Below are 72,089 nucleotides of genomic sequence, written 5' to 3'. Positions count from 1 at the left end.
CTGTGTTCCTAAAAAAGCTGGCAGCTGTAGAAGCACATAAAAGAGGACAAAAATGCTGATAATTTAATTCCTCTGGCTGGCCTTTCATAACCAGAATGGAAGACATTACACAAGGTTATATTTTTACAAGTCATCAAGAAATTATCCCCATCAGACATTGATATCTAGAGGCAACAGCCAAACTACAAGAAAGAATTGATTCCTTAGAAAGGGAAGTCAAGACTTGTGCCGGAATCTTGTACAAAGACAGGAGGTATCAAAAATTGCTCACTAGGTCTCACTTTAGAAGGAAACTGACCATTACCTGAAGTAAGACCATCAAACAATCAAAGTAAACAAATCACTAAGGACAAAACTATTGATCTCAGAGAATCTTTTTACAAAGCTAAGCCAACAAACAAGCAACTGCAAAAAGATCACTGAATAGTTTATAGCCTAAACTTGCTTTAAACCAGTCTCTCTTTGTAACATTACCCAGACTCCTGACTTTCTGTTGCAAATATGAATGCATCAGCCACATGGACGTACAGTTCATGCATCTGATGAAGACAGTCAAAATGCTAGAATAAACTGAGAGCCTAAGGTACCTCTCAACTCCTAACTTATAGTCCTGAAAATGAATTAATATGCTGTGGCCATTGTTTTTTCTCAGCACCTAATATATTTACCAAACAAAAAACACCTCCTTCTTCCCATTGCCCTTGCAACTCTTTCTCAATGCACTTGATGTGGCTGAAAAAACTATAACATGTTAACAAGGGCTTCATTAATCAGTTACTAACAGTGCTATCCCAAGCAGAATTACACCCTAAATCCATCAAAGTCAGTGGACTTGGAAAGATGTAATTCTTCTTAGGATTCTACGTTTAATCAACTTGTCCTTCATCAGCAATTCTCACTCATATCCAGAGTGGCTAGAGCTTAGGAAGACCATTACTCTCTCACATAGTAAAAGGAGAACATTGCTTTTTACTGTCAAGTCAATGCTTACATTGCTTTTTCCCTGACATGAACATGATAGAATTCCTACTGTTAGTAATAAGACCTAGAAGAACATGAATATACATAGTTAAAAGGAAAAAAAACCCAAACATTACGAAGTACAAGTCCTTACGCTATTGTTTTTTTAAGTACTGACATCTTGCTTCCAATTCAACTACCAACACTTGAAGGAATTTCTGGGATCAAACCTTAGCTTATATCTGATAGGGCTGGCATGTGCAAGAATCGGTAAGTGGAAAATGATATAGCACCATTTTCAATTACTATACTCCACTACCAACCATTGGGGGAAATTCCTGAGGATTCTGATATGCTGAGGCATGTACAACGTAAATTGATTTCAACATATTAAAAATGGCTGTGGGCATCTGCCCTTGAAGTAGTTTTGGATTTTGCATTTTGGGACTGGGGAAAAAAACAACAATTCATGTGCTTAAAGACTAAAACACAATCCAAAGCACACTTACTCAATAGTTTAATCCTGATCAGTTGAGTTTGCTTCCAAGTACAAACCTTCAGTACTGAGATAACAGAATATTCACGGGGGGGGGGGGGGACTACCAAGATCATTTTGAAAGACATAATTTGCTTCTCTGTGGAAGATTAGGGCCAAAGGCCACTTAGTGAAGGATGTGTGTCAAGGGAATGGCCACATGGGGTTTGTCAAGGCCCACATATGCTAATTAAATGCATCCCATTTTAACAAGCAACTTGTTCACTGCGGCAATCTCAGTGCTGACCCTTGCTAGTCCCACAGGACAGAAGAAACTGGGGTTCTCTGCTAGTCTCTGACCCAGTTCTCATGGATGTAGTAAAGGATTTGCCTGATCCACTTCGAACAACATGCAGCATTCACACACAAGAATATTCTACATATTGAAAAGTAGATTCTTTCCTTCTCCCTTGACATCTAGCTCTCTGTGTGCAGAGATGTCTTTTGCATGGTGGATCACTCAGTCATGTGACCCCCCACCTGTATTTTGTAGTGGTACAGCCCACCCACAGATTTATCAGTTTAGTAAAGACCAGGCCCTAGGAAAGCAGAATGCCAGCAATGCGATGCCTTCTTTTTCAATTCCGTTTCTCATACTTCTGGCATAGCATTTTGGTTTGAGATCAGAACAGAGAGAAACTTCTGCACATAAAGCAGAGGTGGTGTAAGAAATTTTAGCATCCAAAGCCGAAAATCCAAATCCACGGGATAATAAAATGAAACAAGTGACCATATTGCCATCCATCAGCGATGCTTCAAAAGCTGCTACCTTACATAGATAGGGTGCCTCACCCTAATGGTGCAGAGGACTTTGATAGAAAGGCTACATTTACAGAAAATACCCACTGACTGAACAGAGAGGTGTTGGTGGTAGTTAAGATGATTGTCTGTATTTTATACGTGGGCCCGTAAGACATACGGTAATCTCTCTAAAGCACACACATTAAAGAGACTAACTTGCCCTACTGGACTGGCATTAAAAAGTACTGTTAAGTCACTCTAAACATTTTACTATGGTAAGTTTTACAGACTGAAGAAATCCTCTGTTACTGAACACTGCAGCCAAATTAGCAGGAACAGCTGCATCACCACTGCACAGGCAGTGACATACAACCCTCCTTCCTCCAGCAGGTAACAGAAGGAGGGAGGGGAGAGAATGACAGCAGGCCAAGCTCATTGCACACACATCCACCCTCTATTTTGAGTAGGCAGGGCTCCCTCCGCCATCTCGCCTTTTGTTTATACTGGGTAATCTGGATCAGTCGAGGTTACTTTCTAAAAAGAGAAATGCCCGGACTCAAGTTTACTTAGCAGCGATACATACAATCTAGTACTCTAATCGTGGCTAACAAGAGCCCCCAGATGAAATTCCCACCAAGTTCCCCCTCAGACCACATAAACATCATATGAAAGAAAAGGATAGGCCTTGTCCAGCTCCAGGAGTCCCAAGAGTGGCTGCGGTCTCTGGAGTTTGGTCCTTTTTGCCAATCCCCCCGCCCCGCAGCCCTGACCCCAACCCCAGAGGCATGTGCTAAAGCACACTTCACGTATGTTCAGAGGCACTCTCTCCTGAAGAAGGAGCAATAATGCGGGGGGGGGGGGCTGAGAGTTCAGTCAAGGGAGACCCTGGCAAAGAACAGTCTACAAACAAAAGGTCTGCAACTATTCGGGTAAGACAGAGAGAGAGCGAGAGAGTGATGGTTTAGGACAAGAATGATGACCATAGAGATGTAACGGCGTATTTGTTATTAATGGATCCATATTAATGGGTTTGATCAGCTTGAAATATGAGAAGGAGCTCCTTTTTAAAGGTTAGTTACATACTGATTTCAACTGATTGTCGTTTATTTTAAGGAGCTCCTTACATACTGATCATTTTATGATGGAACAAGTTGTTGTTTTTCTTTTAAGGCGCCTGTATGGATGTATCTGCCAATAGGGGAGAGAGGGTGGGTAACACAGCAACAGGAATGAGCAAGATAATTCACAGTGGGTCGCCGTGTTAGTCTGTCTGCCGTAGTAGAAAAGGGCAAGAGTCCAGTCGCACCTGAAAGACTAGCAAAAATATTTTCTGGTAGAAAAGGGCAAGAGTCCAGTCGCACCTTAAAGACTAACAAAAATATTTTCTGGCAGGGTATGAGCTTTCGTGAGCCACAGCTCACTTCAGACACCTGAAGAAGTGAGCTGTGGCTCACGAAAGCTCACACCCTACCAGAAAATATTTTTGTTAGTCTTCAAGGGGCAACTGGACTCTTGCCCTTTTCTATTACTGAAACACCATTAAGAAGTGTCTGAATAGTGAAATAATTCTTAAGCTCCAGCATCCCGTTGTTGTTTCCCCCGTAAATCTTTTGCTCAGACCCTACCGGAAAATATGTCCGTTGGTCTTTCAGGGGCCACTGGACTCTGGCCCTTTTCTACTAGGAATGGGCCAGGGCGGCCTAGGCCCCGGGCAAGAGGCGCGCGCAACCGGGAGTAGTGGGGGTGGTGGTGGTGGAGGGCTTCCTTACCGCGGCCGCTCGCAGCAGCGGGGCGGCCTCGTCCTCCGCGGGGTAGCGGCGGCTCCAGGCGGCCGGGAAATCGGGCGGAGGCGTCCGGGCCCCGCCGCGCCCGAGCAGCGCCAGCGCGGCGCCGAGGCCGAAGGCGCCGGCGGCGCAGCCCAGGCAGAAGAGGAGCCGGAGCAGGAGCGCCGCCCAGCACCGCTGCCCTGCGGCCGCCTCCTCCTCGTCCGCGGGCGGCCGGGCCAGGGGGGAGAGCGAGCCCGCCGCCAGCAGCAGCAGCAGCAGCAGCAGCAGCAGCAGCCCCAGTCCGGCGGCGGCGGCGGCGGGCAGCATGGAGCGGGGCAAGCCGCGCTCCGTCGCCGCCGCCGCCTCCTCCTCGTCGTCGTCGTCCTCCTCGCCGCCGCCCTCGCCGCACGACTCGCGGCCGGGGCTTTGAGCGCCGGGCGCGGCCACGGCACAGCCGGCCGCCTCGGCCTGGCTAGCGGCGTCCGCATCGGGGAACATGCTGCTGCTCCGGCCGGCGGCGGGGACCAGCGCATCTCCCGCCCCGGGCGCCCGCTCGCCAGGCCGCGTCTCCCCGCCGGCTCATGCCCGGGCTCCGCCGAGGAAGCGGCCCCGCCGCTGCACAGCGCCGCTCACGCCCGCGGCCGCTCGCCCGTCACATCGCGCCCCGCCAGCCGCAGGAGGCCCGGCCGAGCCCGCTTCCGTGCGGCGGGAGGGAGGCTGCTGGGAACCCGGCCATGTGCGCTCGGCCGGGCGAGGCGGGGCCAGGCGCGCCTCCCCTCGCCCCCGGGCTGCCGCCCATCTCAGCGCGGGAGGGTCGCCTGCTGGATCCCCTTCTCCCCCCCCCCCACCCACCCATCCATCCACCCACCCACCCACCCACCGGGGTTTGTTTGGGGTTTTTTTTAATTATTTTATTTTAAAATTGTGGGATACAAAACGGAAAAAAAGGGGGGAAAGGGATCCGTCTGCAATAGACATAAGTAATATACATAAACACAGATATTTTTTTAAAAAATAAATCTTATCAATCTAATAAGTTCATAAAACACTTTTAAAAAATCCTTCTACTGGTTTTTTTTTTTTGCTGCGTGTGGTTAAATCACATTGAACATTCATTACCATACTAATATGCTATCCAGTTACATATATTTATGAACTAAGTAGGAAATTGGTTCTTGTAGGGTATCCGGGCTGTGTGACCGTGGTCTTGGTATTTTCTGTCCTGACGTTTCGCCCGCAGCTGTGGCAGGCATCTTCAGAGGAGTAATGCTGAAGGACAGTGTCTCTCAGTGTCAAGTGTGTAGGACAATGATTCAGCTCAAACCCAACCCCTTTCTGACCATATATTACTCTTCCTACAAACCAAGACCACGGTTACACAGCCCGGATAACCTACAAGAACCAATGAACTCTGACCATGCCTTCGACAATAAGTAGAAAATAGTTGTAAAATGGTTGCCATTTATCATTAAACTGTTCTGATGATTCGTTTGCAGTAGGACTCCGGGGTTTTTTTTTTGTTTGTTTGTTTCCTTTCCTTTTATCCCTTAGAAGCTCCTTGATCAATTGATCTTGAGCAGCATATATCTAGTGTTGGAGGGATATAAGTGTAACCCTGTTGATACAAATCCCCACTAGAGGATAAGGGTTTTGTTTTTTTCTGAATTCAATAAAATGACAGCACTACTTGTGGACAGATGTGAAATTGCTTGCAATAGAATAGCAAAACATTTAATATAACAGCGCAACATATAACTTCAAGTAACCAATTACAAACACAATACACAAAATCTTCAGTGCCCTTCAGGAAGGGCACGCTGTACATTGGTAAACAACACCAAGTGCAATAGTAAGGAGAGAAGGAAAAGTCCACAACTTAAAGTTTAACTGCAGGGTTGTTGCTTCCCTTTTACATTCTCGATGAATGCTGCTGAAGATGCTGAAGGCCTTCTCTCTTCCCAGCCTGACCTGTAAAGGGAAATGATTAATCCCCTCCGTTTAACTCTGGCTTCCCTCTTCCTAGCCAGCCCAACTGACTGAGGGGTGTGGCAGTTGCACTTAGTAACCTACCTAACTGCCCATGCTCAGTGAGCCCCCCTGGATCCTAAAGCACACAATATTGGCAAGGTTACATAAGGACTGAAACAAATCTTGCCACTGACAATGTAGCCTTGGGGTTCCTATCACTTAGTAAAAAAGGCATTATGTCAGTCACAGAGGCATTGGATTTGTATGTTAAAAGGGGGAAAATATAGCGCGATCGAAGTTCCTCGTAAAAGCGGCATTCCAAAAGGGCATGAGCTAATGAGTCAATAGAGCCAGAAGAGCAAGGGCAGATCCTGTCTGAGTAGGGTATATTCAGAATTCTGCCCTGCATTACCATAGAAGGGTTAGCATTCAATCTAGCCAAGCAAAAAGCTCTACAGATATGAGGAGTTGTCAGATAATATGTATAGGCAGACAGACCACATGGAGGGGGTCTTCCGAAGAACTGGAATGAACAGACGCGACGAGCACGGAAAGTAGTGCTGTTATAATCGAGCTCTTGAGTGCGCTTTTTAATTTTGGTAAAAGCTTCAGTTTTCCCAAGATCTAATAACATATCCTGCGAGAAGCCCAACAACGACAGTTTCTCATCTAAGATTTTTTGCCACGAGGATTTAAAAGGGTCATGCGAGAGTCACTGGAAAAGACAGTCATGCTAGGAAAAGTTGAGGGCAGCAGGAAAAGAGGAAGACCCAACAAGAGATGGATTGACTCAATAAAGGAAGCCACAGCCTACAGTTTGCAAAATCTGAGAAAGGCTGTCAAAGATAGGACATTTTGGAGGACTTTGATTCATAGGGTTGCCATGAGTCAGAAGCGACTTGATGGCACTTACACATACACACACACACACACTTTTTTTTCCACACAACGCATAGTTAAACTGTGGAACTCCCTGCCCCAGGGTGTGGTGATGGCTGCCAACTTGGAAGGCTTTAAGAGGGGGGAGTGGACATGTTCATGGAGGAGAGCGGTGGTGGGTCAACATTTTTGGGACCCTGAAGCTTGAACTGTTATGGGGCCCCCTTTGCAACCAGCAAATGAGGTCTGGGTAACCACTGTTACCTTCTTCAATGGGGTTGTTCTATGGCAGATGTCGTGGTTCATTCCCTAATAGAGAGGCAGAAGGTCATCAGAGGGGGCTCATTAGGATAAAGAGGTGAAAATCTGATTTTTGGTGTTAAGATGCACAAGTGAGACGAGTGTAGCCTGAATTGGAGACATTTTGAAGCCTTTTGAAATGGGTATTAGAGCATATTCTAAGGTCAATATTAAGTACTTCAACCCATTGGCTTATTGGCTCTTGTAGGTTATCCGGGCTGTGTGACCGTGGTCTTGGTATTCTCTTTCCTGACGATTCGCCAGCAGTTGTGGCAGGCATCTTCAGAGGAGTAATACTGAAGGACAGTGTCTCTGTGAGACTTCAGAGGAGTAACACTGAAGGACACAACTCTGTGAGACACTGTCCTTCAGCGTTACTCCTCTGAAGATGCCTGCCACAGCTGATGGCGAAACATCAGGAAAGAGAATACCAAGACCTCGGTCACACAGCCCGGATAACCTACAAGAACCGATGAACTCTGACCGTGAAAGCCTTATGATTCTATCACTAAAATTGCCTTATTTTAATAACAAACACTTAAAAATAACTCCATTGATTTTGTTGGAAAAATCACTCATTAAAATAAAGTTGCTTCAGGGCCCCTCAGGGATTAGGGGCCCTGAAGCTTAAGCTGCATTAGTTTCATAGTAGATCCACCACTGGAGGAGAGGGGTATTCATGGCTACTAGTTAAAATGAATACTGGTCATGATGCATACCTATTCTCTCCAGGATCAGAGGAGCAGGCCTATTATCTTAGGTGCTGTAGAACACAGGCAGGATGGTGCTGCTGCAGTCGTCTTGTTTGGGGGCTTCCTAGAGGCACCTGGTTGGCCACTGTGTGAGCAGACTGCTGGATTTGATGGGCCTTGGTCTGATCCAGCAGGGCTTTTCTTATGTACTTTTCCTGGAGTAAGCCACGCTGAAATAAAATCGGACCACTTCTGGGTAGGCTTGCTTAGGATGGCTCCCTAATACCTTCTGTATCCAAAGGCAGTAAACCTGGCAATATCAGTGCTAGGAGACAACATGGGTGAAGGGCTTGTTTGTTTGTTTGTGTGTGTGTGTGTGTGTGCACATACACATGAAGCTGCCTTCTACTGAATCAGACCCTTGGTCCATCAAAGTCAGTATTGTCCACTCAGACCGGCAGTGGCTCTCCAGGGTCTCAGGCAGGGGTCTCTCATATCACCTTCTTGCCTAGTCCCTTTAACTGGAGATGCCGGGGATTGAGCCGGGGACTTTCTGCATGCCACGCAGATGCTCTGCCACTGAGCCACAGCCCTTCCCCTTGGTACCATGCCTTGCAGCAGGAGATTGGTGCAACTATATAAATAGTACCAGATAGCGCTTTTGTAAAAGCACTGCTTTTCTCCTTAACCACAGTGCCTGCTTGCCTCAGGAAAGGAAAGGAAAGGAAAGGAAGAAGGAAAGAAGGAAAGAAGGAAAGAAAGAAAGAAAAAGAAAGCCAGCACTTGCTCCTGCTAGGCTGATGTTGGTTAACCACAGTGCCTGCTTGCCTCAGGAAAGGAAAGGAAAGGAAAGGAAGAAAGAAGGAAAGAAAGAAGGAAAGAAAGAAAGAAAGAAAAAGAAAGCCAGCACTTGCTCCTGCTAGGCTGATGTTGGTTAACCACAGTGCCTGCTTGCCTCAGGAAAGGAAAGGAAGAAAGAAAGAAGGAAAGAAGGAAAGAAAGAAAGAAAAAGAAAGTCAGCACTTGCTCCTGCTAGGCTGATGTTGGTTAACCACAGTGCCTGCTTGCCTCAGGGCAGACATTTTCAGGCCTTCTCCGCCCCCCTCACCCCACCCCACCCCACCCGGGGGCGACGGACCACAAACGGCCCCGCTCCTCGAGGCAAACTGAGCTCCAGGGTTCCCCCTGCTGCACAGAACGGGAGCTCCACACGATCCTACGGAGACGGAAACTCGGGGGGGTGTATAGATATATTTTTATTTCCCCCTCCTCCCTTCCCTGGTTACGCAAAGCGTGGCGGGGGAGGGGGGGGGAGAGAGCAACCAGAGCGGGCGGGAGAAACTGGACGGCGCTTCCTGAAGCGATCCCCTTCCGTTTTCTTCCCTCACGCCCCCCCCCTCGCCGGCTGGCGGTGAGTATGCGGCCCACACGCAGGGCCTCGCTTAGGCCTCGTCGCGCGGTGTGTGGGGGGCGGCGGCTGCGGTGTGGCTGGTGCTGCTGCTGCTGCTGCAAAGCGCGGCCCCGCCGCCCTTGCACACGTTGCCTCTGGCTGGAGCCACAACAGCTGGGAGGTTGGTTGGCTTGCCAGCGTGGCGGGGGGGGGAGGGTGTCGAGACCCAGGGGAAGGGGAATGAATGCCTGGGCTTTTCTCTGTACGGCAGTGGTTCCCAACCTTTTTTTGCCCGTGCCCCACCTAAGCATCTCTACAAGCATGATGCGCCCCCCCCCCCCCACGGTGACATATAATTCTGGTCTAAACAAGCTTCCAAAGAACATGGCATCCATGAAAGAGAAAAATAAAAGAACGAAAGGACAGTTGATGTAATTACTATACAATAAAAAAAAATGCAAAAAAATTCACTTTTAATCACTTTTTTCTCGAATTGCCCCCCCTTAAAAATCAAATTGCACCCCTGTGGGGCATGTGCCCCACGTTGGGAACCACTGCTGTACGGGAAACCATTCGTTGCATAAAGCTGTTTAAAAAAAGACCAAAAAAAATTATTTGCAAAACGGATTGAGGCTTTGAGTTGTCTTCTGCGCGACCTCGAACCCGTGGTTAGGCTTTTTTATACACCCGTGGGCGCCAGCTTGCACCTTCTAGTGGATTCTGGCTGCTCTGGGCGGTGACTGGTCGTTTGAATGCGCTAAAAGCGTGGCGAGTTTGCGTCGAAGTCAGGCTCTTGCAGCCAAGAAATCAGAAGGAGATTGAGACTGGGAAGGGCAGCCATGAAGGAGCTAGAAAAGATCCTTCAGTGTAAGGATGTGTCACTGGCCACCAAGACTAGATTACGTAATTCATGCCATCGCATTGCCTATTACTATGTATGGGTGTGAAAGCTGGACAGTGAAAAAAGCGCATAGGAAGAAAATAGATTCCTTTGAAATGTGGTGTTGGAGGAGAGTGTTACGGATTCCGTGGACTGCCAAAAAAACAAATCAGTGGGTTATAGATCAAATCAAGCCTGAACTGACCCTAGAAGCTAAAGTGACTAAACTGAGGCTATCGTATTTTGGTCACGTCATGAGACGACAAGAGTCACTGGAAAAGACAGTCATGCTAGGAAAAGTTGAGGGCAGCAGGAAAAGAGGAAGACCCAACCAGAGATAGATTGACTCAATAAAGGAAGCCACGGCCCTCAATTTGCAAAATCTGAGCAAGGCTGTCAAAGACAGGACATTTTGGAGGACTTTCATTCATAGGGTCGCCATTAGTCGGAAGCAACTTGACGGCACTTAACACACACACACACACACAGAGGCTCAGAGGAGACATGCTGGCATCTTGGCCATGTGCCTGTTCAGAGGTCTGTTCTTGATACATGTAGAGCACAGGGAAGCTAACAGAATAGGGAAATGAGAAACTAGACATTGAGGACTATCTGAAGCAGGTCTGTTTGGAAGCGAGCCCCATTTTATTTAAGTGTAAGTGTTCTTAGGTTTGCAGCCTGTATCACGTCAGGTGAGGGATGCCATTTTTTGAATGCTCCCATAAAAAGAGACACCCAAGAGAGAGAGGTGCCCAGTCTGCTCCCTGATATACCAATTTTGTATGTACAGTGAGTTTCCCCGGGGGGGGGGGGAGAGCTTTTACCTGCACCCTCAAGTGGGTCAGACCATTGTACCATGCAAGACCCTTTACACACACGTAGGGTAATGGTGTAGCAGAAAACTGGGGTGGATAGAATGGACTGCAACACTTCAGACTACAGGGGAAATATTATAGGCAATTATGTTTTGGAATGCTCACCAGGATTGTCAAAATGCTCACCAGGGTTGTCAACCTTCCAGGTACTAGCTGGAGATCTGCTGTTATTATAATTGATCTCCAGCCGATAGAGATCAGTTCACCTGGAGAAAATGGCCACTTGGGCAATTGGACTCTATGGCATTGAAGTCCTTTCCCTCCCAAACCCTGCCCCCCTCAGGCTCTACCCCCAAAAACCTCCCTCTGGTTGCGAAGAGGGACCTGGAAACCCTAATGCTCACTCATGTTAAAATCTCCGTTCAAATATTTATTTGTTTACTATATTGATAGTCCACCTTTCTTACTGAACCTCAAAGCGGATTGGGTGGTGGAAAGTGCCATCAAGTCGCAACTGATTTGTGGCAGCCCGGTAGGGTTTTCAAGGCAAGAGACATTCAGAGGTGGTTTGCCATTGCCTGCCTCTGCGTAGCAACCCTGGACTTCCTTGGTGGTCTCCTGTCCAAATACTAATCAAGGCCAACACTGTTAGCTTCCAAGAGCTGATGAGATCTGGCTAAATTGAAACAGTCAATATGAAGAGACATCCAATCAGCAATGCAATAGGATTACAGAAACCTGAATAAATATAGCATAGTAGACATGATAGAGTGCAGGTATAACGCAGAAAAAATGATATCACATCAGTAGAAAATGCAGATACAATAGGGTGATAGAAAACCAGTACAGCATACTAAGAGAGGGTTTTCAGCCTTTCCCCTGCTGTACTAGCTTTTTATTTGTGGGGCCTCTTATATGAAGTATTGTAAATTAGAATCTGGTACCTGCAGTCTATTCTGCCAACTCATTGTCCTGTGTGAGTGACCCAATCCCTCTATCTGTTGCATATGTAGACCCGAGCCATTTCATAAAGACATCCTTGCCTCAAAATGCATGCAGGGGATGATTTGTTAGAAAGTGCTCCTGCTCTCAGGATGTAAATCTTCCTGCATATTGAAGATTTCCACATTATATGTGAAGCTATTTCCTTTCTGTGCATGGTTTCCTTATGCAAAGGCATTTTGATACAAGGGAGCTTACAAACAAGCAGTCATCTCTATGCTGAGATAGGCATGCAGGATAATAAAATGGTAGAATCCTGAGGAGGCAAAGTACACACATCATCACTTCAGACCTCTGGTAAGGAGATGCTATTTTTTTAGTGCTTTCCCATATATATTTTTAAAAACCTCTCTGCAGGTAAAACAACGAGCACATCATGGAAAGGAGCTTTAGCCAGTCTGCTGCTTGCTGGACTCTTTTTTTTAGTTGCAAGGAGGTTTTTATGCAAATACCATTTTTAAAAATAGTTCCTCCTCTCCCTGAAGTGGTACAACCCATTCTTCCATTTTGCCACATCATTTCATTTTCATTTTTCTGCACAATCAGATCATTCCATAGTACTTTATAGTAAAAGTAGTATATAACTTGCTCCCTGAAGTACGATTTCAAGCCATTCAATTGCATACTATCCAACCCCTTCCCCAAACTCTCAGTGCTGACTTCATCACTGCACTTGTTTGTGTGAATCCGTGCCAAGAGGAGACGGTGGCAGAAGTGACCAGTCTTGTCCTAGCACATGTGAAGGTGAGTACACTGAGTGTGAAATCCAGGTTCTATATACCTTGGAATGTGCTTTCTAGAATGGCAGGAAGGAAAGTGAGACCGTTTTATTCCAGAGTGCATTTGGTGAGGATAAATTGTTTTGGCAGTTTTGTTCTTTGTAATTATGTGAAATTTTCATTATGTGTGTGTGTTTAAAAAAAAAGAAGTGCATTTTTAAATCTGCAATCTCTGCCTTTTAACTTGGTGTATTTAATCTGTGCATGTTTTCTCAATTGGACATGTTTTGGTTAATGTTGTTAATGTTTTGGGGTCCTTGCAGCTTGGTACTGCATTGCTAGGTGCCCTGAGTCTGATGAGATAAGGTGAAATACAGATGTTTTAAATAAATAAACAAGCCTGTCATCTTTGGGGGGGGGGGCTAGAAAATAAACCCCATTCTTTCATTATCTCAAATTGCAGGTTTCTAGAGTGCTAAAATAAGAGTGTGGCTTAGTTTGTTTCTTTACTCCAGCATCTTTGGTGATGAGGAAGAGAGGTCTGCTTTTAAAGTAGTAAGATGAGCAGTCTGTTAGCTTCCTTCCAACATGTCTGCATACTCGTGAGTGTTTTAATGGTGGAACATCTTACAGTCTTTTTTAATTCCGTTTCCATGGTCTTTTGGTTCATATAAATCCCTTCTGCCTGCAAAATTAATTTCCCCCCAATTGCAGTAATCCTGCAGATTTCTGTTAATGTGCTGCCAATGTGCTTGCCTTCTAAGCATATGTAGTTTACAAAATACGCATCTGCGAAATGTTCCTTCTCCTTCCCTAGCATTTAGCTATTCTACATAAATAGGAACTATGGTAATTATCAAAGGTTGAACTTTGAAATATAACATGCTTTTGTATATTTCATTTCTACTAGGCACTACAATATCCTTCTGGGGAGGAGGGTTGCATGTAGTTATCAGTTCAGTATGAAGCTTGGGTTATATCTCAGAAACGTGAACATTGTGTGTTTGTATGTGTGTTTGTGTAAAGTGCCATCAAGTTGCAGCTGATTTACGGAGATCTCATAGGGTTTTCAAGGCAAGAGACATTCAGAGGTCGTTTGCCATTAGGTGGCATAAAAGCACCAAACAATATTTTAATTCTAAATTCTTGTTTTTGAGCTGTTGCTCACCAACCTTTGAGGTTTCCTTGTAGCCAGTTATCTGAAATGTGCTGTGCATTAAAAAACCAATTCTGATACTGCATTAAGGTAAAGGTCCCCTGTGCAAGCACTGGGTCATTCCTGACCCATGGGGTGACATCACATCCCAATGTTTCCAAGGCAGACTTTGTTTACGGGGTGGTTTGCCAGTGCCTTCCCCAGTCATCTTCCCTTTACCCCCAGCAAGCTGGGTACTTATTTCACCAACCTTGGAAGGATGGAAGGCTGAGTCAACCTTGAGCTGGCTACCTGAAACCAACTTCCGTTGGGATCGAACTCAGGTCATGAGCAGAGCTTTTGACTGCAGTACTGCAGCTTAACACTCTGCCCCACGGGGCTCCTACTGCATTAATGTACAGTATTTCATACAAATGCTGATTCCTTCTTGGGGATTAGGACAAGTATCTACCCTAACTGATTTTTTAAAATGGCTTGTTCGGAAGTTTAACAGCCCAATCCTGTGGCACTTAGAAGGTACATAGAATCACAGCATTAATATGCTGTTGAAATGATTTTGTAATGGAAAATCAAAAAAACCTTTTTAAAGTTACCAAAATTGATTCAAATCAACAGAAAAATGTAAAATTTTGGCCTGCATGACCTATTACTTCTAGGTCTGGTTATCCATAGTGATTAACTGTAACATCTGAATGCAGCTGTAAACTGCTGAACTAACCATGGTTAGCGTAGCAAAAATTAAAAATAACTAGCGTCTTCTTGGAAAACCAAGTTTGCCTGCTGCTAGTGAGGAGTAGCAAGGGTTATTTGTGTGTGTTTTGCTACTGTGTATCTGCAGGTCTGTACTGTGAGGGTGGTGCTATCAAACAAAGGCTGCATCCGCATATTGCTGCACTATCATTGTGCTTTTAGGAATCATTGGCAACTGGATCTTCCTGTGTGGGCAAGACAATCCAGGTGACGGTGATTGATGTAGACCAGGGTTCCCGAGCATTTTTGAGCCCGTTTGGAATTCTGACATACAGTAGTGGGCGCAGCCACAAAATGGCTGCTGCGGGAGGTGGGGCCAACCAAAAATGTCAGGGAGTGAAGTCATGCAAAACTCTAATAATAACTCTTCATCATTTCAGACAGAAGCTCTGCTTTATAGGATGTCCCTTCAAATGAATGTATTGTTCAGAAGTATTTTCTTACTTGCAGCTTACCTTCAGGTGCACAGTGAAGATCCTTGTGCTGTGATGGCAGCTGTTGCCAAAGCATTGTGGGGTGTTTTTTTTTTTTTTTTTTTTTGAGCCTGCACAGCCAATCAGATGCCCTGCTGGGCAAAAGCACAACCTGTCTTCAACTTTCTAAAAACACTTAACACACCCCAGGAAAGGTTTTGGTGGTCTCCGTTGCCCCCACAGACACCACATTGAGGAGCCCTGTTGTATAGTAAAGATAGCACAATATCCAACAATATGTGGGTGCTGGATTCATGTATTTGGACATAATGGCTTACCAGAGTTACTGCAAATGAGGACTTGTAAGGCAGCTCTGTGTAAGTTCTTCCTGCTAGCTAAAGTTCCTTTATTTATTTTGCAATTTTTGTGCCACCTCTCTAGACCTGCTCAAGGTGAATCACAGCACTAAAACAATACCAAGCATATAATAAAACAATCCAATTCAATAATTAAAAAAACATACCAATAAAAACACAAGCTAATGGGGTGATCAGCATTTGGACATCACACTACACCAAGTTTAGAGTAATGTCTGAATTTTGTCTCCAAGCACTTGTGCAAGGAAGCTTTATAAAAATTGGTTTGCTTAAAATATTGAATTCATAAGATTTTGATTCTGCAAGTATTTTTTTCTTCTCCCCGCCCATCTATCCATTCTGTCACAATTTATATTGTCCCTACTCCAGTGAGCTCAGTGCAATGTACATGATTCTCCCAGACAACATCCTAGTCCAGAGGTTCCAAAACCTTTTGAGTTATGGAGCACTTTTCAGGAAATTCGTCACGGAGCACTAATTTTTACCTAGCACCTATATACTAAACTGAATGACAGTAGTATTTTTCTTTCCAGTCTCTTCATGGAGCACTAGGAGATGTTTCGCGGAGCACAGCTTGGGAACCTCTGTCCTAGACAATTCTAGTATATATTTTGTTATACTTTGTTACAGTTGTCACCCACTTGTATGTGTACGTGCTTGCAGCACCATTGTACATCATACCAACTATGGTATAGACTCATTTATTATGGGCTGGTGCAACAGTTAGGCCAGCGTAGAAAGTGGCTTGCAAACGGTATTGCTCCCAGGTGGACACCTGAGAGACGGACCTCTGACACCTTAAGGCTGTTATATTTAATAAGCCTGCTTCATGGGAGGTTTTGAAACTCTTACTAAAATGATCTAGTGACCCTTTTGACTGCAACAGATAAACCTAACTGGAACCTATTAGCTGAGCATCTGAGGGACGAAAACATCTTAAAGTTAACCTGAAGATTTTGTAAGATTGCTCATAGCCTGGAATTATAGCACAAAATCAACAAACGCACAGTTCCTTAAATTCATTGTATTATCTTAAAGATGCCTATACTTGCTCAATCCATTACTGTGTGATAAACTGACATTGATCTTGAAGAGAACACCCGATAATTCTGTACAAAGTCGCACAGATGCAGTTTGTTCAGTATACTTGTGAGATACTGCAAAGAAAAAAAATAACTGAGCCCCAAATAGGTTAATTATGGGAAGTCCTTTTGTAAATTATTTTACTTTATGCTTCAGCTTAAAGCTAGACATGTAAGACTTGACATAATGTAGGTACAGAAAGGGTTTCATGGTTCTTTAAAGAATTTTAATTTATTGATGTCCTCTATTTCAGTATTCCATTTGGTGAAATTGCACTTCTGCAGCTTTTTGGGGTCATGGACCAATATGAAGATGTGTCAGAATGTGAAGTGGATCATTCCTTCTTCGACAGTGATTTTGAGGGAGAGGTTAAGAAAGATGGAACTGCAACAGAATCAGCCAAGACAGAAAACAGTGAGCACATACAAACCAAGAGTACAAGTTTAAGTAAGCCTGACTTAGAGATGGAAACCAAAGTGGTGGAGGGTGTACGTACTGATGAAGAAAGGCATGAGAAGGAAAAAGAACCACAGGTGGCATGTACGTTAGACAACGGTACTGATGAGAACGCTTTGCCCTTATTAGCATCCCTCAGCTCAGAAAACGCAAGTACATCTGGTAGAACCTCAGCACAAGGTAAAATAATGCAAGAGAAAAGCATTCCAACTCAGATTCCCAAAATAGTTAAAGAACATGAAGAAAATTACTATACGGATGAAGAAGATAGTAGTGATGACAGCAGAAACCAAAAGGTTAAACTTAAGTTGTCTAAGCAGTCTAGTAGTTCCAAGGCTGTCAAGAAAATCGCAGTCAGTACTTCCTCTTCTTCCTCTTCCCCTTCCTGTAGCTCTGATACGGATTGTTCTGACACTGATTCTGACAGTTGCTTGTCAGATTCCTCCTGCTCTTGTTCAAAAAAGAAGAATGCATGTAGCTTTGCACTTCTTTCTCCAAGGCAAAAATCTAGACCTGGAGTAAAGTCAGTGGAAGTAAAACCAAAATTGGGTGACGGTGCAGAAGAATCCGAAGATACAGTGACTGATGTAACTCCTTTGTCGACACCAGACATCAGTCCTATCCAGTCTTTTGAACTTGCAGCATCCAATGATAAGAAGCTAAAGATAATAAGACAAGAAAACGTGAGCCAAGATTTATATGGTAAGTTAGAGGAATTTACATGCAGTATGCAAATGACATGTTTGCTTAATTTTGAGGAGAGCAATTAAGATGCATTCTTGATTTGTTTCCCTTTCTCTGTAGAGCCGGAGAAGGATCGCAGATGTCATCAAAAAGTCTTGAATGAGGCTGTGGACCTGAATACTCTCTTGAAAGGTGGATTTTCTCTTAAAACCTTACTCTTCGCAAGTTACTTTATTTTCTGCTTTAAAATGGTTGCAATGAATTACATTCTGGTAAAATGTAATGCATCTTAACAACACTGTTAAGAGTTGAATAAAAATAATTCTCAAGGCATTCATATATTAATTTGATATTTTTAGATAGTGCTAGCCAACCTAAAATAGTCATATTTCCCCTAGGTTAGGTTCATTGTTGAATTCACTGAGATGGTTAAGAGGCAACAATCATGGATGACTCAGTTCTCTAGTTGCAATTAGTAATGAAACATAGGAAGTCACCTGTTGCTCTTCTGTCTGTAGCACTGATAAACCATTCCAAATTCTTTTCCCAATCCCAAAAAAGCAGCACGAATTGCTTTACAGCCTGACCTTCAGTTCCCTGTTGGAATCCATATCCTAATAGAGTTTGGTTGAGTTCTTTTAAGATCAAGAGTTGATGTTATTGTTAATTGAAAATTAACCAAAGCATTAGACCAGCAAAAACAAGTGTAAAACTTATTCTTATGTCATCTAGTTTTTAAGTGTGATGGATTGCATCAAAGTTTCTTCAGGAAAAGGTGCTGAACCGAAGTGTTTAAGAACTGAAATTTGTGAAAGGGTATGACATTCAAAAAGTAACCTTTGTACTGCCAAATGACATTGATGTAAGACAGTTGTTGTACAGGTGAGTTTAGATTCATCCTCTTATTGAAATGTTAAAAATATTTTGGCAAAAAGCAGTACTAGAAAAAAATCTTGGTTCATCAAGTGCCTAGAAATGTAATGTGATAATTTTTTGATGCTGGAATATTTATTCATCCTTTTACAGGGCCGGGCTCCTATAATTGGTATGTTTTCCAGCCCTGCCAGTGCTTGTAGAGAAATGTCTACACATGCCAGGAAATCATTATGTTTCAGAATTACTCAGGAAAGCAAGAATACAACTCGAGTTATTTTTTCAGTCAAAATGACAAACGTGTTACAATGCACAAGGATCGCAGTAATTTTTAATAAGAATTTTTACTTGAACTCAGTGGAAATGTTATTTACAATTAAAATGATCAACAACTACATTATTGATAAGTTGTAGCTCATCTGAACTTTAGACATAGCGCAGTTAGCCCTGCTGAGTAGACCACAGTGCTGCAGGTTGTTTTCAGAATTCTAATGTGAGCATGACCAACCACGCACACCAGGTTAGATTTACAAATCTTGTTTATTTACAAAAACTGGTTTATTTAAGCATAATAGCACCCTACACTAGCAACAGCAATAATCAAGTAAAAGCATACAAACAAGAAAATTAAGGATACAAACTAAAGTTACAGAGTGGCCAACCGGTCACTTTAGAGACAAAGAGCATGTCTGGGCTCCCATGGTCATGCCTAGCTTTGCTTTTGTTGTGGTTGGAGAGTATAGGAACAAGCTTGGTTTATTGGGATGGTATCTTTCTTTCTGGGTTTGTCTCTCCAAGGACTGGTCTGTGCTTCCATTAGTCCACCTTTAAAGAAAAATATTTTGATTGCTTTCCATGGGCAGGTCAGAAGTTCAGTTACACTACCTCCTTTTCTCTATAATTTCCCTGTTACGCAGTGATGGAGACTCTTTCTGTGTCCTCTTAGTGCATCTGGGAGCAGTTTCTGCCTACGTTTACACTTCTGCTGCTGGACTCAGCCTCCTATTCGACTTCCAGTTATAACAGAGCACTCGGAAATGTTGTTTCAGTGAAGGAGGTCATTAATACATTCATTGGGCATTAAATACTGGGTGTGATCATTGCCTAAATGAGAGAGCACTGGAAAGTTCCTCTCTGCAGCACCTTGAGTCCCACGGGAAAAATAGAAGAAATAATTGTGTCTTTCTGAGCACAGGTGACAGGATAATGAATTAGGATAGCCATGCAGAATTGGGTGAGTTCTAAACTCTCTGGTGAATATAGAGCTCTTGATTTATTACCAGTGGTGCTACTAACACAACACTGAAAACATAGAAGAGGCTGTTCCTTGGTGGCGCGTTAGCAATGCATGACTCAGTTCAATTTAATGCAGTTGGACATTTGGTTTTTTTATTATTTAGGTGGACATTTGTTTATTTTATTTATTTAGAAAATGTATATGCTGCCTCTCCAGAGACCTGCTCAAAGCTATTCACAAAGTAACAATAGCCCAGTAAAATAATAAAAATAACCACCATAAAATTATCAACATTAATCAAAACCTGCCACGATTCCATCAGGGGCATAAAACAGCATTGAGCAGTCTAAAATGATATCCATAAAATAGTACTTGGAATAGGCCATACAAACAGCTTAAAAAGATGAACATAATACACATCAATACATGATAACGGGCAAGTCTTTCTTGCTCATAGAATGATAAACCACAGATAAAGGTTTTGTGTGAGGGCACTTTGAGTGTTATCATTTTTATTCACAAAAATCCAATGACAGCTCAGTCCTGTAAATTACAGTGTATTATGGATCGTAGATCCCTCGCTGCTCAGAAATCAACACAGCTATGCTTAAGTTTTGAATATCATTTGTAAATACAGTCCTGTGAATGAATGAAGTATTGTAATATGATGACAAGCTCTTATTTAGGTTCACAAATTCATTGTAAAGCAGTATTATTAGGGTTGCCAAACTCCAGGTACTAGCTGGTGATCTCCTGCTATTACAACTGATCTCCAGCCGGATAGAGATCTGTTCATCTGGAGAAAATGGCTGTTTTGGCAATTGGACCCTATGGCATTGAAGTCCCTTCCCAAACCCTGCCCTCCTCAGGCTCCTCCCCAAATATCTCCAGGTATTTTCCAACCCAGAGCTAGCAACCCTAAGTATTATGCCTTCAATAGATAGGGTAATTTTGCCAAATACTGTATCCCACACTATGATTATGTGTCATTGGGAGACCTTTATCAGAATCATTGTCATTCTTCTGTGTAGCTATGGAAGAAGTAAAATGGCAGAGGGGAGAATGATGTTGTGTACTGTCTTAGGTCTTCATTGGGAAGAAAGGTAGGCTATAGATACCTAAATAAACTCTTCCCGTCCTGTACCTGACAATTCCAGTATACGTGTACCAAGCTGGTAGCACAAACTACTTTGTATGTGAGCGTAGTTTTGAAAAGTTAAAATATTACTGATCTACAGGAAATGTCCATGTACCTTCAACAGTTGGTAGAAGGATTATTGGGTTGTAGCGCCAGTATGTGACATCTTGTATAGTTTCTCATATGTCATTGCACTTTAACAGATATGCAAGATCCTTTGGCAATTGATTATGATGCATTGCTGATGTCATGTAAGCAGGTTCTATATTAAGACATGCATTCAGGAAAGCTTTCTAGCATCAGAAGTATTTCAGAGTTGGTCAGCTGGTGAGAGCATTTCCCTGTACCGTCTGAATTCACATGGATCAATGTGATGAAGCATCTCAGTTTTGAGGGATTTGCCTATTAACAGAAAATAGGTGAGAGACTGAAGACAGAACTAATACAAAGGGAAATTATACTAAAATGTGTGGAATATTACGGTGATGCAGAGAAGAGGATTCTTTCACGGACGGTGTGAAAACTAACAATTTCTAATTAAAGTTATGTGTTTTGTGTGATCAGGAACTATTTTAAATGGCAACCAGTGTACATATATCCTAAGCCTGAAAAAGAGTATTTGGAGGCTGCCATAACATACATACATAATAGCAAAATGTAAAGTGTGTAGGTGCCTGTATCGGCCTTTTATTCTTGATGGGGAAAATGAACACCCTCAGCATTAGTTGTTGCTTGCCTTTTCAAAGGCAGCACAATTTTCTACTACCGGTAAGCACAATTTGTAAGGTCGTTTTAATTATCCTGCTCTAATTGAACAAATGTGGAGAAAATTATTTATATGACGTATTGTCGTCTTAAGCTTCAACAGCTCTCAAAGGAAAAGTGTCAGGCAGTTGTCTTTGAACTCATGAGGCTTCTATTAAATATGTCACTTGATTTCTCTACAATCACTATTGAACTAGCTATTTTGTTTGGCTAATGGGCTATTTAAGGCTGACCCACAATTGGTGGGCTTCACTCGGCCCCAGTTTTCAATTCAATTAATTCAACTGGGCAGATGCCTGATTCATGGAGACACTTGTTCATAGTACCCATATTTTAGCAGAGGTCCAGATCAGATCCGAGTTGTTATTGGCAATTAGTCTTCTTTCTTCAGTGGGAAAAATATATTCCTCTTATTTGCTTAAGAAACTTTTGGAATGAATGGAAATATAACATATGATTCCCCTTTCTAAGTTTAATGGGATAATTCTAAAGTTTGTAACTGTATATACATGCAGTTCATCCAAAATCTTTTCTGTGAATCAGAAAAGAAAATTCTTGAACTGTCCCATTTGTTTACAGTACTGTTCTCTTTCGATACCTCCAAACCACATTTATAATCTCAGGGCTTCATATTAAACTTTTTGCATACAAGCCCTTAGTTATCCTTACCAGTGAAATGAAGAGAAAGAATTGACCAGGAGGTTTTTTTGTTTATTTTTTAATGGAATTGCCATTATTTTAACTGTGGAGGAAAGTCCCATTAATTCTCAAGATCTCATTTTAAAATCAGATGTTGTGGTTTCAGGCTGCTACTAAACCTCTCCCACCCCTGCCCTATCAAGATGTGGCCACATTGATCACAGTTGCCAAATATCAAAGCCAGTACTTGATACTGCCATCTTGGATAATGATGCACTTTGTTGCACAGAGCAACTGCCACTGAAGTTTGTAATATATGAATCATATGATTTCTTCTTTATCCAAGATGGCAACTGCTAGGGATCGTTCCTCAGCCAAACTTTGATTGGTAAAGAACTGTGAGGATCAAGAATAGTGATGGGCAGGCTGGGGAGTTTGGTAACCCAGTCTTAGCCTATAGTTAATAAAAAGTGTTCCAATTTTGTTTGCAGATTATTGAACACTGTACAAATGGGCATGCAGTTATTATTTAGGACAACAGGTTCTTGGTTATTAACTTCTCCTGATAATGAAGGCAATGAAGCACAGAGAGGGTCCATGACTCAGTGGTAGAGCATCTGCTTGGCATGCAGAAGATCCCAGGTTCAATCCCCGGCATCTCCAGTTAAAGGGACTAGGCAAGTAGGTGATGTGAAAGACCTCTACCTGAGACCCTGGAGAGCTGCTGCGGGTCTGAGTAGTCAATACTGACTTTGATGGACCAAGGGTCTGATTCAGTATAAGGCAGCTTCATGAGTTCACCTTTCTTCCTCTCACATTCTAGGGTGTGGCAGTGAATTCCATGAACAGAATGGGCCTCTAACTGTTTTGTGTTCTATCAATTTCCAGGGCTAACTTTGGCCATATTAAAAGCCCCTTAGATATTAGAACACCTAACTTATGAGAGAACTGGAAGTGATAACCTGCTGCATTCTGATACTGGCCCATACGAAATTTATTTTGCCTAGATTTGTGATGATCCTCTTAAACAGAGCAGAAGCCAGGGATTTGCCACTTACATGCTTTTCACCATATTTTTGTGAGCCTAGAATGGACTTGCACAATTTCTCTGTATATTACAAATTGCAACAAAACTTTTCATTTGTGGTTTTAGGAGAAAGATGTGTTGTGTTTCTGTTTTGCTTTGTGGTCAGTTTTTTAATATCTCCATATTAAACGATACATTCTTAACTGTGCTCCATAGGGACTGAATGGTAGATCGAGACTGGGGTGGTTTATCCATTACAGAAAACCAAAGCCCTTTAAAGTTAGAAGAACTCTTCTGTTTAGAAGCTTCAAGCAATGAAGGGTTGAGATGTGTAAGTGACTTATGCATAGTATTTTATAGTTATTTCACTACATTCTAGTATGTAAACCTTTATAGGTAGAGCTCTGCAGCCATAAAAATTTTTTTAAAGGTTGACCAGAACCATACAACCAGGTCCCCATGGCAGGAAAAAAAAAACATTTGAAACTGAGGGGGATTTCCACATCAGTTCAGTAGATGGCAAAGTAGTCTCTATTAATAAATGAAACTCATTTGGTGAGGCTTGCCTGAAGGCTACATTACCCTTAAAATATAGTATCTCGAAATGAACCTATTTTGTCCTGCGGTAGAGAGAAATTTGTCTGTAATAACTATATGTAAAAAGTTTAAATCTGTTTATATTTCAGCATGCAAGGACCTGACCATATAGGACAAGTTTTGAAGCTGTTAATGGCTGAATCTTTTAACAATTTGCCCATTTTAATTATTTTATTGCTGTTTTATGATTTTATCATAAAACACCTTGTAAGACACCTTGAGCATGTTCTCTGGAGAGGCAGCATACACATTTTCTAAATAAAGAAGAAGGAATGTGAAAGGCAAGATTAAAATTCAGAGAGCTGGCAAGTCATAACTAAAGTATTACGTTCTTAAAGTTTTCAGATGGGAATGTAAACTTATATCGTTTGTTAGAATATCTATGCATTTTGCTCTTGGTATCTTGCAGAAGAAACCCTCAGTGTGACTGAAGCTGTGGGCCTTGCTATTTTATGTAGGACATCTGAGAGGCGCATAATTGTCTCCCAAATCTTCCGCCAAATTTGTTTTAATGAAAATTATGGGGAAAGTTGATATTTTTAATTCACCATACCATGGTAACTATCTTTTTAAAGTTATGATGTGAGTTGGGTTCAAACAAATGACCAGCCTCTGTTCACACAGGTAATTGACATAGCTATCACTGGCTTGGATCCTGCCTAGAGACTCTATGAATGGGGGTGGGGGGGCATTTTTGCAATTTCTCCCTTTTGTGGCGGCTCAAAAAGTATCCGAAAATGCTGCTTTTGGGGGATGGGAGATCCCAGGAATGGCTTGGGGGGAATCAGAAGTCTCCAGCAGGAGGGGAAATTTGGTTTAAAAAAATACCCACACACCTGATGAAATTCTAGGTGGGATCAAAGCCTCTGTAATTGTTTGTACAGGAATTTGAAATAGTGCAGATTGAGATTAAAAGCTATTTCTTAATGTGTAAAGATTTATTGGTAAAATAAAATACTGGAACTGCGGATGAATTACCGGTATGTTACAACAGAGACAATTGTGTGTAAAGGCTGGTGAGTGCTTTATTCTGTGTCAGAATTACTTAATTTTCCATTTGAGTATGCTTACCAGTATGTTATGAAGAAAACTATATTTAACTGATGTATGGGGGAAATTCTGATCATTTTAAATGGGATGCTGAATTATATCAAGAGGAACAGTGCCAGTACATGAACCGAGTAACCCTTGTGTTTGATGAAATGTATCATGTAACTTCTTGTGTACCAAAGGATATGTGTGTCTTTTCCTTTGAAAGTCTTGAATTCCCAAAAGCTTTGCATTTCTAATATCACTTCAGAGGAAATTATCATGAGTCAGACACTTTTTTAAATTTCAGCTTTGTGGGATGGTTCAGCTGTACTCAGTTTGCCTAAACTGTAAGAGCTTAGCAATATTGTGCTTTCGGCTTCTTCAAGAGACCTTTCTGCTATATTATCTTGAATTACTGTAGAAATTAGGTCAGATTACTATATGGTGCCTTCATCTAATACTCCTGTCTCTTTTTAGCAATGTGTACACTGTTAATTAAGAGGAATGTAAGTTAATATCTAGTCCTGTCCTCCATAGGTACAAAAAGTATGGCAGATCTCTCTTCTGTAGGCCAATACTTTGCATAAATACTCTGCAAGCAAATGACATCTTAATTGCACGTAAACTTGAAATGAGATTCATTGCTAGCTCACAGTGCAGTTCTAGATTAGGCCTTAGTGCTAATATTGTCCATCCCTGTACCTAGACTGAATTAAAGGGTGACAGTCTGCATTGACCCTTCATAGAATCAAATGTCGGAGTCCTTGTTCCAAAGTATATTGATTTCTGTTGAAGTGTGTATGTGACCGGTGCTCCAGTTATAAGAAGTACACAAGGCACTCCCATGGTTGCAAAAAGCATCTGATGCTTGAAACTTTGTTAGGGATATGTGTGTCGTAAGAGCTGTGGATCAAGCCCCTCTAAAGTAGGTACCTCAAAATACTGAGAGGTGCTAGAAAATTGGGTCGCTTTATTTAACTAACAGCTTTTAAATTAATATTACCAGATTTCAAGCAGCAATATACAAAGTGGTTATATTTGATGTGACTGTTTACTTGTGTTTAAAGCTTTTCTGCAGCTGGAAAAAAAGGAACAACAGAAGCAGGTCTTGGATCAGCCTTCTATAGGATCGAGGAAAAACTACTCTTTCACAAATGACGAAGTACGGCAAATCGATCAGGAAAACCAAAGGCTCTTAAAAGAATTAGCAAAACACTCTGTAAAGCCCAGGAGCAAAAGTGCCTCTGTGAAGAAACCTTCGGGCCCAGCACCTAAGCTGTACCACAGTGCCATCAACAGGCAAAAGGAACAGCAAAGGATTGACAGAGAGAATATGGTTAGTTGAGTTACTTTCCTTAATAAACAGTGTTTTGTATCAAATGTATGGAGAGTAAAGTACTAATAAATCAGAAAGGAACGCTTTGGGGGGGGCGGACCTCTTCTAAATAATTATTTCTTGCATTAAGAAAACTGGATAAAGTTGATGACATTAACAAATGTGATAATCTCTTTTGAACCGTCAGATATGTTCTTGATAATATGTGCTGTGGCCACAATCCAGTTCAGTTATGTGCCCTTTAACCTCTGCTGATTTCAGTGGAACTGACATACCGTATGTCCCGCTGTGTGCTATGTTGTGGCACACCTTCATTTCTCTCTGAGATCACTTGTATAAGAAATTAATGGATACCAGGTCTGCAGCGTGGTGTAGTGGTTAAGCGCAGTGGGCTCTAATCTGGAGAACCGGGTTTGATTCCTCACTCCTCCACATGAGCGGTGGACTCGGTTTCCCCACTCCTACACAGTAAGCCATCATTATAGACTCTAGAGTGCATGAACATCTGTGTGTATGCATGCACACAATAAAATAATGGTTAGCAGTATAGGAGCACATCACTTGGGAAGGTGTTCTGACACCTTGCTAGGAAGCCAGAAGAAACAATATAGTACCAAAACCGAAATATGTCAATAGCATTCAAGTATGTCACCTGAAATGTAGAGAGAAATGGAAATAATGGAGGCAGTAGCTAGCGTTCTGTTTCGTTATCTGTATCTTAGCTTGTTCCCTTACCATTAAACAAATGTAGTCACCATAGTAACACTTCTTGAGGCAAATGGAAATGCAGTTTCCATGTAACAGGTCTTTACCTCAAGCTGGCCAAATGCAAAAAATAGTATGTTTCTGCTTGTTGTTTATAATAAGCTAAAAAAAAGAATTTAATTCATGATTGGACCATTTTTTATATAAGATCTTCAACTACTGCTAAGTGTTTATGAATCTTATCTTTGCAATGAATTATATAGTGGTGTCCAGAATAAATTACTCAGATTTTTGTTCCCCTTGGCCCTTAGTTTCCAGTCTATATCTAGTACTCAGGATCTTATGAAGTTCTATCATTTTTGATGTACTATGAAACCCCAGTCTTTCATCTAACATTAATCAAAGGGGGGGATCTTTGGATCCTTTTAATTTGGGTTTTCTGTGTCTTCACATCTGCTATATAATCTTGAAGCAGAACAACTACAGTTGTGCAGTCTGCTGAATCCACATTCACCGTGCTGTGATTTGATAACATTGATTGATATGATCATTTTTATCCCTTTCCCAACACATCTCCTTTGCTTTGTTCAGTATAGCAGCCCAAAGAGTAACTACGGGTTGTTGTTTTTTGCTTCAGTGAATTTTCTATTATGGGTCTAGTCTTGGGACACTTTCTTCCTCAGCGAAGAATTCCCCCACTCTGTTTTGTTTTGCCAGCACACCAACACCTTCACAGGTATACATTGCAGAATATTTGGCATTCAGGTGAAAAAAGTTGCCTATGCCCGGTAAGCAGTTTTACATATTAAAAATGGCACTTTGAATTACATCCAGAAGTGAATTGGTATCAGAGCAATTGCTGTAGAAGTCACTGGAGATGACCCACAATAGTATACAGCAGCAAAAGCTTCCATTTCAGTTTTAGACTCATGTAAAAGGTACTGCCTACAAAATCTGAGCAATATAATCTTTTAATAGCTGCTCGTTTGTGTCTACACTGAATGGATGTACCTACTTTTGCTTGCTTTGATGGATAGTGGTGACTGTTTTGTAGATAGATGTACTGAACCTCAGGGCAACCGTGCTGTTACCCACTTTGACAAGTGAAATGGTAGCTGCAGCATCAGGCTGTAGCCTATTTTAGCTGTTTTCAACTAAACGATTGAAAGTTATCAGGAACAAAGTTTTGATGTGATAATGATAGAGCATGCAGCACGTCCCAGAATCCCCATTGAAGGGATTTTAGGCACAGGTGACCGGAAAGACCCTTCTCTGCCTCACGCCCTGGAGAGCCACTACCAGTAAAAGTAGACAGTGCTGAGCTAGATGGACTGATGGTCTTATTTGGTAGAAGGCAGTTTCATTGTGTGTTGGAAAGGGGAAGAATTTAGGACTAACTGATTGGCAGTTTTGTATTATGGGCTTTAAAAATGCACGAGGGAGTGGGAGGACAGAGCCAGGATGGCTTGACAGCCAACACCTATGAGAGTGGAATATTTCATGCTTTGAAGCTAGCTGAAAGTGCTGTTGGTAGTTGGAAGTGCTTCCTTAGGTTTTTTCTTGCTCCAGGCATTTCCATTGGGTGATGAACAAAGTGGTACTGTGTGAGAGATGGCACCTCAGCCACAAATGACTTGCCAGCTCAGTGTAATGCACAATATCACATTTTGTGACTCTGACTCGCACAACCTATCTTACACCCATAGTTTCTTACCTTATTCAGGCCATGGCCACAGGCATTCCATGATACGGCTTCTCATACAATTGTCCCCAAAATCTTTTTTGAACAGCTGTTTTGAAAAAACCTTCAGAAAGGCTGTGGAATAAATGTTGCCATTGCCAGAATGTGTGGGGTGGGGGTATAATTACAGTACCAGGGTTTCACAATGACAAACTGTCTTCTGACTAAACGTTAAAATCACTCTCGGAGTCGAAGAAGTTTAGTTGTAGAATGTATAAGAGTAAGAAATTCCTACCATCAGATATTGTTTCTCTGCAAGTCACTGATCTGGGCTAGTCACATTCCAATTGGGAGACAGGCCCAGATCAGGGACTTAAGCAAAGATGCAACTGATTATTCCCCCATTGAGGCAGGCAATTCTGCTTCTTCTTTAGACTGGTTTTGAGTGGTTGATAATTAAACACCCCCAGCAGAGGCTGTTTGGAGGAAGGCAAGACCAGAGCAATGAATCATGCGGAGAAGCATCATCTGTTGGTGATGTTTTGAACACACGTCTATCTTTTCATTATTTTGTTTATTTTTTAGACTAGACTAGTAGATTCTCTCAGAACATACTTGAGCACCTGGCAAATGTTTGGGATTACTGTGCTGTACATATATTCCTTTTCTGGAGAGCCAGCGTAGTGTAGTGGTTAAGAGCGGTGGTTTGGAGCAGCGGACTCTAATCTGGAGAACCAGGTTTGATTCCCCACTCCTCCACATGAGCGGTGGAAGCCAATCTGGTGAATTGGATTTGTGTCCCCACTTTACCACATTGAAGCCAGCTGGGTGACCTTGGGCAAGTTATAGCTGTGTCAGAGCTCTCTCAGCCTCACCTACCTCACGGTGTCTGTTGTGGGGAGGGGAAGGTGATTGTAAGCCGGTTTGAGTCTCCCTTAAATGGTAGAGAAAGTCGGCATTTAAACACCAACTCTTCTATTGAAGAAAATCATCCTAATACAATATCTGAATTTTTTCCATTACATAATAGTTAACTGCCTCTATTTTTGTAACAGAAGCAATCAATTCTGTGCAGCAATTGCTATATCAAACGACAGGGCCACAGAGACAACCCCTTGACAGATGAAATGGCACACACCCCATATGTAGCTTTTCTCACAATTGGCTGTGACTTCTCAGCATTTGTTCCCCACCTCCATCCCATACTTCTTTTGAGAGCAGACTGTGTTATTACGTAGTCAGTTCTAAGATAACTATTGAAAGAAAACAGTGGCTATTTTTACTATTCTCGGATTGTATAATTAGTGAATATATTTTTCTGCTGCTGCGTTAGTTCTTGAGTTTTTTTGGGGGGGGGTTGCAGCTGATTGTGATTAACAATTTTACTCATTTTTTCCCCAGAGGTGTGTGTGTGGGGGGGAGGGTTCTTTCCAGATTTAAAACATCAATCTTTTAAAAGGAGTGTTCTTTTATAAGTGAGATAAATCGCAATTGTCAACCATACTAGTAATTTTATATAACAGTAAACAGTTTTTCTACTTCTCTGTTTTAACAGCCCGTTCCTGAGCTGAAAGGACAGAAGTCCTTAGAAGGCCAGGAAGGGGCTATGCTGGCATCTGGGGCCCCTGCACTGGCACCCGTGCCACTTACGCCACCCAGGGTGGTACGGACGCTGGCGGGGGGCATGCATGCCATCCTCTTGGTGCTGCCATGGCAACGCTGCCTAGTGATACCAGCACACCTCCAAATCGTCCTCCTGGGGATGTTCCCGGTCCGGTCCAGGGGAGGAGCCGCGTTTAGGCAGCCTCCTAAGCCGTTTTGGCCCAGGAACACCCCTTTTTCCCTTACTTGCACTTATCCCTATGGAGCAGTTCCACGGGACTTGCAAGTAAGGGCAAGATTTTGGCTTCAGTGGTGGGGGGCAAAACCAGCACAGCCCCTGCCCTCAGGAATGGGCTGTGAGTCTTCCTGCAATCCCAAGGACCTGGAAGTATGCCCCATGGAATAACATGGGACTTATTTCTGAGTAGACTTGCTTAGGATTGTCCCCCCCCCCGCCGAAGATTAGTGAGGACAAATAAGCTTTAAATAAACTAATTCTTTTCAAACTGTCGCATAATGGAAAAGTTGTCCCTTTGGTTTTAGTGACCAAAATGTTATTTAATTTAAATCAAGGCTTTTCTGAAGAGACTAGAAGCAGTGAAGCCAACAGTTGGCATGAAGCGCTCAGAGCAGCTGATGGACTACCAGCGCCAGATGAGTTATCTAAATGCTGCTCCTCCAGCCCCAAGGCGAGGAAAATCTGCTCTAAGCCACCACAGCCCTTCTAGTAAGTAGCTCCAGTACAGTTCGTTAAATTTGCTCATTATATAGTAGTAAAGCTTGATTTTTGGGCTCCACAATTTAAGAAGGATGTTGGAGCGTGTCCAGAGGAGGGCGACCAGAATGGTCAAAGGTCTGGAATCCATGCCCTATGAGGAGAGACTTAGGGAGTTGGGTTTGTTTAGTTTGGAGAAGAGAAGGTTGAGGGGAGACATGATAGCCATGTTTCAATATTTGAAGGGATACTATGTTAATGAGGGAACTAGCTTGTTCTCGGCTGCTTCAGAGACCAGGACACAGAGTAATGGATTTAAACTAAGAGAAAAGCGATTCCACCAAAACATTAGGAAGAACTTTCTGATGGTGAGGGCTGTTCGCCGGTGGAACGCCCTGCCTCGGAGGGTGGTGGAGTCCCTGTCTTTAAGCAGAGGTTGGATGGCCATCTGTCGGGAGCGCTTTGATTGTGGGATCCTGCATGGCAGGGGGTTGGACTGGATGGCCCTTGTGGTCTCTTCCAACCTTGTGTAATTTTGTGATTTATTTATTTTTTCCCCAAAAGCTTTTCTAGCAAACAGTGCTGCAGCTGATGTTTGTCTTTAATTTCATCTTTCTGGTTAATTGTACCTCAGTCAGTTGGAAGGAGAAAGAGATGTATAAATAGAAACCAGAAACAACGGGTTGAAATTAAATCAAAAGAGTTTCTGTCTAGACATTGGGAAGAATTTTCTAACAGTGAAAGCGGTTCCTTAGTGAAACAGGCTTCCTCGGGAGGTGGTAAGCTCTCCTTCCCTGGAGGTTTTTAAGAAGAGGTTAGATGGCCATCTGTCACCAATGCTGATTCTGTGACCTTAAGCAGATGATGAGAGGGAACACAACTTGGTCATCTTCTGGGCATGTAGTGGGGGGTCACTGGGGGTGTGGGGGGAGGGTAGTGTAAATTTCCTGCATTGTGCAGGGTGTTGGACTAGATGACCCTGGTGGTCCCTTCCAACTCTATGATTCTATGAAATATTCCCAAATCAAACATTTCTACTTGATTTACATGCGTATAAAGTCTTAGATTACTTGGTGTTATAGAGGAATACGCTTAACGCGTTTTGCACGTTTTATAGCTCAAATTATAAAACGTGGAGTATCTTGGGTGGGTTTTAGTTTCATTGCCTTTAAAACAATGCAGACGTCTCTCAATAATTGTTGTCTACTCTTTGTGTGCCCTTCCTGATAGGAGGTGCCTCACGCACATCCAGTCACAGTGCATCCAGTACGGCAAGCCGAAGGAGTGAAAGACCAGTGTTTGACTCTTCCAGAGGAGGCCTGCAGCGACTGAACTCTGCTAACGTTCATGCGGCATGGCTATAAGTTGTTTGCACTCCATCCCCAGATTTCTAATTCCAGTGCTTCTGCAGATTGCTGGAATTCTGTGCAAGAGTATTGTGATAGTCATTGTTTGGTGATTAAAAGGACACTGTAAAGTGATAATAAATGCAAATGGATACTAAACTGAGTTTTGAGCAGGCAAAATCTCTATTGGATAATATCTTCCCAGTCTGAATTTCCTATAACAGAATACATTTATATGTACAGGAGAAGTGTCTGATAAATACTGTAAATATTTTTCATAAAATCTCCAATGAAGTTTTGGTTTTGAAAAGTGGAGGAACTGAATAGCTGCAGTTCTGGACCAGAGGTGTTTAAAAATTAATCTTTTTATTTTAAAATTACAATAAAATTTTTGTTTCATCTTGATTTCTTATGGTGTAGTTGATATTTTTTAATTTAAGGTTATTCTGTTCCTGCAAAATGTGTCAAATACAGTATTTCACAAGGTTTTATGGAAACAGGAGAGAGAACATGTGCTATTCAAATAATCTCTGTTATTTAAGTGTGAACTTTGAAATTGTGGTTCATAGCTGGAAGTTGTAGAGCATGAACCAAGTCCTTTCAGCAAACCTTTTTCTTGCTCTTCTTCAGATCTGTATTCCAAGAAGTAATTTTGATTTTTTTATCAGATCTCCCTGTTTAATATTTAATAGTTGCAGTGTTGCCTCTGTACTGGATTATATCCATGGTCTGCTGTAATAATTGAACAATCCGGTTTTCAGTAAAGAAGCTTTCCCTTTTGTGGATTAAATTACTGTCTTTAATAATACTTTACTTTAATACTGATTAGTAAACATTTAAACAATGACATGGAAAAGATTGATCTTCCTGAAATAAAGCTCTTTGTTGTATTGTGACCTATGGAAACCTCTGCCAGTATAATGTGTTGCATAGTTATGCTGATTGAATTGTTCTTTTAAAATTGTCTCTTGAATGGAATACATGTAAGCAGCAATTTTGTGGGTGCATTTGTAACTATAAGCACTTTTTAAAAGACTTCCTCGATAAAATTTGTTATTTCCTTGATAGCAACACAGCATGTGCTGGATTTAAATAGCTTTATCTTCAAGTTCTGCTTGATCGTTTATGGGTGACATAGTTTTGTATGTGATTTCTTTTTAAAACTTTAAGTAAAATGTTTAATTGAATTGTATCTGTACTCAGCATTGAGCTCCCTTTCGGTGAGTAATTTATCCAAGTATCATAAAATGCAATTCATTTTCAGGGTCATATTTAATTAAGTTTGTAATATAGTTGAGTTCTTTCTGCTTCTAGTTAAATTTTCTTTCTCCGGGCTACAGACAGTTTCTATTGATTTCCCCGTTATCCCTTGTAGTAAAAAGGATTCCTTATTGAATGTTAATTCTGTAGAATGTGACTTGTAGTTAGATTTATAGTTTTTTGTTTGGAATATAGTCTTATGAGTCCCAAAGGCTGAATATCACTTATCATATTGCATAGTAGCAAAAACCTCTTTACGCCAGTGTATACATATAGCAGGGAGTTGTAGCCCGTTCTGCCATTTGGTGTGTGTCCAAATATAACTGGTGGTAAATACATTTTTGGTATGCATGTAGCATAATTTTTTTTTCATTGTGTATGCATGAAATGTTTTGTGTATGCCCATTAAAAATAGGGTTGGATCCAGACTATATTTTTCATAAATGGAAGGGAAGTCCCTTCCATTTAGTTGAAATGGATCTTTTCCCGCTCTGAAGGAAGGTCATCTTGAGCTTTGGGTGTTTCTCGTCCCGTTGCTTGGAGAGGCAGGACTTAATTTTAAACTACTTCCTGTCTCCGGGCGAGGAACGCCTACACTTCCAGTTATTCTCCTGCCTTGCTGGAGAGAGGACGCTCCAGCCATAGCTGGAACTTAGATCTTAGGAGATTGGCTAGGTGAATTCTTCTATCCTCTTGTTTTACTCCATTGTTCCCCTCCTCCATTCCTAACTGTTCTGTATTGGCTCCCTTTGTGTGTCTTGCCTTCCCAGTCCGTTCCGCAGCGGCATAGCCGGTTTGCATCGGGCTTGTGAAAGGGAAAAAAGACGTGCCCAAAATGGATGCCGCGACTGTTGTAGCGGAGGAAGTAGAACTTCTCTCCGACTCAGATCACGATGCAGCGCTTAGCGGCCATAACAAGCTGGCTCCCACTGTTAGCCGCTCCGGCGGACTTTCAGAGAGGGACGCCAAGAAAGCTTCTTCGCCTCCCGCACGGCGGCAAAAGCGGCGGCAAGGGTGACTGCGAAAAAGAGCAGGAAACATTCAAGAAGATATACTAAGCTGAGTGCCGCCTCGACCTTCCAAGGTCCCTGCCGGTTCCTCCAATCGCTTATTTGGCAAAATCCTTCCAAGACTTCAAAGGGTAAAGTACCCCCACCCCCAGATGGGAGTGGGGCCCCAGGGGAATTAACTGAGAAAAGGGTTCACCTAAGAAAAAGGTAATTTTCATAGTGGGAAAAACATTTTGAAAGGCCGTAGGCCTTGAATTTATCTATCCCAAACCCAGGGGGCGCCACAGTTCACACTCAAGGGAGAGTCCAGGGCCTGGTCTCTTCTCAGTCCTATGCAGGCTCAGATCCCATGCAAGAGGAGCCATGCTGCAGCCATTCTATCACTAACAAACAATGGTAAACTAAGGCTGCCCTAAAAATCAGTCCCCAATAGGCATGAATTGACCATTGGTGACGACTGTTCTTCTCTCGGCCGGGGATCCGCGACCGAGGAGGTAGAAAAGGAGTTCTTGTCTCTGACGAAGAGCTCACTGTATTTCAAGAGCAACCGCCTAGGCTGTTTAGCCTTGATGATTTTTCAATCCCTGCTAGCCTAAGCCTTATTTGCCCTGGATCTATTAAGCAAGCCAGAGGCTTCTGACGAGCCCCAAACCAAAAGCCAGGCGCAAAGGATCCAAGGATTATTTCCCTCAAGGTGTCTCACACATTATTAAGGTTCCATTGCCCTTTCAGAACCTAATAAGGTCCGAGTGGGAAAAGCCACTCCACAACTAACAGTTCTCTGGCGATGCCAAGAAACTGTATTAGATGGATCCTGGGGCCATGGGTATGCTAGTATTACCTGTTGTAGATGCCCAGTTACAGCCCTGCAGTTTTCTGAATTTTGTACTGAAGGTGGGGGAGGATTTATTAAGGATATGTGGACAGAAAAATGGACTTCCTGTCTAGAAAGGCGCTCAAGGCCTCAGCCTTGGCGATCCAGGCTAATGCAACCATAGCACCCATAACCAGAGCCACTAATGTGTGTGTGTAAAGTGCCTTCAAGTCGCAGTTGACTTATGGTGACCCCTTTTGGGTTTTTAATGGCGAGACCCTGCCAGAGGTTGCTGGTGCCTTCCTCTGCACAGTGACCCTGGTGTTCCTTGGTGGTCTCCCATCCAGATGCTGGCCAGGGCTGGCCCTGCTTGGCTTGTGGGTTCTGTTGAGGTCGGGCTAGCCTGGGCCACCCAGGTCAGTAATGCTTAAACCAAAAAAGCTTATTAAGCTTCTGCCCACATCCGATAAAAGGGCGGCTGAAGGCCTTCTAGAGTTCTAAAGGCGTTTTCCTTCATGGCAGACGCATCCCTAGATGCCCTAGTCTTTGACCCCAGAGCTGTGGCTTCTAACACAGTTATTAGAAGGGCCTTGTGGCTATGAACTCGCACGTTCACTTTAGATCTAAAGCCAATTTTGCTGGCTCATCTTTTAAGGGGGTAAACTCTTGGAGAGAGATTAGATAAGATGCTGTTCGACACCAAGGACAAGAACAGATACACGTTAAATAACCATAGGAAGGATTATAGGCCAAATCAATACCAACAGTCCTTTTATTCCTCCCATATGCTGTATAGGTTTAGACAGGATCAAAGGCGTTCCTCCCGGCTCTCCCAGAGAGGCTCCTTTCGAAGGTTCGATAGATTCAACCGCCCACCCACCCACCCCCGTCCCAACCTTCAGAGGGGACAAATCGGACAAATTCCCAAGAAGGTACAAACAGTGACGCCAACGTCACAGCAGTGGGGGGAAGACTGCAAATGCCCCTCCCACAGTGGGGCAGAGCCCAGGCAAATGCCTGGGTTTCTGCAATTAATCCTACAGGGATATGCAATAGAGTTTTAAGGAAAATTACCAGATCCAAGTGTGGAGTTCCCACAATATCGAACCAAAGACAAACACAACGGAACTATGGAGGCCGTTCTGCATTCCTTCAAATAGGAAAAGAACGGGGTCTGGAGGGCGATTTTAGATCTCAAATTTTTCATTCGCTTCATCCCGACAAGACGTTTTCTTATGGAGACACTGAGAACCATTGTCGAAGCCCTGCGATCTGGCACCTATATGACTTCCATAGATCTAAAACTGAAGCCTACACGCAGTGCCCTTCGGCGCCTTCTCAGGTTCAATTACCTGAAACCCCACATGCAATTCATAGCCTTGCCCTTCGGTCTTACATCCACCTCAAAGGTCCTAGTGACTGCTGTCGCCCTATTGAGGAAGGAAGGGATCCAGCTGCATCCATACTTCAATGACCTCCTCGTATGCGCAACTTCCAAGCAGCTAGCCACCAGACACACCAACCGAATTGCTCAGACCTTACAAGGTCTTGGTTACCTAATCAACAGAGCCAAAAGTTACCTGATTCCAACCCAGCGCATCCTTCACCTGGGGGCCTTCATAAACTCCAAGGTCTTTCTACCCAAGGCCAAGGCACTCAAGATAGCCTTACTGCCCAAGTCCACAGCCAAAGCTCCACAACATCGACTCATGGCTCTCACAAGACTTCTAGGATTAATGACATCCTGCATCGGCTTAGTGTCCTGGTCCTGGTTCCACACCAGGCCCCTTCAGGTAGCTCTACGACCCTTCAAGCTGCTCATTTCGCACATCCGCCTGCTGCCAACAGCCAGATCCAGCCTAAGACGGTGGATAGACCAGACCAATCTGACAGCGGGCCAGACTTACCTACATGAGACCTCCCATCCAGTCTTTTGCTCAGGGCGTTCGGGCCTCTCAGAAACACACTCCACATCAATCTCTCGGAGTTAAGAATGGTGAGGTAGCTCTGCTGGAGTTCCATCACATCCTGAAGAACAATCGTGTCCTCATACGGACTGACAATGCGGCCTCCAAGGCCCATATCAACAAACAGGGCGGATCCAGGTCCTCACGCTTGCATCAGGAAGCCTCCATGATCTGGGCAGAGAAACATCTACTTTCCTTGAGAGCGGAACACGTCAGAGGCATACACAACCTAGAAGCGGATTGACTCAGCCGCCAGTCCATCCAGGAAGGGGAGTGGTCATTAGACCCTCATATCCTCCTCTTAATAACCAACCGATTTGTTATCCCGATGTGGGCCTCTTCACCTCTGCGCAGAATCGACAAGTTCACAGATTCTTCTCCCGGTTCTTCCACCCGAACGCGGAGCAAGCGGACGCTCTTTTGTTCCCCTGGCCTCAGAGTCTGATGTCCGAGGATGGCCCCAGTGGAACGCGTGGAGGTTGAGAAGGCTAGGCTTCTAGATCCGGGCCTGTCACAAGATGTAGTCTCAACCATTTTACAAACCAGACAACCTTCCACTAAAAGGATATATGAGTATACTTGGAAGACCTTCTCCAGGTGGTGTGGACGAAAGTCCACCAACCCCAGATCATCTTCCTTGCCACAACTGTTGGTATTCTTCCAGGGCAGAGTACATCAAAATCTCAGAGCATCCACTCCCCGGAAGCAATCTCAGCTATTGCCTCAATATGTCCAAAGCTTGACGGGATTCTGCTGTCTTCTCATCTGGAGGTGAAAGCCTTATCAGGGAGCGGCGCAATCCACTCCCCATGTTGGCACATCATTTTCCAACTTGGAGGCTTAACGCGATTCCTTTAGCTCTCACCTAGAAACCATTCGAGCCAATGAGGGACGTTCCCTTACGTTTCCTCAGAACGACGTCTCCTCAAACTGAAGACGTTGTTCCTAACGGTAGTCACCTTGGCCAGCTGCGTGCCGGAGTTGGGAGCACTTTCCATACGCAAGGATCTATGCATATTCCACATAGACAAGGTGGTCCTTTGATCCAACCCCTCCTTCACTCACAAAGTGAACACACATTACCACCATGCTCAGGAGAATCATCTCCCTTCCTTCTGCTTCAATCCAACCAATCCCAAGTACGTAACTGGCATACCTTAGATCTATGTCGGGCATTGTACATATACATTTCAAGAACAGTTACAATCAGAAAAACGGAGTTCCATTTAGCTCATTATCAGCTCCCAATAAAGGCATACACATGTCACGCCAAGCGATACTTTCGACCATTCACAGCTGTATCAGAGAAGCATACCTGGCCAGTGGCCTGCACGTACCATCCGACATCACTACACACTCCCTGCGATGTACTACTACCTCAGCGGCCTTCTTTAAGCAAGCCTCCATAAAAGAAATCTGTAAGGCGGCTACGGGGTCCAATGTCTCCACTTCATCAGGCATTACCGTATCAATACAATGGCATCAGCAGAAGTAGCCTTCGGGAGACGGTTTTTACAACGCGTGGTGGAAGATGATGTCAACTAATTCCCACCTGATATAATTGCTCTTGGACACCCCAAAGCTCAAGATGACCTTCCTTCAGAGCGGGAAAGGTACATTGTTTACTCACCGAGAAGGTCCTTTCCGCTCTGAAGTAGAAGGTCATCTTGCCCACCCGGAGATGGATCATCATCTTCCAGGGTGGCTGACCAACGGGACTCAGCCAAGCAGTTACTGGTATACAAAGATAAATGATACTAATTACAGAGTCCTTGTTAATGTCTGTAGTTAACCACTGACTTGTGTTGCTATGTTATAAGGGTTATTGTCACATTCCTGTTACAGAGTTTAGACAGTTACGATGTGTTAGCTGTTATGTTGGTTTATTTGTTTTAATTGTCTCTCGTGAGCTTTTAGTAGAAAAACTGGAAGTGTGGGCGTTCCTCGCCCTGAGACAGGAAGTAGTTTAAAATTAAGTCCTGCCTCTCCAAGCAACAGGATGAGAAACACCCAAAGCTCAAGATGACCTTCTACTTCAGAGCGGAAAGGACCTCGGTGAGTAAACAATGTACCTTTCTGCCTATTGCGGCATCTTAGGGGTCTCCCCAAAATGCTGCTCTTGGGGAACAGTAGATACCCTTTCGAGAAGCTCCCTGGGCCAGCCTTGGAGTTTTCAGTCACACAAGCCGTTGGAAATTCTTATTGGAAACTCAATCCTGATGTTCTTCACGGTCCTGAATCAGATCAGGACCACAGTGTATGTGGGGGGAGAAAACTTCTTGTGTGCAGCCCTCCCCTCTGATGGAGCGGATCACATGCACACATACCGTGAGCCCTTTTTGAGTAGGGAAAAATGGAGCGGCTGGAAAAACTGAAGCCCCTCCTGTTTTTTGTCAAGTTGGTTGGTGCCCACAAATTAGGCTCTGTTTTGGTTGGGGGTAATTACAGAGGGATATCTGAAGATCGTTTTTTGTTGTTGACATGCTGATTCAGATGTAGCAGATTTATGTGTGGCAGCATGTTGTAAATGTAGGGGGGAAAGGTGCCCCCAAGGTGGCATTGGAGAGAAACGTCTCCACAATGTTGCTGGACAGACTCCTCTTGTTAAATCAGTGGTTCCCAACCTTTTTTTGACCAGGGACCACTAGGACTTTTTTGTTCGGTGCAGGGACCCCAAGGTTCAAAATAAAAATTCCGGGATTTTGAAAATAAACTTTAATCATAACTGTTAGTTAAACATTAAACTTAGAATTATATTTGAATATATATATTTTATAATAGAGAACTTTTAATTGAAAATATTAATTTATTATGGGTTTATAACTTTGTTTTGCGGACCTTAATGTAGTTCTCGCGGACCCCTGGGGGTCCATGGACCCCTGGTTGGGAACCAGTGTGTTAAATAAACATAGGGTGGACTTGAGGAAAGACGACATTGCTGGGGACAGGAGAATTCAGCAAATTGTTAGGAACTGAGCACTTTCTTCACTCTTGCTCCATACTCCTCCATGGTTTCGTTTCCCCAAATGCCCATATTGGACCTCCAGAGTCTTCTGTGTCTGTTAAGTCTTACAAAAGGAACAGGGGACATGGCTCCATGGTAGAGTATTTACCTCACAGAAGGTCTTGGGTTCATTCCCTGGCAACTGCATTTAGAAGGATCAAGTAGAAACATGTGGAAGACCTCCATCTGAGACCTTGGAGAGATGCTGCCAGCCAAAGCACACAAGATTGATTGGGAGTGTTTTTGAGGCTTGTGTATGATTCAGCTATTTATTGTTTCCTGGTTGTATTTGACAAAAATCTATTCCACGCAGCTTGTGTGTTATCAAGTCATTGCTCACCTTGCAGGGAGATAAAAGTTACTGTTTCTGCTTTGCACTGTTTCCTCAGCAAGTTCCATTTCTGTGAAATGCCATTTATTTAGTTTAAAATATATTCATTAAATTTCCCTTTCTGTCGGCTTCTGGGGCTCTTGTTTGCTGTTCGTTTTTGTAACTTCAGCTTTACTGCACTTCTCACTTATATCTTCCGCTAATTAAAGAATTTGCAGTTTTCTTGAACCAGGTTAGAAATAATTACTTATCGGAGATATATGAAAATCAAATGCTTGAGTTTGTAGATAAAGCTGGAAGCAATGATGACATTTCTGCTTCTGGTAAGATACCAAGGTGGTCTTCATTTTAAGGCAATAATAGAGTGGTAAAATTCTGCAGGCTATTGCAGTTAAAAACTTTTCTCTGGAAGAAAATAATTTTTGCTTGGTATAACATCCCACCTTTTTAGCTGATGGAGGTATCTTACAGAACCGAACACTTATGTGCAGTAGTGCAAATGAGCATTCAGACTGGTAGTTTGGCTATCTATGTAGAAAATGACCAAAGATGTCTACTGTTAGAGGAGCCCAATGCACTATCACAACTTCTCTCACATTTAAGCCATGCAAGATTACAGGATGATAGTTCTCATAGGGGCTGCATCCACATGTCTCCATTGCACCTGAAGAGGTGAGCTCTAACAAAAGCTCATGCTAGAATAAATGCTGTTAGCCATTAAGGTGCCACTGGATTTCTGTTTTAGTTTGCATCTACATAAACAGTGGAATAAAGTGAGAGAGTCTGAAAATAGAAAACTTGAGCAATTTCAGACACACAGGTAGGGAGGGGCTGTAGCTCAGTGGTAGAGCATCTGCTTGGCATGCAGAAGGCCCCAGGTTCAATCCCAGGCATCTCCAGTTAAAGGGACTAGGCAGGTAGGTGATGCGAAAGACCGCTGCCTGAGACCCTGGAGAGCCGCTGCTGGTCTGAGTAGACAATACTGACTTTGATGGGCCAAGGGTCTGATTCAGTACAAGGCAGCTTCATGTATGTTTAGTGTATGTGAGATCATGATTCTGAATGCTCCTTACAGCACAAAGTAGTTTCAAGTATTAGACTCATATCTGGGAGATCCCAGTTTGAATTCCCACTTTGCTATGGAGGCTCACTTGGTGACCTTGTGGTGGTCACTCAGTTTTATCTGCCTCACAAAGTTGTTGTGAGGGTAAAACAAAGGAGGGGGGTCCTCATTGGAGAGAAAAGCAGGGTATAAAGTTCTAAATAACTTTGTAAAAAGCTTCCACAGCTAGGCCTGGCATGAACGCCTCTTACAAGAGTCCTACTTTCCCCCCCTTTCTTACATAGGGAGCTGGTGAAAAATTCTATGACCTACCTGTTGGCAGAGTATGCTAAGTATGCAGAGAAGGGTCAGACTCACTGATTAAAGATAAAGTTGCCTTTATTGTGGGAACTACATTTTAGGATAGGAAAGCTGAGAGACAGAGCCTCTAACTGTCTAAGGAGGAAGAGAGAGAGTAGTATGACTTCTGAGAGGAAATTGTCCCCTAGGAATATCAGTCTAAGGACAGACAGGTGTGAAAAAGGGTGGAAAGGTCTCTAACCTTACAAGCCTAACTAGTTGATCACTTGCCCATGCCCTGCTGGGTCTCCTCAGTTCCTTTGCACGCTAGACATTGCAACTCTTCCAACGCTGCCTGCAGTCTGAAGGGGCACAGGATCCTGTCTTCACCTTAAGATTTAGGGGGTTACTGCATTATGTATTCCCATCGATGTATTAAAAGTCTGAAACTGTTATAAAAATACTGTTCGCACTTTGTTTGGCCCCTTTAGCTGTGAAGACGTCTTCCAACCATTTTTTAGCCATGGCATCCAAAAACCCTTTTAAAGCGATGTTTTTTATAACATTTTCAAACTCTTAATACATCACTGGGAATACATAATGTGGTAACCCCCTTAATCACTTCATTCTGTTGCATTCATTTAGTGGGCCATGGTGATGGTATCACTAACAAAACATTAGTATCTAATGTAGTTGTCTTAACAATAGATAAGGGCTGTTACTGCACTAGGTATTCCCAGCGATATATCAAGAGTTTGAAAATGTTATAAAAAATACTGTTCACACTTTGTTTGGCCCCTTTAGCTGTGAAGATGTCTTCCAACCATTTTTTAGCCGTGGCATCCAAAAACCCTTTTAAAGCGATGTTTTTTATAACATTTCCAAACTCTTGATACATCGCTGGGAATACCTAGTGCGGTAAAAGCCAAGGTCTAGCACCTGAAGTTGAGCTCTCTCAACTCCCATTGACTTTAATGGGAGAATGTGAATGTTTGCTCAACTCCACCTAACTTAATGGGTCTTACAAGTGCTTAACTTTAGGTGGATGGGGTCCAATAATAGTGTATCACACTAGGCTCTACCTGTCTTTATTCCTCAAGGGAAAGACTAGTGGAAAAACAACATCATTATTTATTAATGTCCCTTTTTAATGCAGAAGTTGCAGCTTTTACACATTCTTTCCCCAACCCCTTCTAATAATGCCCACAGTTCCCAATTAGCAAAGAGTTCTCTAATGTGACGTGAGGGAAGGATCACCAGAAACCAGGACAGCTGAAAAGCTGTGCGTCAGCATAATGGCTCATAATTTGCTCACATCTTGTTTTAGAAGAGGATGTGCTGTACTTTGCTATTATTAAGCCTCAAGAGGCACTTAGTTTAGCAGAATGCGCTTATGCCTGCCTCCCAATCAATGTGTGGCTCAGAATTCTCAAACATCCTGTTTATCACAGTCCTAGAAGAATATGCATCAGAGATCCGTTTAGTGTAGTCGAGCTTCAAGATCAACTTGATGGAGGGCCTTTATTCTTGTCAACGTTCAAACCAGTAAATGATTTTGCAGGGGCCAAAGGATGTTTAATGGTCACAGAACAGAGAACACCTTTAGATATTCCCAGTGTGTGAAGACTTTTATTCGGATAGCAGTTTTCATGCTGCTTCTGAAGAATACCTCTCAATTTCAAAACCTCTATGCCATCATGCAACGAGGGTAATCAGCCCACCACAAAAGCTCTGCGGGGAAGTTAACAGTCCAGCTACATTCAGTAAATTTACCATGGGGTCAGTTCCAATTTGGTACCCAACATGTCCATAGACGTTCTCAGGAGTTTAACAAATCCAGAGACTGAGCTCCTAAAAAACCCTGCCGCCTACATTCCATTATTCCAAATTTAGCTATCTCTGGATTGGATACCATTAAACCTTTTTTTTTAAGCAGAATTTGAATCATATAGATTCAAAGTCCCATTGTTGTAGAGTGTAAACAGCACACATATTTATGTTGGAAAAATCTGTCTTCTGCATCTTGCTGCTAAAAAGGGTAACTGAATTTGTGGACCATCTCTAGAATATAAATAAAGTCCTGCTGGATTAGACCAGTCCATTTACGCTAGCATCCTGTTGCCCTGAAAGGTCAGCAAACAGAGCATAGAGGCCAAGACCTGCCCTTGACGTTGCCTCCTAGCACTGGTATTCAGAGGTTTACTGCCTCTGAACATGGAGGCTCCCCTTATTAACTAGGCCTAATAGCCTAGATGGACCTCTCCTCTATGGATCTGCCTAATCCCCTTTTAAAACCATCAATGCACATGGCCATCACTATCTCCACTGGCAGATAATTTATAATTTACTCATTGAGTAAAGAAGTGTTTCCTTTTTTTCTGTCCTGTACCTTTTGCCCATCAACTTCATTGGGCGCCCTGAGTTCTAGTATTATGGGAAGGGGAGAAAAAGCTCTTTATCCACCTCATGCATAATTTTATTAACCTTTATCATGTTTCTCTCCCCTCCTCGCGAGCCTTCTTTCTAAATTTAGAATTCCCAGACTTTCCTCATAGGAAAAATCCTCCAAACCCATGATCATCTTGGTTGCCCTCTTCTGTACTTTTTTCCAGTTCTTCAATATCCTTTTTGAGATACAGTGACCAGAACTGCACACAGCATTCCAAATGAGGCCTCACCATGGCTCTGTATAAGGACATTACAATGTTTGCCATTTTATTCTCGATTGCTTTTCTGGAATTTGTCCATTCCCCTGCTGTGAAATGGGCTGACATTTTCATTGAGATACCCACTATAATCCCAACTTCCCTTTCAATATTGGTCTCAGATAGTTTAGAAGCCATCAGCACATTTTTAAAGTTGAGATTTTTGTTGTTTTTGTTTAAATATGAAATTTCTCCATGTTCCAAATGCTACAATCCTCTAAGCTGCCTGTATAGAAAATTTACCATAGGAAGAGGGGGCAAATTGGACATTTTTGACTTAAATAATATTTATTGAATTCACATTTTCAGTTTAGGTACGGTGCAACAAGCAGTCTTCAAGAAATGCACTTTAAAACATAGGAATATATTATTGATATTTGTCAAATATATTTATATACACAGGCCTCTTAAATTTTCCATACAAAATTTTTAATTGATCTAATGGGCAACCATTGCCTATCTTACAATGCATCAACCTGACTTCTGAACTGGATTTGACCTACGATAGCCATCTCCATTTCCCTAGGAAATATTTAGTTCCCAATTAAACCACATGAACATAAGTTACAAAACAGGACGAATGAACTGAGCCCTTTGATTCTCTTAGGCAAATTTCTTGATCTCATCATACAAGACTAATACAAAAGCACCCCCCATGCCCCTCAACACATTGGACCAGGCCCCTTTGAAGAAAGCCTTTCCTCCTTCATCTTTCGCGATCTTCTTCCAACAATCAATTGTGCCCTTGTACATAATGTCAGCTGTGGAGAACAACATGAACAAGTGAGTCAGACTGTATTCCGTTTAGTCTGTGCAGAATACCAGTGCAAAATTATTATCTCTCTCTAGCCTTCACATAAATTACCGTATTTTTCGCTCCATAAGAGGCACTATTTTCCTCCTCAAAAGTGAGGGGAAATGTCTGTGCGTCTTATGGAGCGAATGTGTGTGAATCCGGCCCCCGGGGAGAAGGGCAAAGCTGCGAGAGGCCCTGGGAGCCATGGCTGACCCCCGGCCGCGGCAGCCCAGCGCAGAGCCAGCGCCCCCTGGGAGCCGGCTAGGAAGCCGCCAGCCAGCTGGGGGGCAGGAGGCCCCTCCCAGCAGCCGCCCAGTGCAGCGGGAGCCCGGCGCGGAGCCCACGCGCCCCGGGAGCCGGCTTTAAAGCCGCCAGCCAGCTGGGGGGCGGGAGGCCCCTCCCAGCCGCCCAGCGCAGCCTCGGGACCGGGAAGCACTGGGGAGAGGTTAAACTCCTCCGCGCTGCCATCCCAGGCAGCGCAGAGCACTTTCAAGACCCCCCCGCCTGCCTTTTCCCGCCTTTAAAGACCGCCCCGCCCGGTTTCCTTGGAGTCCCAGGAAGCTGGGCAGGGCGGTCTTTAAACTGGTCCGTGCTGCCTGGGCAGGCAGCGCAGATTAGTTTAACCCCCCCCCCCCGTGCTTCCCGGTCCCCGCCCAACAGCTGAGCCTCGGGACTGGAAAGCGCAGGGGGAGGTGGGAGGTTAAACTGCTCTGCGCTGCCTAGGCAGGCAGTGCAGAGCAGTTTAAATACCCCCTGCCCGGCTTCCAGGAAGTCCCTGGAAGCCGGGCGGGGGGGTCTTGAAAGTTGTCCACGCTGTCATCCCAGGCAGCGCAGAGCAGTTTAAAGACCCCCCCCACCCGGGTTCCAGGGAGTCCCTAGAAGCCGGGCGGGGGGGGGGGGTCTTGAAAGTGCTCTGTGCTGCCTGGGATGGCAGCGCGGAGGAGTTTAAAGACCCCCCCGCCGGGCTTCCAGGGAGTCCCTAGAAGCCAGGCGGGGAGATCTTGAAAGTGCTCTGCACTGCCTGGGATGGCAGCGCGGAGGAGTTTAAGGATCCCCCCGCCGGGCTTCCAGGGAGTCCCTAGAAGCCGGCCGGGGGGTCTTAAAAGTGCTCTGGGATGGCAGTGCGGAGGAGTTTAAGGATCCCCCCGCCGGGCTTCCAGGGAGTCCCTAGAAGCCGGCCAGGGGGTCTTGAAAGTGCTCTGGGATGGCAGTGCGGAGGAGTTTAAAGACCCCCCGCCAGGCTTCCAGGGGCAGTACACCATTTGATTCAGAATATAGTTTTTCTTGTTTTCCTCCTCTAAAAACTAGGTGCGTCTTATGGTCAGGTGCGTCTTATGGAGCGAAAAATATGGTATGCTGTGGAGAGATGTCCTCCCCCTGCCCCAAATGCAGATCAAATCTTCAAGTGGGTCATCACGATCTGCTAATGAGGGAAGTTATTGTCGAAGGCTTTCACGGTCAGAGTTCATTGGTTCTTCCGGGCTGTGTGACCGTGGTCTTGGTATTTTCTTTCCTGATGTTTCGGCAGCAGCTGTGGCAGGCATCTTCAGAGGAGTAACACTGAAGGACAGTGTCTTTCAGTGTTACTCCTCTGAAGATGCCTGCCACAGCTGCTGGCGAAACGTCAGGAAAGAAAATACCAAGACCACGGTCACACAGCCCGGATAACCTACAAGAACCAGGGAAGTTATTGTCCGTGAATATCAAATTAAAAAACAAAGGACAAAAACACACAGTCGCTTTAGCCTCCTTTATTCCCCTTTTCAGCCAGGATTCAGCCAGGATCGAACGCAGTTCAGCGAAAACGATCCTGGCTGAAACAGGGAATAAAGCAGGCTAAAGCGACCGTGCGTTTTTGCCCAAACTAATAACAATGGATTACACACCTAGAAAATAACCCCCTTGCAATAATTATAAAGGTCTGAAAAGATGTTGCAAACCAAAATCCAGGGGCATTGCTAAAGGAAGATTTAGGAGTCACCTGTCAAACTGCACCCTCTCCAAACTGACTTCTTAAAAGGGAAGGCACTCAGTCCTTAAGTCTCTTGAATTCTCTTTACCTCTCTTTCAACTAACAAATAAGTTGTTCCATTATTTTTAAAAAAAAGAAGAGCTGTCTCCTTACCTCCTCTCCTACCAGACTGCATCATCATTCTACGCCGGACAGTGTCAAAGGGATAAGACACCAACCCTGCTACGGCAGTGACACTCTGGGCGATCATCCAGCTCACCATGATGTGCACGTTCTTTGGATCAGGCAGCATACCTAACAGTAAGGGTAGATTTCCCAAAGGTTTAGGGAGGAAAAGGAGGGAAAAAACAGTTCTCAGAAACACCTGGCCATTACTGTCCTGCTCAAACTGGAACAGTGATGTCAGAGGAACAGTGATGACACTCGTATTCCATTACTCGGGGGCAGACGCCCTTTACTGCAGCTGAAGCCTTGGTGTTAGGGCAGGAGCTTTTTACACGTTCACAAGGCAAAGGAGTGTATTATTGACCATGAGTTCCCAGTGCCTGAAATTTGTAGCTTCACTGGAACGTGGTCCTTTATATAGTCATTAACGCCAGAAAAGTCTAAGGTCCAAATCCCCACCCCAAACGGAAGCTGCCCAGTCAAATGCATTTTTATTACACCCTTTCTCCAAGACTCTCCAGGCAGCATCCACCTGATTCCACTGTATCCTCCTGGCCAGCCTGTGAAATTGACTAATCTGAGCAACAGTGACTGCCCCTAAGTTACCTAGTAGACTAGAGGTGCAAATTAAGGCCTCTGCAATCCACGTCCAGCAATTACTAAACGGTTCCTAGAGAATGTCTGCTACTGTTAGATCTTTAGAACCAAGTGTGGCCATAAAGACAAGTGCTTGGCCAGAGAATTGTCGGCTTCAGGCAGGATACCTTACCCAAGTCAGGCTGGCTATTTAATTTGCAGAGGGAGTTTCTGCTGGGCATCTGCCCTGGAGCATCGCTGGCAGCCAGGAGCAAGCAGAGCTAAGCTCTGCCGGCTCTACAGAAGCCACTCAGCTGAGAACTGACCAGCAGCACCAACAGTGGTGTTGGGTCACCCCATGACCTCTTTGTGCACCACCACTGCCTTGGCTATGCAAAAGGAGGCACTGGGTAAGCTGACACCCATCTTTGGTACCACTGGAAAGATCTGAGATAAATGGCCCCACCCACACTGGCATGAAGCACCATGTGAGCCTGGCTTGCCCCTGGGCTCCACCCTTCCACCCTACCGTATTCCCCATCTCAAAAGATGCCTTGGCTATGTGATGGTGTACTAATAGAGGCACGGCATTTGCTGAAGGAAGCAGGGGAACTCACAGGAGCACAGCCCAAGAACAGGCTGGAATATCTGGGGCATTACAAAAACATCTCATTTCCTATTACTCCAGCAAATAAAAGTACTCCTCATTATTCACCTATTGAACCCCTTATGACTTAATTCTCAAGAGTTCCCAAAGGTCACATGCCCCTATCAAGTTAGCAGGTTGCTGTATGCCATGCAAACGCCACTCATTATAAAGCTTCAGCGTGGTGTAGTGGTTAAGAGTGGTGGTTCGGAGCAGTGGACTCTAACCTGGAGAACCAGGTTTGATTCCCCACTCCTCCAAATGAGCGGCGGACTCTAATCTGATGAACCAGGTTGGTTTCCCCACTACCACATGAAGCCAGCTGGGTGACCTTGGGCTAGTTACAGCTCTCTTAGAGCTCTCTCAGCCCCACCTACCTCACAGGGTGTCTGTTGTGGGGAGGGGAAAGGAAGGTGATTGTAAGCCGGTTTGCTTCTTCCTTAAATGGTAGAGAAAGTTGGCATAGAAAAACCAACTGTTAAGATTCTTACAATCGCTAGTCCCATCTCAAGTCTACAAAGTTTTTAACCCATTCCACTACAAAGGATGCAGTGTTTGGACCATGCTGAAACCTTTTATATCTCCAGTATCAATGTTACTGGGGCCAATGGAGAATCTAGACTGCCTGTTCTCACTTTCTATCAAAGCCACCCTTTCCTTACCCTTAGCTGTGTCATAGACGCCAAAATAAGCTGCTCTGTAGATAATGATGCCCTGGACTGACACGTTGAATCCCAAGTAGAGACCCTTGAGGCCATCAGATTTGTAGATCTTGGCAATGCAGTTGCCCAGCCCGCTGAACTGCCTCTCGTTCAGCCCTTTCCCCACATCGGCGGCTAGCCTGGTCCTGGCAAAATCCAGAGGGTATACGAAGCAGAGAGAGGTGGCTCCTGCGGCACCCCCGGAGGCCAGGTTGCCTGCGAAGTAGCGCCAGAACTGCTTGTGCCTGTCCACGCCCCCAAGGAAGATCTGCTTGTACTTGTCCTTGAAGGCAAAGTTGAGGGCCTGGGTGGGGAAGTACCGGATGACGTTGGCCAGGTTGCCTCTCCAGAAGGAAATGATGCCCTGCTCCTTGGGAATCCTTACCACACAGTCAACGATTCCCTTGTACTGTTTGTCAACTGTGATCTGTTGGCTGGCATGCTGAACCTGTTACAGGAAGAAGAAGGGGAGCAGAGAAAGAGAGGGGCAAGGGAGAAATGGGGTCATCGTGGCCCATATCATTATACCTCCATAATCAAAGGTAGCAAACCATTGGATACCGGTGCTATGGGGAAACATCAGAGGAGGGCCTTGGCCTCTGTGCCCTGTTTGCTGGCCCTCCAGGGCAGCTGGTTGGCTGCTGTGTCAAACAGGTTGCTGGACTAGATGGACCAATGATCTGATCCTGCAGGGCTGTTCTGATATTCTTGTATACAACAGCTAAGCATTGGTCATTTCCACACTTGACATAAAGCTGCAGGAGAAAACCTATCTTCGTGTGTGTGTGTGTGTGTGTGTGTGTAAAGTGCCGTCAAGTTGCAGCTTACTTATGGTGACCCCTTATGAGGTTTTCAAGGCAAGAGACGAACAGAGGTGGTTTGCTAGTGCCTTCCTCTGCACAGCAACCCTGGTATTCCTTGGTGGTCTCCCATCCAAATATTAACCAGGGCTGACCCTGCTTAGCTTCCGAGATCTGATGAGATCGGGCTATACCATGCTGCCTTTCCTCCCCTCCATCTTCCTATCCAGGCCCAAAATTCAATGCTATAGACCATCATCTCTTGGGATGAATGTCAACAGCTGCACAGAGAACTTGCAAGTGTGATGACCTCCTTGAGGGTCACAACTGGGAAGGAAGACATGGCTAGAAAGTGTAGTTGGTCTTCATTTTAGTCATGAAATAAATGACTGTTTCCCCTCTGATGCCCTGTAAAATTACTGTCATATGTGACCTTGATTGCCTCTATTTCTCAGACACCCGTTTTTTTCAAGGTGGCATATACAATATGAGAGGGAGAATATTATTGGCAGTAGAAAAGGTAGTTACATAGACTTGTTGGTCTCCTTCCATTCATCTAGCCTTTGCTCAGGACTGTAAGACCTTGAAATGACCTCCATTTAGCTAACAAGCAGGTGAGCCAGCGGAAAACCAGAATTACATCCCTGACTGGTTTAAATGCGGTAAGGTTGCTTAATAAATCGGACCATTCTGTTCAACCAGGACTTCGAATGCCATTTTTGCAAAACTGAGTTAGCAGACTGAAGTTGCATGTTTATGCAGAAGTCCCGTTGTGTTCAAAAGGGCTTACTCCCAGGTAACCGTGCACGGGATTGCAGCACCAGTGGCCATAGTCTAACGGGGAATCGCCACCCCAGGGAAAGAGAGAGCCCGAACCAGCCACCCAAGATTTGATGGCATCTGTTCCCTAGCTCGGTGCCATGGCAGACCTGTTCTATAAACAGAGTGGGGAGGAAGGAGCTGTGCTGGTCTTGTGTAACCAGAACTCCACAAGCGGAGTTTCCATATTTAGTCACTGGCCGCATGCGCCCACCTGACACTAGAATGCCCGATTGACCGGGGAACTTCACTGTTACACTTCTAGCCTCACACAAGGAGTGATTTTCCTTAGAGGCACAGCAAAACACTTTTGGGAGGGGGGGGGCTGCATTTAAAGCCACCCTTCTTAACATTTGTGAAGTGACCCCTGCTGCTGTCCCCAGGCTACAGGAGGACGGCCAGAGCAGACAGCTCCCCATTAGACAACTTGCACCAGGTGTCTGTCTGTCATTTGTTTTTGGGAGAAGGCCAACAGAAAAAGGCCCTGCGGCGCCTTTAGGTCTAGATCAGTGGTTCCCAAAGTGGGCGGTACCACTCCCTGGGGGGCGGTGGAATTAGCTAGGGGGGCACTAAGAGGCAAGGGAGCAGCAGGGGGCTCTAGAAGTAGGCCCCTTCAACTGTGTTGTTGGATAGGAGAGGGAGCGCTGGGGTTGAGTATGTGGAACCAAGGGGGCCGTGCCCCGAAAAGTTTGGGAACCACTGGTCTAGATGTTCGCCCGCCCCGCCCGCCCGCCTTACCTGCAGCAGCAATTTCACCCTTTCGATAGGGGCCACCGCCGTTTTGGAAATGGCAGCGGCGATCCCACCAGCCAAAAAGTCCTTCAGGAAGCTCAGGGCTTGGTCAGCCATGACGGGACCCCCGCCCCCGACTCGACCCCTTCCTTTCCCCTCCCGACTTTAGCGCGCCCTCGCCAGGCACTTCCCCCACCCCCTCCCAAAGCCCACCGCGGCGCGCTCGGACTGGAGGGACCCCCCTGCCTCCCGTATCCATTTATAGCCCCCTCCGGGTCTCGCGATAAGAGGAGGGGCTCGCCGGGGGCCGCTCCGCGCGGGCATTGGCGGAGACCCCTCCCCAGGAGAGGGCAGCGGGGCAAAGGCGCCATGCCGCGCGTCCCCGGCGGGGGTCGTCGGCAAGGGCAAATTAAAGTGACCCGCGCATGTGCTCGCCGTATTAATAGCACAGGGGCGGCCCTTGGGGGCGGAGGGGCGCTTAAGCCTTTGCCTCGGGGCAGGAGGAGGAGGAGGAGGAGGAGAAGAAGAGGAGTCCTGGCAGAAAGCCCCAAGCGACGCCGGCCCTGCAACCGGCGCGCGGGCGCTTCTTCCTCGAGGGCGCGTGCGGCTTGGCTCCCGCCCTTGTGCGCCAAGGCGTCCCAGGGGCTGGGCCCTGCTTTCTCCGGCACGAAAGCCCTGCGGGGTAGGTTGGGGTCGTGACCAAAGGCGAGCAACAAGTGAAGTGCCCTGGTTGTCTTATAGAGTCCAATGAAGACAACTAGGAGGAGGTTAAAAAGAGCAACAGTTGTTTGGTTCTTGTGGGTTACCCGGGCTGTGTGACCGTGGTCTTGGTATTTTCTTTCCTGACGCTTCGCCAGCAGCTGTGGCAGGCATCTTCAGAGGAGTCACGCGGAAGGACAGCGTCTCACGGTGTCAAGTGTGTAGGAAGAGTAATATATAGTCAGAAAGGGGTTGGGTTTGAGCTGAATCACTGTCCTGCAAAAGTAACGTGCTAGTCATTGTCCTGTAAGTATCCAGATAATGTGCTAATGAGGGTGTGGTATGTTAATATGGAACCATTGTATCCTGAAGTGATCTGTTAATGTGTGAAATCCAAAGCTAATCTGCATGGCTATTGTGGACTACAGATTAGCTTTGGATTCACACATTAACAGATCACTAGTATACCACACTGGTCTCCATGCAGGCAAATATCATGGTTATCGATGGGTTTCTGTGGATAGATAGAAAAGATATTCACACAGGGAGATATTGCATTACAATATAGCCCCACCTCACTGGATCACTCCAAAATGGTTGTATATGCTAATAAGTAGTAAATACATCAAGTGTGGCTAGGTAGATGACACTTATAGGGCGCTTTCACACATGCTGAATAATGCACTTTCAATCCACTCTCCGTGCACTTTAACGACCGTTTGCAAGTGGGTTTTGCCGTTTCACACAGTAAAATCCAGCAGCAAAGTGCATTGAAAGTGCATTATTTGGCATGTGTGAAAGCGCCCAATGTGACTGACCATAAACAGAAGTAAACCTCGCTAAACTAAATAGGATTTAATCCTAATAGGTATGTCTTTCGTTCAGGTTGCTACCATTTCTCTTCCAGGTTGGGCTCCCATGTCTCAAACAAATGCCAAACCAACAGAAATGAACCAAAGGGGGGGACCCCAGGACACCATGCTTTCTTTATCGTGAAATGCTGATTAAAATACTTCCTTTGAGCATGAGCAGAGGATGGCATCCCTACTGATGATTAATGACAGTCAGTCCCCCTGTACATCTGGGACGGAGAGGTTTCCAACTGTGATCCTAGGCACACTTATTTGGGAATGTCCCTTCAACTTAGACTGAAGTCGCAGATGGATTGTGAAGCACAAGAAGGTTGAAATGTGATTGCGAATCAGCCTTTCTGCATTAACATTAACCGATTCCGAACCGCAGTTAAAACTGCCTTTCTATTTTGCACATGTGCACAACAGAGAGAGGAGAAGAGAAGAGCTCTTTAAATGTCATGCGTGAATTCTGCCTGCATGAGATGCCAATTAACCTATTTCTAAATAAAGGCTGCATGGCTGAAATCCATAGAATTTTAGTTCCAACAAAAGGATGCAGAAGAACTGCATTTTCAAGTGCCTCACCATGAAACCATTGTCCCTTCTATTGACCAACTATTTGCTGTTCTGGCTGACAGTGACTCTCCAGTGTCTCCTTTCCCAGCTCTGCTAATGAGATCCTTTAACTGGAAGATACTAGGAATTCAGTTTAGGACCTTCACCATGAAAAGCATGTGCTTTGCCACTGAACTGTGGCTCTTTTCATGAAAAAGAAGAGTTGGTTTTTACACCCCAATTTCTCTGCCTTTAAGGAGTCTCAAACAGGTTTACAATCATCTTCCCTTCCCCTCCCCACAACAGACACCCTGTGTGGTAGGTGGGTCTGAGAGAGCTCTAAGGGAGCTGTGACTAGCCCAAGGTCACCCAGCTGGCTTCATGTGTAGGAGTGGGGAAACAAAACCTGCTCACCAGATTAGAGCCCTCTGCTCTTAAACAATACACCAAAATGAGCAGATATATGTTTTTGCCTCAAAAATTGAATTTGCCGATGTGGTTGCACAAAAGGTAATTCATGAATGTGCACATATCGGAGCTTCTGATCCTAGAATAAGCATTTGAAGACTAGAGCTCTACACGTTCTTGCAAAGTGCAGCATGGCTGCTTTAAAGTTCAGTGGAACAAGATTCTTTCAGATGGCAACAGTTTCCCTCTGCTCGTAGATGTCATGAGGACACCCTGGTGGTGTCTCGCAAGGTCAGCCTTTGCATGTGACAGGAACACAGGTGTCATTTTGAGGGGAGGAGGCTGGAGGAGCACAAGACTTGGCAGCAAAAAGTGCAGAATCGAACTGCGGCGTGCGCAGGATGGGCTTGCGAACAGTGGTACATGACACTGGCTGACTTGACCAGGCTTATGGGTGTCACACCTTGTCTGTTTTATTTGCCCACCAAGCATTTTTGCAGGCAAACAGCTGCTTACCATAGTGTGAATGGGAAGCCTATATAGGCTAAAATGTACAAACTCATTACCCCTTTCCAGAGATTCTAAGGGTATACAATGAACACATGTGGGGTGAGTAGAACTGCAGCAGCAAGCTCTGCCCCTGACTGACGCATGTTCATTGTGTTAATCCTACGTGCTGACAGATAAATGCATGCACAGTTTTCACCACATGATCAGGAACGCTGCTTTTTCAAGGCTTCTGAATTGCATGGAAAGAGTCCTACTTGCACACTTTTGCACATGCTGTGCTCATACTTCCCAATGAAATGTGTATAGGTCAGAAGTTGAACTTGCCAACACAATCTCACCCCCCACACACACACGTGTTTTTATTATTGCGCACACATAAAATGTCTGAAAAGGACTATTCTCTTTTTTCTCTCTCTTGCATTAAAAAGTTACATATGGGATTGCTAAATGACCAGGGGAGGAAATGATCTGTCTTGCTCCTGTTCCTTTAACAGACATTTGCTGTACAGAAATCAGTAGGAGTAGTCTTTCACAATATGTGGATAAAAGGCATTGGCTGCTAATATCTGCACATTAAGTGGTTGTTAAAGGCACAACTACTGTGCCCAGTTGAACAGTTGGCCATTCTATCCACACATGGCATTCATCGCCATGAGAGACAGTCAAGTGAGCTTTTGAGGGTGCAATCTTATGCACATTTACGTGGGTTAAATCCTAAACCAAGAAAATGCTCATAGGAACAGGCCTGTATAATGTAGCAAATATTTAAAATGTTGCTTCAGAGGACTTTGTGCTATCCAATAATGTGCCTCCCATCTTCATTGTTACACCAGCCCTGCTTAACATCTTTCTCCATCCACAGACAGGGCTCAATATGGCAGGGTGTGCAAAGAATCCTCGTACCCTTATTTCTAAGAGGCACAGCACTAAAGAACAGAATTGCTTGAGCAAATAGGACCACTGCTCAAACAGAATCAAAGCCCTTCCCAAAATGGTGAGCCAGCAGCATGACTGGGAAGAACATTTTGGAAAGAAAGCCTTATGAATACAATCTTCTTGACCACATGATCTGTATAACTATGCTGACTGGTGAGCATCCCTGTCAGTTGTATATCTGCTGAGTCACTCCCCCTCTGTGAACCATAAGACAGGTTATGGACTGTTAGTAATTTCTGAATTCACCCTGATTTATTTTTCAGGAGTGTTAATGAAGCATATTAATGTATTAGTATTAATTATTATTACAGTTGGACTAGGGAAACCCAGATTGGAATCCCCACCCTTGAGAGCTCTTACCTGGCCAGCTGAAGCAGCCACCTTCCCCAGTCCTGATCTGGGTGGCGTTCCCACTGCAGGCTTGCCGCCCCTCCCCCGTTCTTGATCTGGACTGGCGAGGCATGGCCCAGCCGGACCAAGTGACATTTATGTCATATCTGACCCTCGTAACAAATGAGTCCGACACCCCTGCTCTAAAGCTTTTCTACTGTTTGTAATCAGAATGGAATATTGGTCTTCTTTAACAGATTTGGTATGGCAGCTCTTCACACACGTAAAGAAATACGGTAATAGCATTTAGGACCAATTTCTGTGAGACATCTTATTCCATAGCAGCTTCAGTGGTTATTCGTTTTTCTTTTCTGCATACACGTATAGAGATATAGGCATTGAGAGTAAAATTATCAGCACAAACAATGCCAGGGCAGGTATAGAGAAGAAAGAATGAGTCAGTCTTTATAATTCTATTTTTTAGAAGGTGCCATTATAAACTGGTATAACAGTTAGAGCTCTAAACTTGTGTTAGTGGGTAAAGGCAGCCTAAAAATATTGGGGTTGGGTTAGATTAATTTGGATTTGGATCCCCGCTTGCCCACTAAGTTCCCTGAGTGATCTTGGTCCAATCCCACACTGGGTTGTTGTGAGGGGGAGAAATGAGATTACCCAATATCATTCTATGTTCCTTGGAGAAAGGATGGAGATAGATGTGAGGCATATTAACCAAATAGAGAACTGACTTCTGTGCTTTAAAAGTTGTGCAGAAGGGGAAATTTGGATAGGTGCTGTAGAGCTTAGGAAAGTTGTAGGTGCTGAAATGGTGGTGGAAAGTGCTGTTAAGTCACAGCCAATTTATGGCCAACCCATAGGGTTTTTAAGGCAAGAGACACAGAGGAGGTTTGCCATTGCCTGCCTCCGCATTGCAACCCTGCTATTCCTTGGAGGTCTCCCATCCGAATATTTACCAGGCCCGACCCTGCTTAGCTTCCAAGTTCTGAGGAGATAGGGCTAGCCTGGGCCATCCAGGTCAGGATGCTGAAATAGTACACAGATGTTGTAAATGGTTGCTTGAAGCAATTTGATAATGGCCAACATTCCTACATTAGGTAATAGCTCTGTAGGAGAGGGGATTAAACTGAGGCTATCGTATTTTGGTCACATTATGAGAAGACAAGAGTCACTAGAAAAGACAGTCATGCTAGGAAAAGTTGAGGGCAGCAGGAAAAAAGGAAGGCCCAACAAGAGATGGATTGACTCAATAAAGGAAGCCACAGCCCTTAATTTGCAAGATCTGAGCAAGGCTGTCAAAGATAGGACATTCTGGAGGACTTTGATTCATAGGGTCGCCATGAGTCGGAAGCAACTTGCCGGCACTTAACACACACACACACACACCACATGTCATGTAGAGGTAACAGAAGTAATACCTGCTGTCCTGCACAACAGTTAAAGGTACAGGAAGCATGTTCTTCACTATACTTGGTCATCCCTTTTCTGTGATGGAGGTGACTAAAGGGGAAGGCTTATTTCATAGAGGCAGGGATGCCCACTGACCTGCCTTTGGTTCCATTTGTTGACATGTAAGACTGCACATGGCAAGCAGATAGAAAAGATCTAAGTGACAGCCAGGTGATTGGTGATGTCACATGACAGCTCAATGACTAAGCAGAAAAATTGGCTTGCACTGGACTGAGCTAGATGGTCCTGGAGACAAGGCAGCCAACTACTGATTGGCTGGGAGACTATGCCAGTTATGTATATAAGTGTACTATGTGTGTATTTGGTTGTGGGTTGAGAGAAGTGGATGCTTTGCGAAGCACTTTGACACTGTGAAATAAAATAGCACTTTTGTATACGTGCTGACTCTGCAGTATTCACACGCCTCTGGGGTGTCTGATACTTCTTCCAAACACCAACACCATTGTGCTGCCCTGTAACTCTCTTAACTTGTTTTAGAATTGGCCTCATGGAGCAGGCTGACTTCATCTGAATGGGTGTAAAGATAGAATCTGAGGCCTTCTGCTGCCTAGTTGGCCTGGGAAGCATGCTGCCGGGCAGGGATTGTAGCAACGGGATCCTACCTCTGTTACCAGGCGAGTGTCCTGGAGTAACCTTGTAACACAGTAATATTATCCTTCCAGCAAGTTTCAAAAGAGACTCGAATCATTCTGGGCCACCTTTCACCGTTGCTTCTTTCTACGCTCTGCATTGGAAGAGCAGAATTAAAACAGTTTTTTCAGAACTCTTTTCCAGATTCTCCTAGCCCTTTCCTTTATTCCATTCTTTATGCTTGTGGACCAACTGGTCATAAGTAAAACAAATTCAGTACATTCCATAATACATAAATAACCATACACACAAAAATATAATATCAAAACAGTACAGTTAAAAAGTGGTATCATTAAAAATCATAGGTAAAATTTTTGCGGCAGCGAGGGTTACATTTGGGTCAGTATCAGCCAATAACTTTGCAACTATATCTTGCTTTAGGGCAGGTCCCCATTCTTCTAGTCAGTGTTGCTCTTCCTCGATCAACGTTTGCTCCTGTCGCAGTAAATTTTTCTCCCCATACCTTTTCAACCATGTTGACAGCAACACAGAAAATCCTCACTGTGTGGATGCAGCCTGTGTTTAGAATTGTTCTCTGTCTTTCTCTCTCTTGATGCTCTGCTGTTGGAATTGTGGCAGCAAAGAGATTGTTCACAGATCTAAAAAACCTGAGTGGCAGCTTGTTAGAAACATAGAAGAATCATAGAATCATAGAGTTGGAAGGTACCACCAGGGTCATCTAGTCCAGCCCCCTGGACAATGCAGGAAATTCACAACTACCTCCCCCACACACACCCAGTGACCCCTACTCCATGCCCAGAAGATGGCCAAGATGCCCTCCCTCTCATAAACTGCCTAAGGTCATAGAATCAGCATGGCTGACAGATGGCCATCTAGCCTCTGCTTAAAAACCTCCAGGGAAGGATGTTCACCTGGTAGTCTTTTGAAAGACAGCTATAAAGACATTGACATGGTTTTTGAAGGTCTTTATTACCCCTTTAAACATGGGGGCGCTCTGCAGAATATTTGGTTGCTTGATTTGATTAATTCGCTCCCCTTTCAAAATGCAGGGAGATTGTGTGCATATCTGGATGGCCTTCTGGACTGTCTGCATTGGTATATGTCTGAGAGAAAACATTGTTCAGAAGCATCCAAATCTTGACTTCCTACCCAATCTTCATTCAGTGAGTTGTGTTACATTCGGCGTATGCGTATTCATGCAACCAGTCTTGACACCCTGGAATCTGTTGCCAAAGGAAATTTATGTTGCTTATTTAAAGCATAGCAGCCACACTTGTGACTTCACTGCCGCAGCCAAAGTTCTACGCATCGGTAAGGTCACCTGCTCTCACAGGGAATGGTGTGCTGAAATAGAACAGATCCTGCACATGTTGTGACTTCTGCAGTAGCATTCACATTTCATCCCTTCCAGATTTCATTCCACTACTATCAAAGCTAAATTGGCAGTCTTGTTTCATTACTGCTTCCTGTTGTCTATTGGGCCACCTTCCAAGCAAGCCTATAGTGAAGCTGAGCTGAATGTGAAGGCATGAGTTACAATGTTGATATTAATTGTGGGGGACGGGACTCTGAAGTATCAAAAACTAGACATTTATATGTAATTGAAGTCAGTAGTCTTATAAGGGTATAACTTTGCCTAGGATGGCACTGTTATTCAGTATCAAAAACTATGGCACTGCTAGTCAGTATCAAAAACTAGACATTTATATGTAATTGAAGTCAGTAGTCTTATAAGGGTATAACTTTGCCTAGGATGGCACTGCTAGTCAGTATCAAAAAGTATGGCACTGCTAGTCAGTATCAAAAACTAGACATTTATATGTAATTGAAGTCAGTAGTCTTATAAGGGTATAACTTTGCCTAGGATGGCACTGCTAGTCAGTATCAAAAACTATGGCACAGCTAGTCAGTATCAAAAACTAGACATTTATATGTAATTGAAGTCAGTAGTCTTATAAGGGTGTAACTTTGCCTAGGAGGGCACTGCTAGTCAGTTTTTCATCTGAGATTTTGCATGAAAATTTACTTAAATGGGTATTTTGTGTACTTCTGTAAGTGGAGCTTCAGGTCTTTTGCTTTGCTTTTGGCTGGATGCAGCAAGGTTACCCATTCCATTGAGGAGATCTGATATAGAGGTACTTGCACTAGATTATAAATTAACCTTTTCTTCCCAGCATGGCTCTTCTGCCTCTAGTGGTAGCTGAACACAGAGGAACTAAGCAAGTGAAACTGTGCTTGGCATGAAGTAAGTGAATTTATGTCAGTGTGGTGTAGTGTTAAAGAGGCACAGCATCAGGGCCAGGGAAAAGTGGCACGCTTAACTAGGACTAATAAGAGAATAGAAGGGTTCCTGAGTTGCTCAAGAGAATGATGGGCATATTTAAAATAAACAAATTAAATATATTTTTAAAAGAATAAGCTGGGAAGGATCCTCTTTAGCATCCTGTATTACGATACTCATCTGGATCTGCTTGTTGATAGCTGATTTTCCTTCATCTCATTTGGACGTGGTGAAGCATCGTTCCCTTTTTGTGATTGTTAAGCTAAATACTGACACTTACTGTATGATAGTCAAGCCAGTTTGGTGTAGTGGTTAGAGTGTTGGACTCATATCTGGGAGACCCAGGTTCGAAGCACCACTTTGCCATGGAAACTGGGTGACCTTGGGACAAACATACTCCCCAGCCTAACCTCACAGGGTTGTATTAAGGATAAAATGGAAGGTAAAACGATAAAATGGAGAAGAGAAGAATGTTGTAAGCCACTTTGGATCCCCGTTGGGGAGAAAAGTGGGGTATAAATCAAGTAAATAAATAAACAAATGTTTATCCTCATAGAAGTAAAGCTCTTGGATGAAAAAGCACAACTTTTTAGTTATTTCATTAGTAGTGCTTGTGTTCTATACTGCCACTAAGGCTGCAATCCTGAAGGGGGGGGGCAAAGCTCCTTAGGAGCCAATATAACTCCACACTGGCAGCCATGCCACTTTACCACGGCGCAAAGTGGAACCTACACTGGTGCGGGGACAAACACACCAGCACCATGGAGCTGCGCTGGCCTTTGCCGCCAGCGCAACCACACCGGCAAGGAATTTCTGGAAGGGAAAGCCTGTGCTGGCATGCGGGGGGGGGGGGCATTCCCAGGGCGTTCCCAGGGGCAAAGCTGACATTAGTCTGCTTCCAGACCCCTTTCAGCCCAGGAATGCCCCTTGCTGCTGCAGCATTGCTACACCACCTTCTTTTGGTAGCTCAGCCCCATTGTTTTCTTTGGGGAATTTTTTTTTGCCTTTTCCATTCCTCCCCACTTTTAAATTTTTGTTTTGCAGTAGGGAAGCCTCTGAGGAGGCTAGGTGGCTGCTCCACTCATGGCCCCCACATATCCACCGCCCCCTAAGAATGGGCTGCCCCAGTGGTACTCTGTTGTGACTTTTTTAATCAGCTGAAAATTTCCTCTTCCTTTTATTGACTTATGGTTGTTTCACCACTAAGTGTTATAATTTAGAGTAGCAACAAGCTTCATAAGCAACTTTTTGCTTCCCATATTTAAAAGCCAGCTTTGAAAAAACTTTTCACCACTAGATGGCAGAACAATCATTGCTTAGACCTAGTAAGAGGCACAGTCTAAGAATGTCAGCGGTACCATTTCAGCTACGGAACATCCTTAGGTGTGTGTTTCTTTGTGTATCTCAAATGTTTAGCTAACCAGTGGTTTAAATAAATAGCAGCATTATTTATATGAGCTGATGAGAAGCAATGATGGATAGGGCATGTGTAATACTTAATTATATGGAAGAGAACGGTTTGGCAGGAGCTGAGATTCCCTGTTCTGCATACATATTAAAGTATCAGGAAGCCTGTTCTCCTTTCTTCTGAGTCATCCAACATTACACTGATATTAAGCAATAACAGGAACATATGGTAGATTCAGGTAATCGGAAAATTTGGCAAAATGAAATTTATTAAATAGCATTCTTAAATTCTAGAGGGGTATTATATTTGAAAGTAAGTCCCATTGGGCTGGATCCAGTGGTAGATTTCCACAAATAGAACAGGGAGGATTTTTGCTGAACCCCTCTTTATGCTTTAGATTTCTTCCCACATGCTGTTCCTGGGGGTCCCACTGTCACCCACAAGAAGCATTTTTGGGAAACATTTTGGGCTGCAGCAAGATGGGAGAGGTGAGAAAGTCCCATTTTGTCAATGGAAGACCTTTCCACTAGACCCAACCCATTGTGTTCAATTGGGCTTACTTCCAGGAAAGTGTGTACAGGATTGCAGCCCATAACAAATCGTTTTGTGGCTCCTTAACAACTGACAGATAAGAACATAAGAAAGGACCTGCTGGGTCAGACCAAGGCCCATCAAGTCCAGCAGTCTGTTCACACAGTGGCCAACCAGGTGCCTCTAGGAAGCCACAAACAAGACGACTGCAAGATATTTTTAAGCATTTCCTTTCATGCCACTTATTCAGACAAAAGCAGTACTTGTTATAGTACGTACCGTAATTTCTCTAGCATTGTTCAATATATGAAGTACCTTGCAATCTCAGTTGTCTATACAACAACCCTGTGATGTGAATTAGAATGAAAGACACTTTCGTGTTCATGGACACCCAGTGAACTAAACTGCTGAGCAGGGATTTCAACTTGGGTTTTCAGTGTCCAACCATGTAACACACTATTCATTGTGAAGGGGTTTGATACCATCCACAGGAATTTATAATAGAACTGAAATCTTACCTTTCAATTGTGGGGGGGGGGGGAGTCAATGATTAATATTGATTATTTTAACAATGGATATTTTTTGCTGTGAAATCAAAGCTGTTTTATGGTAACCCCATAGGGTTTCAAGGCAAGAGACTTTCGGAGGTGATTTGCCATTGCCTGCCTCCACGTCATGACCCTGGTATTCCTTAGAGGTCTCCCATCCAAATCCTTGCCAGGGTTGACCCTGCTTAGCTTCTGAGATCTGACGAGATCGGGCTATCCTAGTTATTTTAACAACATATATTTACCATTATTTCTGATGGTGGTCATTCTCTCCTAATTTTATGCATTTAATCGTTTGAAATTTGCTTGTGGTTTGAGGCTGAAACAGTAGACATAAATTGATTCATTTCAGTTTAGTGATTCTGTTAAGTATTTCTGCATTTTTGTGTTTTCATTTTATGTCACAAAGTATATAGAGGTGGGTAAAGATGTGACACCCCTCCCCCACAAAACCCCCCAGAAAAATTCAGAAAAAATCCATTCCAGTGAAAAGGTTTGGAAATTTTGGGGAGCCCAGGAAAAAAAAAACTCTTGTAAAATAAGTTTTATTTGTAAGTCAGTGAAATGTGTTCTAAAACGTATAGCATGTTAGAATGTATAGCATGAAAGTAGGTCTTTTTTTCAATTTTTCCAATGGAAATTTTTGGGAACACTAAAAAAAAGTCTACTCAAACATTCCTTTTCTTTAAAAAGAGTAAAATGTGCTAAAATAACACAGGATGCAGCTGTTTGCAACTCTCTCATTTTAGTATTTGCAATTTTGTTTATAGGAAGCATACCATTAGATTCCATAAACATAACAATTAATACTATTTTATATGCTAACTAAATTACACACAATACATTTTATGTTAAGCAGCAACATGGGTTTGTTAGAAAATGATTGCATATATTTCAATTTGCATATTTTTCTTTTTCTCCCCCCCTTTGGGGGGGCATGGCTTCAAAATTTCCAGAAATTTAATACCTCTAGAAGTGAGGTAGCTTAAAAAAAAAAGTCTAAACATATTAATATTTTATGTACTGTGATATTGTTATATTATTTTAGTTTTTAGCCACCTTAGGGGCTTCTGAAAAGCCAGTGATTCTCAAGCTTTTTGAAGTAGGATCCAGGAATAATTCATGTTACATTGCCCCTCATCAACATAAACAATCACTGAGCAAATGTTTAATGTATAAATACTAAGCATACTCTGCCTTTCTCCCCAGTGGGAACCCAAAAGCAGCTTACATCATTCACCTTTCCTTTATTTTATCCTCACAACAACCCTATGAGGTACCTTAAGCTGAGATCCTGTGATTGGCCCAAAATCAGCCAGCAAGCTTCTATGGCAGAGTGTGGATTTGAACTTGCGTCTCCCAGATCCCAGTCTGATGTTCTATCCAGTATATAACTCTGGCTCTAGAGCCATACATACATACACACACACATACACGCGTGAGAGAGGGTGCATTACTGATAGGGGTTCCAGGTCCCTCTTTGCCACCGGCGGGAGGTTTTTGGGGTGGAGCCTGAGGAAGACGGGGTTTGAGGAGGGGAGGGACTTCAATACCATAGAGTCCAATTGCCAAAGTGGCCATTTTCTCCAGGTGAACTGATCTCTATCGGCTAGAGATGAGTTGTAATAGCAGGAGACCTCCAGCTAGTACCTGGACATTGGCAATTCTGATTATTGAGCAACAGACTGTGAAAGCAAGTCTAAATTTGCCCTTGAGCTTCCCAGAGCCTCCTCTCATCCCATCTCTCTTCCCCCCTCCTGGCCTTGTGACCCTCCTGTGAGACTCACAGTTTGAGAACCATTATACTCAGCCAAAAATTGGGATTCAAATGTAATATATAAATAAAATTGACCAACTCCCAATCCCCTCCACAAATGCAGGAAGCAACACTGTCTTCCCCACTATAACATTGCCTTCATGGGGTGGGGGTGGGGGCGGAGAACCCAAACAGAGCAAATAATTATAAACCAGAAAAAACGAGGTTGGAAATTCCTTCCACAAACATGCAGCCAAATATATCATTATTACTGTTGTTAATAAAGCTCTAAAGATGAAAAGAGTTTGGTACAAACGGTTGATTCGTATAAAGCAGGCAAGTGGGATGGGGAACCCCCCCCCAAAAAAAAATCATGGCTATACAAGTGAACCCTTTCACTGCCTTGCCAAAAGGGAAGGTCTGAGCCCACCTCCCCAAAACCCAGCTGTAGCTATGAGCTCTGCAAAATGGTGAATGAATGTCTTGTTCATTATTATCGCTTAAGTCATTCCTATTTATGCCAGTATTTTGTGGATTATGTTTTGACGAAAACTCTTTCTCGCCAGTGAATAAACGCTGCCCCTTTTAAAAAATATGTGTATGCAAAATGTCTAGAAGGCCATTATGAAAACACTTTGCAAAAGAAGCTTTTTCCAACCTCCCTCCAAAATGCCACTCCGCCCCTGCATTTTCTTTCATGCTAAACAGTTCAAATGAAAGGCCTTTCAGAGTTAACTAGTTTCAGCAACACCAGTGTTTTAGTGTAATGAATAACTTTTCATAGCAAGACAATCACACGCCATTTCAGTATGCTGGTATTTCTGTTTCTGTGTGCCCCCAATGGAGGGATTTCTGTGGCAGAATTTCTTTCTCCGAGAAAGCTGGAGCGATCAAAACCCTGATTAACCTCTGATATTCACGTGCTGCTCTTGATCTTAGGCACCGGAGCAGTAACAAAGAATTAATGGCAGCCATATGCTCGGGGTATTGTGGGTTCTGCTGACCCAAATGTGAACTCCGTGAGTGACGGCAGCTAGCTGCTGTCTGTTCCAAGTTTGGTGTGCAGATTACTGAAGAAGAATTTGAGCAGCTACTTGACAGAATCCCCTCTTGATGAAGATGGAAATGTCAAATCTTCCCTCTTCAGAGCCATGTTTGATCCGTGGTTTGTGCTTTGACAGTTTCAATTTGTCACATGTCAATCAATTTTATTTTACTGAGGAGACTTCACAATAACCTGTGAGAGCAAGTTCAGGTTACGGAAAGGTTAAAAGTTCTATTTCTGCATTTAATCGCTTGGAAAGGCTAAGAGAAATGTGATTGGCTTCATGCACAGACAGCTTAAATGGTGTTCCAGTGCTAAGCAGAGTATTTCAACATGCAGGACATTTTCCTGTTGCAACAACAATGTCAACTTGTTCAAATTGTTCTGTAAAGTGGATGCAAAACTCTGCATTGGTTATAAAGCACCTGGACTACTTTTTCTTCACATTGTGATAAATTAAGAAACATTCACAAATAGTGTGAGAATAACCCGAGCAGTGTCAAAACAACTGTTTAGAACTGCATACACACTTCTGTGTGATGTAGCTTCCATGGTAAAAGTAGATGTGAAAACCAAATAATGTGTATACATTCAATTTTTAGTTTATTTTAATCTCTAGCCTGCCTTTCTCACTGGGACTCAAGGCAGATTACAAGTATGAGATAACTATTCAGTCAGTCAGTAAGCCGATTACAAAATATGATGACATTTGTACGATAACAACATTTGAATCTATCAGCAACGATTCCTAGCATAACAACATAATGCAGTGGGTATGGGACTGAGGGAAAGGAGGTGATCTTTTATACTATAGCTCTGCTCCCTATACAAGAACGCCTATCCTGAATAATTGTTTTGAACATTTTGCAAAATGATAGATTTGTAGGGGCCTTCCTAATAGACTCAGAAAGACCATTCCACGATGAAGGAGCCACCTAAGACAATGTGCGGTTGCCAATTTTACGTATTTGTAGGGTGGCACCTTCAGAAGGCTTTGCTCTAATGAGTGAATCTATCACAATTAACAATTAATGAATCACACTGCAAGCCAAAGCAGAATCTCACCCTCTCACGCCCATTGAAGGGTCCTTAGGACAGCACTGTAAGTTTACAAAACACAGTTTCTAATCCACCTAACAATGATTGTACATACTTCATTATTTACCTAATTAATACTGTATTTGTGTTTGATTTATAAGAAACTGTGGCCAACAGTTTTTGTTATAGATGATGGTCAAGAGAAATATATGGTTAGTTAGTTAGTTAGTACTCATCGTTTATGGCATATAAAGGAGCAGGAAACCTTTAGACAGTTGAACATAATGGAACTGGAGAGCAAAGGTCATGGATAGAGTATAATTTGAGGGCAGAGAGCTGGTGGTGGGGGAACTGGGGGACACAAGGTCATGAAGGGCTTTGAGTTTAAGCAAGGAGGAATTTGTGCTGTGTAGGAAAGAAGAGAAGAAGCCTGGGTAGTTACATGTCCTGAGAGATGATAGAGGTGGGAGATTTGGGTGGCAGAGTTCCAGAGAGTGGTGTGCCCATGGAAGTCCAGAGAGGAGAAAGTGGCAGTATGTCAAGGTGGGCCCTGAGCTGGAGTTTTTAAATGAAAGAGAAGAGAAGAAATAGTCTCCTTTCACGCTGTTGGTCAGGGGAAAGCAATAGGATTTAGAGAAGGACTAAATATGTTTTAAATTGCTCCCTTTGGGAGCTATCTGCAGCTATGTACCGGCAATCATTTCTGTAGACTGGCAACCAAAGAGACTCCCCCCTACCGTCCTGCACATTGGAACAACAGTGCGTGTGGCACTGATCCAGCACATGGCGTCTGTACAAATATAATGCCAAGGTAGGCAGCCAGGGAGCCTTATTGCTGGGAGCCAGCATGGTGTAGTAGTTAAGAGCGGTGGTTTGAAACAGTGGACTATAATCTGGAGAACCAGGTATGATTCCCCACTTCTCCACATAAACAACGGACGCTAATCTGGTGAACCAGGTTGGTTTCCCCGCTCCTACGCAAGAAGCCAGCTGGTTAATCTTGGGCTAGTCACAGCTCTCTTAGAGCTCTCTCAGCCCCAACTACCTCACAAGGTGTCTTTTGTGGGGAGGGGAAAGGGAAGGTGATTGTAAACCCATTTGATTCTTCCTTAAGTGGCAGAGAAGGTCAGCATATAAAAACCAACCAACCAGCTGTCTTACATTGAATCAGACCGTTGGTCCTTCAAGGTCCGTATTGTCTATTCAGACTGGAAGAAGAAGAAGACTTGGTTTTTATGCCTGCTTTTTCTCTACTTTTAAGGAGTCTCAAAGCAGCTTACAATCACCTTCGCTTCCCCTCCCCACAACAGTCACCTTGTGAGGTAGGTGGGGCTGAGAGAGTTCTGCCAGAACTGTGAATAGCCCAAGATCACTCAGCAGACTTCATGTGGAGGAGTGGGGAATCAAACCCGGTTTTCCAGATTAGAGTCCACCATTGTTAACTACTACACCACACTGGCAGTGGCTTTCCAGGGTCTCAGGCAGAGGTCTTTCAAATCACCTACTATCTGATCCTTTTAACTGGAGATGCAGGGGATTGAACCTGGGACCTTCTGCATGCAAAGCAGAGGCTCTTCCCTGAGCCATGGCCCCTCTCCAAATGAAGAATACCCTCTTCCTAAATCACTGAAACAATTACTGGTGGAAATTAAGATGTGTGGAAACACTGCGGAAAGAAAGACCCATTTGCAAGATCTACTTCTCCTTGTTGCCTGGAAATCTTTAATGTCAATTTACTGCTCCCTTTTCTCTTTCCCTTTTTCTGAACATTTCCCAGGCTGTCTAAGCCAGGCTGCCATTTGCCGGGGAAGGAAATTGTTAATTTGTTGTTGTTCCAATTAATTTTCATTACCCTAATGAACATAACATATGGGCCTTTTGATTCATTTCCCCGTTACTTTGCAAATGAATGTACCTCATGTTTTCTTTCCTCACTTCTCCTTTGCCAGTGGCTGGGTGGTGGTGGTGTCCGAAACATAACAAAAGTGTTCACAGCACAGTTCCCTCTCTGGCACCCAAATCAGGGCAGTGCATCATGCTATTGTTATGAATTGACAAATGATAGGTAGATCTGATTGAGATATGTAGTGTGATGTTATCACATTTAGAACGGGATCCCTGACTGGCTAGGATCACAGTCCCTGGTACAAGAAAGGGCAGTTGAGGAAGATGGTGCCGCAACATCCAAGAAGGGCATGACTACCAATGAACAAGTGTTGGCATATTGTCCTCTGAAATCCCCTTTCCCAATTTAATGCTAAAAATGTTAACTGGAGGATCTTTGGTATAGATATAAACTGAAGCCAAATGTTCCTAATTCTGACTGTGTCATCGGAAGACTAAGAGACAACCCCCCCCCCCCAGATTTGCAAGTCAAATGACCTCTGGTGCCTTTTGTCAGCCAATTAAAACATCTTCACTGAGACCTACAGAACTAACCTTTGTGTGGTCTTTGGTCTCGGACAGAAATGGTCGCTTGATGCGTTTGGCAGCATGAATTTTGAGACGACACTAAATGTGTGTGGGAACTCGCTGGGGAAAAAAGAAGCAAATCTTAAAAGATCTAGGATCAGGGTGGTGATGGTGGAGGGGGGAGGCGACGTTAGAGATGCTGGTAAAAGTTAGTTGTGGTCAAGCTTGGTCCGAACAATAGAGCAGTGTTGTTATGGGCTGCTTCTACGACTTAGATATTCTTCCCATGTCAGTATAATCACTACTGGGAGGTAGCTCGATTAAGGATTACCATATCATTAATAGTATCCATGACTTTTGTTCAAAGGCTACTTGTGTAATGTAGCCTTGTGGATGAAGCTTCGTAATCCGCTGAGCTGCAGCTGTAGAGGAGGGCCCTTCCTCCGAGCCGCCCACACTGACTTTCCTGTCCCCTTGGATCAGTTCTCAAAAAACAGACAGAAACAACAGTCAACTCAAAGCCAGAAAAAAAGAAACATCCATTCTACATTTCCACATTCTTTCCCAAGCTTCAATCCCTGCCAATGTCTCCCATTCATCTCTTCTCTAACATCCAGATCACCGCGCGGATGGTGGCCAGATTAAAAGGGGGGAACAATGCAGTTTTAAATGTAAAGTTTGCATCTAATTTTTCCCCCTTTGCATGAGAAAAAAAGCACATTTATTCTTTCTGTCTGTCTAATGCTCAGCCTCTAGTTTGTCCATCTTTTCTTATATCTTTGGCAACGCAAAGCATGCTTTGCGCCTATGTGCCCAGGCAGGTTGTACTCTTACTACCCCAGTTTGGCCAAGTCTGTAAATAAATACCTTGCAATGTATGTAAGACCCAACAAGAGATGGATTGACTCAATAAAGGAAGCCACAGCCCTCAGTTTGCAAGATCTGAGCAAGGTTGTCAAAGATAGGACATTTTGGAGGACATTGATTCATAGGGCCACCATGAGTCAGAAGCAACTTGACAGCACTTAACACACACACAGTGTATGTGTTCAATCAATGATCTCAGGTGCTGAAAAGCTTAACTTTGTTAGTGTTGCCCTTGCTTTAATCACAATACAGAAATGTCCTGTTCCAGTTAAGACATTGGCAATAATAAAGGAGTGTACTGGAGCTTTTCCTACCAGCTAAACGACTAGCAAAGTGCTGAGCTCATCCCGGACTGGCATGTCACACCCATGCACACTGAGCTTGGCTACAGACAAGGACTTCCCTGCATCTCGGCTTGGCAACTTCTCCCTGTCACTATGCAGGAGACAAATACCACCTTTTTTGTTAAAGTAAAACCAAATTGCAAAGCAAAGAGCTGACAGCAGTTTTCCTCTGCCTCCATTGAGCTTTAGAAGAGCCCCAAAGGCATTGCTTTTGCATACTCAAGGAGAGCTCCCCTGTCATAGAGGTACGATTGCCTCTGAGCCTTCTGTGGAAACTAGTTTTGTGATTGACCCCACTCCCTGCGGCAGCTGTTTGGTGGTGGCACCCACTATGGTGGTGGAAAGGGCCATCAATCTCGGCCAACTTGTATGTGCTCAAAAATCTGAAGTCCTTCAAGCTCAACAAAGTGGGGGACCCCTGGACTAATTAGAGCCTTGTTCACAGTTGTTTAATAATGGTCTCAAGTAAGCCGTGGGGCGGGGCCATGGCTCAGTGGCAGAGCATTTGCTTGGCATGCAGAAGGCCCCAGGTTCAATCCTTGGCATCTCCAGTTAAAAGGGACTAGGCAAGGAGGTGATGTGAAAGACCTCCTTCTTAGACCCTGGAGAGCCGCTGCCGGTCTGAGTAGACGATACTGACTTTGATGGACCAAGGGTCTGATTCAGTATAAGGCAGCTTCATGTGATAAACCTGTTTTTGAAAACTATATCTTGAAGATTTTGTGTACCTTACAGGGAAGTAGGGACACATTTTCACAGAGTTTGTAATGATCGGTGCTTTTCTGTTAAGCAACAGTTTAAAAGTTGGGTTGAGCCAGTCCCACCAGCTGTTAGTCATAGGCCACTTGAAAATATTTGGGTCAAAATAAGACAGTTGCTCTCTGGTCTCCAAAGAAGCACTGGTTTCTCAAGCAACATATATTGCAAAAGATACTGCTCTTTTGCTTCATAGATTAATTCCTTTCCCTTTCTTTTTTCCGTGGCAGAAATGTCTTTGATACTCTGGCATTAAGTGCTTTACTTCTAACCTATTTATTCCTTCTTAAATTAATTGCCTTACTCAGAAAATGAACGGTAACCAAAAAGTAGACAGTTTTAATCTGGGTTTGATATCCAGTCATCAAGGCTCTGAAATATAACTTTAATATTCCCCAATGGAGACCTTTGCTATTGACTCGATAAATCATTTGTTTGCTTTTATTTATAGGCTGTCCCCAAAGTTCAGTGAGGAGAACAAATATGTCTTCATAATCTCTTCAGCACCTCATACTGTAATGCCTGAAATCATTATATTCTATGGGAAATGTATTAAAAATGGATTCTTTGATTTGAAATATATTCTTTGTAATCAGTAAAGTACAATCTGCACTTATGAATATGCCAGACTCAGCATATAAGAGTTGGCATCCATTATAAAGTCACACCAAGCACACATATGTTAAAGGCCTTGAGTATAAGAGCCCCAGCTTTCCTTGTTAGAAGTTAATTAGAGAAGCTATAGAAGATCTTAGTATGCTCTCATAAGCTGCCCCCCCCTTCCCTCTTCGGGCCAGCTAGGAACACTCCCTTAGTTAGCTTTGGCAAGTGCGAGG

General features: G+C 43.8%; 2 protein-coding genes across 2 annotated transcripts; one reads left to right on the top strand and one right to left on the bottom strand.

The window, feature by feature from the left end:
- Positions 1–16,683: 16,683 nt before the first annotated feature.
- CFAP97 (cilia and flagella associated protein 97) lies at positions 16,684–32,443 on the top strand. Its single transcript, XM_056855273.1, is given in 4 exon segments — positions 16,684–17,758; positions 25,942–26,210; positions 30,772–30,925; positions 32,144–32,443. Coding segments are annotated over 4 exon segments (1,593 nt in total). The 5' UTR covers positions 16,684–16,722; the 3' UTR covers positions 32,278–32,443.
- Positions 32,444–44,961: 12,518 nt separating this feature from the next.
- On the bottom strand, positions 44,962–52,022 carry SLC25A4 (solute carrier family 25 member 4). The gene is made up of 4 exons (XM_056855274.1): positions 51,906–52,022; positions 49,510–49,996; positions 47,614–47,754; positions 44,962–45,453 (listed from the first exon to the last, which is right to left on the bottom strand). Exons 1-4 carry the CDS (start codon positions 52,014–52,016, stop codon positions 45,296–45,298), a joined length of 897 nt encoding a protein of 298 aa, XP_056711252.1. The 5' UTR covers positions 52,017–52,022; the 3' UTR covers positions 44,962–45,295.
- Positions 52,023–72,089: the final 20,067 nt, after the last annotated feature.

The sequence above is a fragment of the Euleptes europaea genome, chromosome 9 (assembly GCF_029931775.1).
Source record: "Euleptes europaea isolate rEulEur1 chromosome 9, rEulEur1.hap1, whole genome shotgun sequence".
NCBI classification, from domain to species: domain Eukaryota; kingdom Metazoa; phylum Chordata; class Lepidosauria; order Squamata; family Sphaerodactylidae; genus Euleptes; species Euleptes europaea.
Note: the sequence above shows the minus strand (reverse complement) of the source record. Positions and strands in the feature narration are given on the sequence as shown.

Coding starts and splice junctions, on each gene's coding strand:
- SLC25A4 (XM_056855274.1), bottom strand. CDS start 52,016: ATGGCTGACCAAGCCCTGAGCTTCCTGAAGGACTTTTTGGCTGGTGGG. Junction 49,997..51,905: donor GGGTGAAATTGCTGCTGCAG/GTAAGGCGGGCG, acceptor TTCCTGTAACAG/GTTCAGCATGCCAGCCAACA. Junction 45,454..47,613: donor GCAGTCTGGTAGGAGAGGAG/GTAAGGAGACAG, acceptor TGTTCTCCACAG/CTGACATTATGTACAAGGGC.